At 37.0% G+C, this 72,089-nt stretch overlaps 2 protein-coding genes and 1 non-coding gene across 4 annotated transcripts in view; all 3 read left to right on the top strand.

The window, feature by feature from the left end:
• The window catches only part of LSM8 (LSM8 homolog, U6 small nuclear RNA associated), a 5,387-nt gene extending 621 nt beyond the window's left edge, over window positions 1-4,766 (top strand). The window contains exons 2-4 of the mRNA XM_007536460.3: window positions 646-686; window positions 1,959-2,086; window positions 4,519-4,766. Coding sequence (XP_007536522.1) covers window positions 646-686; window positions 1,959-2,086; window positions 4,519-4,609 — 260 coding nt within the window. The 3' untranslated portion in view covers window positions 4,610-4,766. The remainder of the gene's footprint in view (window positions 1-645; window positions 687-1,958; window positions 2,087-4,518) is intronic.
• On the top strand, window positions 3,391-3,525 carry LOC132540084 (small nucleolar RNA SNORA5). Its single transcript, XR_009551348.1, has one exon. It is a non-coding gene; the product is annotated as a small nucleolar RNA SNORA5 (small nucleolar RNA).
• Window positions 4,767-17,253: 12,487 nt separating the features above from the next.
• Window positions 17,254-44,200, top strand: ANKRD7 (ankyrin repeat domain 7). 2 transcript variants are annotated; one of them, XM_060195719.1, is made up of 7 exons: window positions 17,254-17,715; window positions 24,398-24,512; window positions 24,667-24,840; window positions 27,487-27,593; window positions 28,095-28,232; window positions 32,878-32,984; window positions 44,112-44,200. In XM_060195719.1, exons 1-7 carry the CDS (start codon window positions 17,399-17,401, stop codon window positions 44,117-44,119), a joined length of 966 nt encoding a protein of 321 aa, XP_060051702.1. In that variant the 5' UTR covers window positions 17,254-17,398; the 3' UTR covers window positions 44,120-44,200. The 2 variants fall into 2 exon arrangements, with proteins under 2 accessions (XP_060051702.1, XP_060051703.1); XM_060195720.1 differs by lacking the exon at window positions 24,398-24,512 and having other exon boundaries at window positions 17,254-17,656.
• The last annotated feature ends 27,889 nt before the right edge of the window (window positions 44,201-72,089 follow it).

Consider the following 72,089-nt stretch of genomic DNA (forward strand, 5'->3'; position numbering starts at 1 on the left):
GAAACGCATGTGAAGTCTGAACGACTCAGGGTCGGGAACTATTTTCCTCTGCAAATTGAAGTAAAAAACTGAAATTATGTAGATCGTAATGATGCAAGTATGTTGGTGCTTTCTGACATTGACAATAGCCTTTCTTTTTAATCCCAGGAGCCAGTTCTTGGAGGACAGTGTCATAACCTTCCCATTTTTCATTTTAGAGACACACACAGAAATCGGTCTTTTGAAATACCTTATTTAAATTCAGGTTGACAGTATTTTCCAATAAGCAAAAGTAGAGAATATCTTAACTTATTTTGCTAACAAATTACACTAATCACATAAAGGGTTTTCATTTTTCCCATTTCTTAATTGTATATCATAAAAATTGGTATGCAACTGAAAATTGGTAAAATGTTCACAGTGAATGTAATAGCTTTGTCGAATAGCTGTTACTTCTCTAAGCTTTATTTATTTATTTTTTTAGTCTACTAGAGCAGTGTTTGGTTCAGGTTACACACACACACACTCTCTCTCTCTCTCTCTCTCTCTCTCTCTGTTTGGCTCTGCCTCAGCCTTGCAAATCTTGCATAAACAGTATGCTTTCTCCCCAACCCAAGTTCTCAATTTCTATGTCCAGAGAAATATCTTCCTTGATTCATTTATCAGGAACTGTAGCTGTGATCACCTCTGATGGGAGAATGATTGTGGTAAGTATTTGGCGATTTCTTTGCTTTCTTGTAGATCTTTGCACTGTAAGATTTGCTTAGGCACCACTGTAATTTTCTTAAGAAATTTTATTTCGTTATTTATTTGTGAAGGGTTTCTAGGAGTTAGGAGACCTCAGGGAACTTGTCTAATCTGTGGTTGTCTGTTTATATTTTATACTTCACCATTTTTAAATTCCTTTACCTCAGTGCTGTTGGCAGTCACTGCATCAACCAAATAAAAATTTAAAGGAGATTTTGTGTGTGCCTCTTGGGAGTTTTTGTATTACTTATGTACTTCATATATAAAGTATATGTATAGATGAGCTGGGAAATACAGAAGTTTCACAGTAGTTTTTTTGTTTTGTTTTTTTAACCAGTACACTTCTCAGCTCTGCCTCATGGTGATGCAGGGGATTGAGCCTAGGATTTTAGAGCTTTTGGAAAGACTTTTTGCATGATCATTATGCTGTCTTCCCCTCACCTCTGTTGCTTCTGTGTAGTATACAGTACTTCTGAGGCTGGCTACCTATTAGTAATTCACATCAGAGTCTTTCTACCTTCTACCATAAGAACTTTGAGAGACTTCTTAGTATCATTGCTTCAGTTTGTGTTCTCTCAAGTATGGGTAAATACAGTAACTATTTCAAAAGGTAGAAGTTAGTTGCTATAATTGGCATAGTACTAGTATATAGTTAGTTACACAGCTATAGTGTATTAGGCCTTATTCCCTTAAGTATTGTTTGTTTTAGTTAGTGGCCTTAGAATATTAATATCAAGATTAAGTGATACTTCATTTACTTCCTTAGAAATATACTCATTCTGGTACATAGGTATCTAACTCGAAAAATATGCAAGGTAGTTTAATATATGGTACAACTCCCCCTTCCCCTACTTAACCAAAGGGTTGCTATTTATTTGTTTATTTTCCATTTTGGTGAGGTTGGGGCTCACTGTCTTCACAGTTTTGCTATTTCCAGCAGACATTTTTTCCCCCTTAAATAGAGTAATGGCAGGAGAGACACATCAGCAGTCTTCCATTTCAAATGAAATTTCCTCTCTAAGTGTTCCCATGTGGAGCTTGGGTCTATGCTTATGATTGTGTGTTGTCTACTCAGTCAGCTACTCAGTCCATTGCCTCCCCCAAGAGGTTATGTTTTAAGTGAACTTACAGTTAAGGTAGACACTTGTATTGGAGTACCTGACAAGTAAAATTACTTTGTAGCTAGATTTGCACATTCATGAAAACCAAAATATTTGTCTTTATATCTGCAGGGAACATTGAAAGGTTTCGACCAGACCATAAATTTGATTTTGGATGAAAGCCATGAACGAGTATTCAGCTCTTCACAGGGAGTGGAACAAGTGGTATTAGGGCTGTACATTGTGAGAGGTGACAATGTGTAAGTATTAAGCCTTTTTAAGGCGAGTTAAATAGTATATATACTGATTTGCTATATGAGATTTCCTTGAAGTGTTTTGTCATTCTATAGTTAATAGAATTATACATTTGTTTACACTTAATTTTTTTTTAATATAGTAGATCTGTGTGCTGTGTAGTATTTTTTTTCCAAAGCCATCTGTTTATAGATTTAATTTTCAGCTACAGAGATCTCTATTTTTTTATTATACTTGAATGGTCTGGATAGGGTCCAGAAGAGGACCTTGTTTCATGCTGCATACTTTACTAGAGACTTCTTAACAATTTTTTTTTCAAATTTCCCTAATTTTAGGGAAATTTAATTCTACTGGGATAGTTTTACTTGGAATGAAAAAATTACTTAAAATTAAATTTAAAGATCTTACTATAGATCCACTGATGTTTTAGAGCAGCGTCTACTAACTTTTAAAAGTGGATTATTCCATGTCAGGGATTTTTGCAAGCTCAGTGATATGTTGTTACCCTGAAATGAACCATCATGGACTGATTTGCTCCATGAATATTAGTCAACACTCTCTACCTGTTCTTTTTCTCTAGAGAACTGGTTTTTAAATCTTGTTTGCCATGAAGATTTAAAGATATAAAGATGTATATACAGATACATAGATATATATATTCCCACTATGGGTATCTCTGGGCCTTGGGCTTGGTGCCATTGTCACCAGGGCCTATTCTTTTTTTTTCTTGATAGAGGGATGCAGAAAGGATAGATAGCTAGAGCACTTCTTCACCACTCAGGAAGCTTGTCCCTTCCTGCAGGAGAGGGTGGGGACTTGAACATGGGTTCCTACACATGCTAATATGTATACTCTACCCTGGTGAGTCATCACTGACATCTGATAACCAAATTTTTTAGGATGAAATTGAGAGCTTTGTTTTATGTCAGCAAAACAGTTCTGCCAATTTGGTATTCATCTTTTTTTTGTTGCCTCCAGGGTTATCACTGGGGCTCAGTGCCTACACTGTGAATCCACTGCTCCTGGAGGCCATTTTTTTCCTTTTTTGTTGTTGTTGTTTCCCTTGTTATTGTTGTTATTGCTGTTGTTGGATAGGACAGAGAGAAATCGAGAGAGGAGGGGATGCAAAAGACAACTGCAGACCTGCTTCACCGCTTGTGAAAAGACCCCCTTTCTCCCACCCCGCTGGGGGTCCTCACACCAGTCCCTGCTCTTCATGCCATGTATGCTTAACCAGCTGCTACTGCTTGGTCCCCTGATACTCACCATTCTTAAGAGAACTGAAACATTTATACAGTTTAAAAGATTTTGCAGCTGTGTCAAATTCAGTGCCTGCCCAACCAATGGCAAGCACTGGCCCAAAAGGCTGCCATAATAATACAGTAACTCATGGGCCCTGATTCCCTCTCCTGGGCCTCAGGGATAAATTTGGTTACAGACACTAAGCAGAAAAGTGAGTAAAATTCAGCAAATTCTGTATTACATATACTGAGTACTTGTAGAAATATACTGTTACTAACGCCAAATAAATGACCACTTTTTTTTTAATGGATTGTTTCATACACATCTCATCGGAAGTAACTGTAAGTATACAGCTAGTGAGTGGCCATTTCTTAGTTAAGCATGGCATTAAAATCAGTGTTACAGGTGTTATGTCAAGGAAAGATTTGCTGCCTTAAGTTGTACTAAAAAAAAAAAAAGAAGAAATCACTTATTAGATAAAAGTACCAGTTGCTGCTACTATCTCTACATATAAAGAACAGTATATTTTAATATTATATTTAATTTGCATTTAAATGGAAAAAACATAAGGGAAGCTAATAGGCAGACCATACCATTGATGGGACCTCATTTATTGATATTATTCAAACAAGAGGCACTTTTGTATGTTTTTTTCAGTAGAGATTTGATTTTTTTTAAATTAAGTACTTATTTTTTATGTTTATTATTTAGGATAGAAAAAAATTGAGAGGTAAGGTGGAGATAGAAAGGAAGAAAGACACTTGTAACACTACTTCACTGTTCATAAACACTCCTGGCAGTTGGGGACCCAGAGCTTGAACCTGCATCCTTGCACATGCTGATATGTGTTCAATCAAGTGCACCACTGCCTGGCCCCAGGTGTGTGTGTCTGTGTGTGTGTGTGTGTGTTTATCTTCCTGGTACAGTTCCTGAATTGAGTTGAAATCATAGGACTTAAAAATTTTTAAACCATTTTGCTCCCATATGGTTCTTGAAAGACTCATGATACAATTACTGTATATGGCCTGTCCTTTAATACTGGTTCCTATAATGTTACCTTGAGATTACTCAGTTTTTATGATTTAAACGTAGTGAAAATTACTACTTCACAAAAGTATTTTTTTGCTATGTGCTTACAGTTTTATTCATAAATGAAGTCTTGACTGGCTTTTGTTTTTTCTCTTAATAATTACAGTGCAGTCATTGGAGAAATTGATGAAGAGACAGATTCTGCACTCGATTTGGGGAACATTCGAGCAGAGCCTCTAAACTCTGTAGCACATTGAGGAAAAAACTACACATTGGACCTCTGTAAATCTTTGTACATAAACTGATTATTTTGAGGATATTGTGGAAACTTTTTATGAATGTGTAATTGTGGGTTTTGACTTTGTATTGATTCATTGTAATATAACATGTAAATTAAAATATTTCTACTTTTTATTTTTTTTGAGGAAAAAAACCCTCTTTCACCTAGATAATAGCCTCGGTAGCTTGGTTTTAGCCTTCTGTTGGTCTGAAAAATCCAAATACTTGGAAAACTTGAAAAAATATTTCTGATATGTTAACATTGTGGAAATGTAAATTGAAAATAGACATTTATATGGTGTATATATAGAGCAGATATTCAAATACTTTTAAGAAAGTCACAAGAAGGTAAGGTAAGTCGTGGCTTCTGCAGCTTTCTGAACTATCCCTATTTATTACCCTGCCTTGCTGGTTGTTCCTATTCAATTAAAATTAAAAAGAGAGAGAGAGAAGTGCATTTAAAATTGTATACTATTTGGAAAAAAATCCATATAATCTAGAACCATAATATTTAATTTTAAAAACTGGGAAATGGTTTTTTGTTGTTTATGAATGTGAGTAAATAAACTTTTTTTAAAATTTATTTATAAAAAGGAAACATTGACTAAACCATAGGATAAGAGGGGTACAACTCCACACAATTCCCACCACCAGAACTCTGTATCCCATCTCCTCCCTTGATAGTTTTCCTATTCTTTAACCCTCTGGGAGTATGGACCCAAGGTCATTATGGGTGCAGAAGGTAGAAGGTCTGGCTTCTGTAATTTCTTCCCGGCTAAACATGGGTCTTGACAGGTCGATCCATACTCCCAGCCTGTCTCTCTCTTTCCCTAGTGGGGAAGGGCTCTGGGGAAGCGTAGCTCCAGGACACATTGGTGAGTTTGTCCTGGGGAGTCTGGTCGGCATCATGGTAGCATCTGGAACCTGGTTGCTAAAACGAGTTAACATATAAAGCCAAACTTGTTGACCAGTTATGGACCTAAAGGCTGGAATAGTGCAGATGAAGAGTTGGCGGGGTCTCATAGCTAGTAGGCATATTTTAGTTACATTCCAAACGGCCTGTGGCTATACTTGTGGGTGGCTATACTTGTGGTTTTTGTTTTTTCCCTAAGCCTGAAATCTGATATGCAGGTGGATCCTAGTTATTGTCTGGGGAGGTGATGTCATGGCTGGCAGAAGGACCAGAAAGCTGGATCAGGGAAGAGAGTAGCTCCCAAATATGGGAAAGGTGTATAAATATTGTTGAGTATAAACCCCATTGGTTTGATGTGATCTGGGGCCCATATTCAACTTAACGAGCTTATGTGAGTTATGCATCCCTGTAGATCTGAGATGCAGCTCACATTCTGTGGTCATAAGTACGAACATTCCAAGCAGCCCCAATATCAGAACCCATCTTCCTCAGGTGTAGCATAGAGTATATTGTCCATCTTCCCTTCTGAGGATGGAACATTCTCTATCATTGTTGATCCAAGGTGAGGGCAAAGTCCTATGGGGGCCCACAAAGGGGTCTATTGTGTTCCTGATAGAGCTGACTAGTAACAATGGAGAGAGGGATTTATTTAAGGTCTAGGCCCATGATGTCTGGGAATCTCAGGACTCCCTGACTGGGGCCCCAGCTGATGGGGTGGCTTGATAGGGACTAAAGAGTTATCTTTAAAGTATGCCAGTCTCTTGCCCTTACTCAGCTTTTGCAGTCCTTGCTTAAATGAGGTTAGCTTTGGAGTGAGTGAGAGAACTGTAATAGGAAGCAGGTGAGGAGGGTATCTAAGACACTATTTCATTGAATTTTTTACTGACTCACTCCAGACTATTGTGTATTTTTGCTTTCAGGTATATATTCTGCCCTAACTTATGGATACATGTGAACATATGCTCTCTCTTATAGGACCTGGCCTATATCTAGGTTTTGGGATTTTGTTAGTAAGTGAACCTCTTGGAATGGAATTTGAGAATACTATGAAAAGAAAGGTTTCTCTTGAGTAGTAAGAGTGAAAGGTTGACATTCCACGACTGACTTCTCTGGAGTCAGTCTGAAGTGAAGCATGCTGAGGTGGTCCTCATTACATTGATTAGGTTGGGATCCGTGAATGGAATATCATTTGGTATGAATTGAGAGAAGCATGCAGGAAAGTGAGCCCCACCTTAGAGGTTCCAGGACTGGGGGAAATACAGGCTCTAAAGAGGAAGCCAGAGGATCCTGCTGTCTTAGGGTTTAAGAAGACAATAGATAGTTATTGCTATAATAACATCATTTGATAGTTGGGTTAACTTTGAAATATCCCTTTGTTAGGATTTGCTGTATCATACACAACATCACCATAATTTATATCCTTTAACATTTGCATTCTACTGTGCCACCAGTTGCTTCTGTTCTCCCTGGTCTAAGGTTTTAAGAGAGTCAACATAAGAAAGACTCAGCCTAGGTATTAGAAAGAGTCTGTGATTTAAAAAGTTTGAGATAATCAGTTTTTCCCCTCTTATTAACTAGCGATTAATATGACTACAAATTGATAGGAGTGTACATGAACACCATTCCTACCACCAAAAGACTGTTGCATCCCACCCTACCTCCCACCCCTCCACCTCCTTGAAGTAGAACATCCACCCTTACCCCAGGGTTTGTAGTTTGGTGCCCTACTCCAAATTCAGTCAAATCCTATTTTGAGTTTCCCTTTCTGTTCTTTCTCAACTTCTGTTTATGCGTGGAATCATCCCATGCTCCTCTTTACAAAGCTCACTTAACATTAATTCCTAGCTCTATCCAAAATGAGTCAGAGAAGGTGGGTTTATTGTTCTTAATAGCTGCATAGTAATTGTATATATATATATATATACCACAGCTTTCTAAGCCACCCATCTATTGTTGGGCACCTGGATTGCTTCCAGGTTTTAGCTATTACGAATTGTGCTGCTAGGAAAGTAGGTGTACACATTTCTTTTTGGTTGGGTGTTATGGAGTCCTTGGGGTATTTCCCTAGGAAAGGGATTACTGGGTCATATGGAAAGTCCATGTCTAGCCTTGTGAGAGTTCTCCAGACTGCTCTCCACAGAGGCTGGACCAATTTACATTCCCACCAGCAATGCAAAAGGGTTCCTCTGTCCCCACAGCCTCTCCAGCATGTGTTGCTGCAGTCCTTTTAGATATATGCCATTCTTACAGGAGTGAGGTGGTATCTCAGTGTTGTCTTAATTTGCATTTCTCTGACAATCAGCAATCTGGAGCAATTTTTCATGTGTTTGTTAGCCTTTTGGATCTCTTCTGTATTGAATGTTCTGTTCATATACTCTGCCCTTTTTTGGATGGGGTCATTTGCTGTTTTGGTGCTAAGTTTGCTGTACTCTTTGTATATTTTGGCTGTTAGTCTCTTGTCTGATGTATGGCATGTGAAGATCTTCTCCCATTCTGTGAGGGGTCTCTTTGTTTATGTGATAGTTTCTTTGGCTGTCCAGAAGCTTTTCAATTTGATGTAGTCCCATTGGCTTGTTTCTGCTTTAGTCTTCCTTGCAATTGGGTTTGTTTCATCAAAAATGTCCTTGAGGTTTAGTTGGGAAAGTGTTTTACCAATGTTTTCCTCTAAGTATTTGATTGTTTCTGGTCTAACATCCAGGTCCTTGATCCATTTGACGTTGATTTTTGTTTCTGATGAGATAAGGTAGTTCAGTTTCCTTCTTCTGCATGTTTCAACTCAGTTTTCCCAGCACCATTTATTGAAGAGAGCCTCCTCCCTCCATTTAATACTTTGGGCCCCCTTATCAAAGATCAGATGTCCATAGGTGTGAGGGTTTAGTTCTGGGCTTTCAGTTCTGTTCCACTGGTCTGTGTGCCTATTTTTGTTACAGTATCAGGCTGTTTTGGTGATGATGGCCTTATAATATAGTTTGAGATCTGGGAGTGTGATGCCTCCATTTCTGTTTCTTTTCCTCAAGATGGTTTTGGCAATTCTAGGTGTTTTCTGGTTCCAGATAAATGCTTGCAGTTTTTGCTCTATTCTCTTAAAGAAGCTTGGTAGAAATTTGCTGTGTATCATGTTAATTTGTATATGGCCCTGGGGAGAATATTCATTTTGATAATATTTATTCTTTCAGTCCATGAGCATGGGATGTCTTTCCATTTCTTGGTGTCATTTTCTATTTCCTTGAGTAGTGACTCGTAGTTTTTAGTATACAAAGTGATGTGATCTAGAAATCATGGAAAGGTTAAATCTCTTTGGTGTGGAACTCTAAATGGGAATATGCAAGGAATATGAAATGAATGAGAACTTCCATCTTTTATTTTATATGCTAAAAATCTATAGTATAAAGACTGGGAAGCTAGTTTAGGGTAAATGAATTCTATATTAAATAATTTTTACATTAAATTTATTGGACTACATTTCATTTCCTGAGTACTGCATGACAACTAACAGAGATGGCATGCCCAATAAAGGTATTTTAAAGTAACTATAAATGTATCCAATGTATGGCAGAGACTGTAAATATTTTCTGCCTGTGGAAATGTAAGAGAGTGCATTTAGGAAAATCTTGATGGAAATGGATTTGCCCTGCCTGGGTCATTAAGAATAGCAGGATTTTACATGTTTAGGAAAGCTTTCCAAATAGATGCAGAGCCAAGAAAATGAACAAGATAAGTTCCTTGTAAAACGAAGGGCAGATCTATTTGCAATACAGTCCAATAAACACCAAAAAACTGTTCTTAACCAGCTCCTGGAAGATAACTTCTGAGTTTTTGGAACTTGACCTCGTAAGAGTTCTTTTTGTATAGTATCTGAAGTCCTGGATCATGGTTGTTTTAGTTTAACCTCTGGGGAGAGGCAGTAACTATAAGGTCAGTTACATGGGAATTGCTTATCGATTTTAATTGAGCCCTAATAAAAATCCTAGACATCAAGGCTTGACTGAATTCCAGCTCGACAATATTTTGCATGCATTGTCAAATGTTGAGAGAATTAGATGCCAGTGTAAGTGCACCACCCAGGATAACTGGAAGTTTGTATGCTGACTTATCCTTGATTTGATTCAATGCACCTTTTTCCCTTTGTTCATTTTAAACTATGCTTTTGTTATAAGTCATACTTAAGGCTAACATTTTTCTAAATCTTAAGAATCTCACTGATTCATGGCCAGGTAGTGGCTTTCGTATTCACATTATAATGTGCAAGGACCCAGGTTCAAGTTCCTGGTCCCCACCTGCAGGGAGAAAGCTTCAGGAGTGGTGAAGCAGGGCTTCAGGTGTCTCTGTTTCTTTCCCTCCTTTTCCCCTCTCAGTTTCTCTCTGTCCCTATCCAATAACAAATAAAAAAAAAAAGAAAAATGAATCTCACTGATTCATTGCCTCTTAGGGACTGCTAACTCATCCAAATAATGTTTTCTTGAGGAACTATGAAATAAAGAGAAAATACTCTTCAATACCAAGACATATTCTTACTGCAGAAATTAACTGCTATTTTGGGGGAATTAGGAATGCAAGAGTTGTTGAAATAACCCAGTTGCAATTAACAATTGATAGCCTGAAGGAGAAATTGGTGGCATATTTCAAGTTAGGTGACTATTGCAAAAATTAAACTCTGGCTTAACGTTTTATTTTTAGATAAAATTTTCCAGTATGTTAGGATGAAAGAATAAAAAGCATGCATAAACAGATGCGTAAATTATGTTTTGGAATAGTGAGTCTAAATTTACTATTTGTACTAAGAAAAACAATCGTAGCAACACAATAGTATGTTCAGATAACAAGGGAGACAATGCCAGGCAGTGTGCTACTTTAATGGAACTAAAGATAACATACCAGTCTTTTCCTTGAAAGAACTCAGACCTCTTCAAGTAAGTAGCAATTTTAAAGTAGATGGTTTACTGTCTATATGGGAATTTTGTCTGGCTTGGGGCAAGTGGCAGAAGAGATTTAACAAGACTGGACATTTTGGTTAATAGTATCTAAATTACAGATTAGAGAGCAGTTGACAATATTCAAGACAACTATCCAGAAGTGCAAACAGACAAATAATGAAAATCTAATCAATATATTGAAGTGAGCCCATACATCTTTTTAAAAAATATTTATTCCCTTTTGTTGCCCATAAATACTTATTTATTCCCTTTTGTTGCCCTTGTTGTTCGATTATTGTAGTTATTATTGTTCACATCTTTTTTATTACTAGTGACTTAATACTGATTTACAAACTTACAAGGTAACAGGTATGATTCTGCATAGTTCCACCACCAGAGTTCTGTATCCTCATTCCCTCCATTGGATGCTACAGTTCTTTGAATGTTGCAGATATATATCCATTTCCCCTATCCTTTTTTTCCATTCTTTAACACACCTATACCCATTACTACTTTTTTTTAAATATTTTTTTAATATTTATTTTATTTATTCCCTTTTGTTGCCCTTGTTGTTTTATTGTTGTAGTTATTATTGTTGTCGTTGTTGGATAGGACAGAGAGAAATGGAGAGAGGAGAGGAAGACAGAGAGGAGGAGAGAAAGATAGACACCTGCAGACCTGCTTCACCGCCTATGAAGCAACTCCCCTGCAGGTGGGGAGCCGGGGTTCGAACCGGGATCCTTATGCCGGTCCTTGTGCTTTGCCATTACTACTTGTAAATGTCCATCCTTTTCCCCTTATTCTCTGGGTTCTGATGGAATTGGAGTTCCGAGCTGTCTGGTCATCTTCCCCTATAATTTCTCCCCCTCTGAGAATATGGACCAAAATTCTGTTTAGAGTGCAGAAAGTGGGAGTTTTGGCTTCTGTAATTGCTTCTTTGTTAGACATGGACTTTGACAGATCCATCCATACCCCTAGACTGTTTCTGTCTTTCCCTTGTGGGGTAGGACTCTTAAGTCTATGCATCTTAATGCTTCTTAAGCAACATATGTTTCTGGATTCCCAAAGTTAACAGTCTTAAATATGCTGAATCATATTGTAGTGAAAAGTACAGTAGCCAGGGGGAACTTAACTGAGTAAATGTTTGCGTTGTGCTGCAGTCACTAGAAGAATAGTTTGAGAATCATGAACTGAGTTATATTAACTGCTATAGAACTCTGTACAGGCAGAACTCAACTCACTGAACCTGAAGACTGATGATGCTTCAGTTGGCTCAAGTAAAACATTTCATCTTAACACCTCAAAGCATCTTTGAGAAAGTTTTAATTTTGTTTATCCAGAACAACATTCACATGGCATCTTTATTGTCTGTGTATAAATTAGATTGAGAACCTAGCAAAAAAAAAAATTAGTGGTTCTCATCAAGTCAAATAAGTCCCTCCCAAATCTAAACCATATCATTTTTTCCTTTATTCAAATGAAGAGAACATGGCTCATTCTAATTATCAAACAATTGATGTGGTTTCTACCTAATACATAAAAACTGCTGTATTGTGGCAACTTGTCATTTGTAATTCTTTAGAATGGAAAATAAGTTGATAAAAATAAAATTTACTATCTACTTTTACAACAGAATCTATTTCTAACGTGATTGATATTTTAATGAAACAAACTAAGCTTCATAATCACATAATGTAATACTCTTCAACTTCTCTGATAATCAAACTTTGGCTTTTGATTGTTGCTTAATGGATAATTTTTTCCCAGAATACTTTGTAATAATGTTTTTTTATTATCTTTATTTGATAGAGATAGCTAGAAATCAAGAGAGAAGAAGGGTATAGGGAAAGGGAGAGAGGAAGACACCTGCAGCACTGCTTCACCACTTGCAAAGCCTTCCCTCTGCTGGATCAGGGGCATGAACCCCATATCCTTAAGCATTGTAATGTGTACTTAATCAGGTGTACCACCACCCACCCTCCCATAATAATGTTTTACATGTATACTAATATAGTTTAGAGAATACACAAAATCTTTGTGATTAGGTATCAGCTCACTTGAAAATTTGTTATACTTTATATTAATACCTATTAAATGGTAGAGTAAACTCAAAAAATGTATTTATTTATTGGCTAGAGATAGCCAGAAATCAAAAGAGGATGGGGAGGGAGAGAGAGACACCTGCAGCACTGCTTCACCACTTGCACCAGGTCCTTGCACATTGTAACTATTGTGCTCAAACAGCTGCACCAACACCTGGCCCCCAAGTTTTCAATTACCTTTGGATATAACTGCAAATAGACACCTGTATTATCAGAAGAAAATATAAACTTTTAATTTTTTAGTGATTTTATACAGGACAATTTTGAGTTGAAAAGAAGGCCAAAATTAAGGTGAATTTCCTTTATGTTAAGAATACATCGGTGAAAATCAGTCATGTTCAAGCCTTGAGCTGCCAAAGGGCATGTAGAATCTGCTTAGAATAATGATAATTTAGGAAAGCAAAATCAAGCCATGAAGCACAGTAGAATAAAATCTGACTTGGTGTCCTCAAACAGGAGACAATCACTTCAAGTGCATGGTTACACTTCTGTATTGTTTGTTTTTGTGGAATTTGACCTCACAAGTATGTGATTTTACCATTCATTTCAAGGCCAACTTTTTCATTCAGAGAGATAGACTCACCACTGCACACCCTCTCTCCACCCCCAAAACTCATGGCATGAGTGCTGAGACTCCAGCCTACCCAGTGAGTTGTTCTCAGCCCTAATGTTCACATTTTTAAGTTGTGGGGGTTGGTGGGGGTCGGACAGCAAGTGCTCAGACATTTCCCTGGTTACTAGGGATTAAACAATATGGAAAGTACTCTGGAAATCATGGAATGGATTTATGAATAGCACTAATATGTGCTTCTGTTAGAAATGCATTTGACGGCAAGCCCTGGAAATCCTGACTGGCAGTGACTTAAAAAAGGCAGGGATTCACAGGAGAACAGAATGTTTAGTGGATGACAGTCTAGAGAAGCTGCTCAGAGAAATGGTCAGTTTCTCTGCCTTGTCATCCTTTTGTCCCCAGAAATTAATGTCCATGGCATCATATACCTTATACTTACTTTCTAAAAAGAAAGTGGGGAAGTAAGGTTACCACATGAGAAGAGCAAATGCTTTCCTAACCATTGCCTACAGGCACTTGCTAGAATATTAGTGACCAGAATTTTGTTAAATGATCATTCTAACTTCAAGGGAAGTGGAGAATATGAGTGATTATTTTCCCTTTCATGGTAGCACTGTGCTACTCCAAATTGAATAAGAAAAAAAAAGTGTTAGGAAGAAGGGAAGGCTAATGGTGGGGAGGACAAACAGTAGTGTCTAGTGATGGTATGGGCATTTGATAGGCAACCAGTTGACAAATCAATTAGGTATGAGTTTAAGCTAAGAAAAATAATATGAAGACTTCTGGAAAAGAAAAAACTTGTAAAGTAGTATTCAATCAATTACTATAAATTAAGCTATATATTGCATTAAGAAGCTGGGGTCATTAAGGAAAGGAGGGGAACTCACATGACAAAGGAAGAGCTGGCTTCATCTTTTACTCTAAACTCAATTTCTTTTGCATTAAACAAAACTGAGTTTCTCAAAGATATGTGCCGTAGATGCTATGTCTCAAAACTACATTCTTCTAGGTCAGCAGTGATGGCTTCTTCAATTAGGAAAAGGAGAGAATTGAGACAAGGAATAGAATGTACCTTCAGACTTCAGGGTCTTCACCACTTTCATCTTAAAATAATCTACATTATTTAAATAATAGTAACATTTCCTGCAGTTCAGAGGATATGATGGGCCTTAGTACCAACTTCTAAGTGTCAAGATTACACTGAATAGGAGAAGGTATATACTCTGTACGTGTGAAGAAAGCCTATTTGACCCTTTGAAGAAATTCTTCCCACGGTACAAAAAAGAAGCCAAGTATTTTTTTCAAACAGATCACATAAATTATGCCTCTTCTAATTGGCTTACCTCTAATTTCTCTATAATAACAACCTTCAGTTAGATCATATCTGGAGCCTTCCTCATCTTTTTTTCATTTGTTAATTTTCCCACCTTCCTGTATGCCTTTGCCAGTCTGAAAAACAAGTTATAATGACTGACTCTCTTGCTGAATGAATACTCTGCCTATGCTAATTACTCTGAATGAATACTCTGCTTATGCTAATTAATTATTAATTGGGAGGGGGTAATTGACTAAGCAATGTTCACCAGTAGCTAGAGAAAATGAGTACACAATAGAAATGAGGTTACACAGGCTCCTGTGCTAAATATGAATAGACATGGACCCTAGGTCAGGTTGATGGGGTTTACAGTTAATGGTATTTATATAATTTTCCAGTATTTGGGCTCTACTCTCTACCCTGATCTATCTTGCTAGTCCTATTTCCAACTCTGACACCATCTCCTCAGACAGTACTCTGAGCTCACCTGCATGTTAACTATCTGACTCAGCAAAAAGTAGTAAAGTCATGGACCCCTTGGAATATACCTAAAATAGACTTCCTAGCTTCTTCCAACATGAAGATCTCAAATCTCATCTGCAATACTTTTACCTTTAGGTTCCTGATTATTAAACATTTTGTTCTGCTTTATATCTTAATGCTTTTCAGCCACCAAGTTACAGATGATGCCAACCTGACTTCCTGGGCAGATGACCTCACCAATGTGTTCTGGAGCCCTGCTTCCCCAGAGCCCTACCCCATTAGGGAAAGAAGGAGACAGGCTGGGGGTATGGGTTGACCTGCCAACGCCCATGTCCATCAGAGAAGCAGTTACAGAAGCCAGACCTCCCACATTCTGCTCTCCATAAAGATCTTTGGTCCTTACTGCCAGAGGAATAAAAATAGGGAAACTTCGCGGGAGTCCGGCAGTAGTTAAGTGCACGTTGCTTTACAGGTGGTGAAGGAGTTCTGCAGGTGTCTTTCTCTCCCCCTCTCTGTCTTCCCCTTCTCTCTCCATTTCTTTTTGTCCTATCAACAACAACGGCATCAATAATAACAACGATAAAAACTACAACAATAAAGCAACAAGGGCAACAAAAGGGAATAAATAAATATTTTAAAAATTAAAGAAATAAAATGTTTATAAAAAGGGAAACTTCTAATGGGGGGGGAAAGGATATGGAACTCTGGTAGTGGGCATTAAATTGTATGGAATTGAACCTCTCTTATCCCGTATCTTATAAATCATTATTAAATAATAAGAAAACTTAAAAAATGTTCTTTCTAAAAAACAGGAAAGAAGGATAAAAAGACAGAAAAGAAAAAGGGTTCTTCCTAGGGATACATAAAGGGAAAGATGTCTGGGAGTCAATGGAGTTTATTTATTATTATTTGCCTCCAAGGTTATCCCTGGAGCTCAATGCTGGCACTACGAGTCCACTGCCTTTGGTGGCTTCCCCCCCACACACATTTTTATTGGATAAGATAGAGAGAAATTGAGAGAGGAGGAGAAGATAGGGAGAAAGACAGAGAGACACCTGCAGACCTGCTTCACTGCTTGTAGAGCTTCTCCCCTACAGGTAGGGAGCGGGGTTGGAACCAGAATCTTTGTGGGTCATTGCACTTCCTACTACGTGCACCACTGCCCAGCCCCCATCAATTGAATTTATCTCCTGAGTACTTTTCTTATCTAAATGGATTAGGAAATCAGTGAAGATAAAGCTTGGGGAGTTTTAAAGTGACAGAATATATGAGATAGTCAAGGAAATGTGTGAATAGATTAGGCAAATATTTAAGGATTACAAATATCTAAGGACTTTGACTTTTCTTTCACTTACAATCAGTGATTCAGGGCTGCAAAATTAGATGGGAGTCTTATATTTAACTAGGATATGATTTAGGCAGAAAAGGAAGGAAACTGGGAAAAACACTGATGGTTCGGAAATAATAATAATGATTATGCAATTTAGTTAAGGAGAGATATGATATTACAGTGAGATGGTCAAGGTCAGTGAGATGTGGAGAATGAATGGACTCTAGGTACACTGTGTAGGATGGCTATTTGAAATTTTATGACAAAAGAAAATAATGTCAGAACTGGCTGTGTGCGTGCGTGCGTGCGTGCGTGCGTGCGTGCGTGTGTGTGTGTGTGTGTGTGTGTGTCTATCAGTTGAATGTAAATGTTATCATGAGCCAGGACCCAGGTTTAAACCTGCAGTGGGGAAGCTTCATGATCTGTGAAGCAGTGGCTCCACTTATCTCTACCTAGCTTCCTTTCTCAATTTCTCTCTTTCCTATCAAATTAAAAGAGAAAAAGAAAGAATGAGATAAAAAAGAAAGAGAAGGGAGAGAAAGGGTGGGAGGAGAAAGAAGGAAGGAAAGAAAGAAAAAAGAGAAAGAAAATAATATGTTGAAAAAGTATTTTTTAAAGGAGGCTATGGAAGGAGTCTGGTATTAAGATGAGTTGTGTCATGTGAACTACACTGGTAAGACTTCCGGTTTTTTAAAGATATGTTTCTTCACTTATTTTTAATGCTATGAGGGCAACTGAAAATGAGATAAGAGCACCACTCAGCTCTGGCACATAGTGAACACAAGAATTGAACCGGAGATTTCTGGGTCCTCAGGCTTACTACTTCTCTAAGGGCTAAGCAGTCTTCTCTGCTTTAGAAAAGACATGATGAGGAGAGTAACTCTCTGTTTGCAAGAATTCAGTTAAACAGGAAATTTCTACTGAAAGATTTCTTATTATTTAGAAGACTGAGAAAGCAGCGGTCAGTTTAAGTGAAAATCCTTTGAGCTTCTCTGAGAATTGCTCCCAACTGCAGCTGCGCGAGACCCTGGGTGTGGTCAGGAAATGGACGCGAGTGGCCACCTTCATCAAATCGTGCACTCCCTATCGGGACATTTGTCCACTTCTGGTCTCTGAACAGATTGTCTGACCCAGGGCCCCATGAGTCAGGGGTCTGAGCCTGAAGGGCTGGTGGGGCATTTAGGAGCTCGACGGGCACGCTGGTCCAACAGGACTGCTGTCCCCTCTGCCTCCAAGCTTTTCACCTTCTGGAGAAGGCAGTATGAATTGCAACGTCCCTTCTCACACCTACTCAGAGGCCAGGCTAGCATCAGCCCTTTCACCCAATCCGGCTACAGGATTCGAGATAAGGACTTAAAGAAACTTCACAAAGCTACCTCAGTCGGGGATTTGGGGAAGGTAAAAGAATACCTTCGTCTCAAGAAACATGATGTGAATGTGCGCGACAAAGAACACAGGTGACCAGTGTTAAAGGGTCGACGACAAAGGGCACAGTGGTGGAGAAACTGGGACCCCTGGGTGCTCCAACCCAAAACAAGGCTTGATGGGACTACTACACTGGCTTCAGCTTCCCCAGAGTAAAGAAATCTGTTGATCATTGGGGTGGTGTTCGTGGGATATGGGGTGTGGTGGGGTATAGTGGACACCGTGGAGGTGGGGGTGGGTAACACCACATCTTTCAGCTTCTTAGCTTTAAAAGTGTGTACCTGCGATATTTCTGCCTCCTTATTTTCTTCCACTATACTATTATTATTATTATTATTATTATTATTATTATTATTATTATTATTAATTTTATAAAAAGGAGACTGACAAAATCATAGGATAAGAGGGGTACAACTCCACTTATTCTTCATTGGGCACTCCCACCATCCCCAATGCAACTTTTTTGTTGTTGTATACGGCACTCAGCCACTTCAGTTTTACCTTTAGTTTGAATGGAGAGTAAAGATGATCACCCTGGAAGTGGTTGTGAAGATGTTAAGACTGAAACAAAATCTGTTTTTTTATGTGGATTGCTTATGAAAATTTTCAACAGAAAAATATGTTTTTCAATATTAAATTATTTATTACTAGATAAAAAGAGAAATTGAGAAGAGGAAGCTAGGAAGAGAGAGAGAGAGATGCACTTGCAGCATTATTTTACCACTCCTTGCTTTCCCCCTGCATGTGGGGACCAGGACTTGAACCAAGGTCCTTTAAGTCAGTCAGATGTCCCAGTACCAACAGTTGAGTATTTTCAAAAAACCCAATTAACAACCTGTATTGCCAAACACAATTCATTTTAAATATTAGTAAACAAACAAATTATGTGTTTGGCATTAATAACAAGAAATATGTAATACCTGAGGAGTTATAAAATCACAGAGCATGAAAAAATCATCATTTTTTTTTTAATCACAATTGGGTAACTGATTAGAAAGAGGATTTGTGTCAGCTTGCTGGTAGTTTTGCCTTCTCTTTTAACAAAAACAGAGTTGTCTCATTTATTGAACTTTTATTCTATACCACTCCACTGAAAAAAATTTTACAAGACAATGAATCACCTCCACAAAACTTTACTCACTGGTCAGTTCTCACTCTTATCATACTGGTGATTCAGCCAAGTATCTAACTGTTTTTTTTTTTTTTTCAGTAGGAGTTGAAATGTATTGTCTTTCTGGATACTGGGTTCACCTTGTATTTCTCATACTTGTGTGGACACTTGTTTTTCAGACTTTGATAGTTTTTCCTCATTTTTATGACTGGTAAATATTTGAAAACTGAGGACTCAGACATTGTTTCTTTCTCCTTTACTCTTTTTTCTTTAAATATTCTTATTTATTATTGTATAGAGACAAAGAGAAATTGAGAGGGGAGGGGAAGATAGAATGGGAGAGAGACAAACACCTGTAGCCCTGCTTCACCACTCCTGAAGCACCCTGCTGGTGGGGACAAGGGGCTTGAACCTGGGTCCTGTAATGTGTGTGATTAACAAGTCATGTCACAACCTGGCCCCTTCTTTTACTCTTCATTCACTTAGTGGAGAGGGATTTTTTAAATCTTTTTTAAAATTTTTATTTGTTTATTTCCTTTTGTTGCCCTTGTTTTAGTGTTGTAGTTATTGTTATTGTTGTTGTTGTTGGACAGGACAGAGAGGAAATGGAGAAAGGAGGGGAAGACAGAGGGCGGGGAGAGAAAGATAGACACCTGCAGACCTGCTTCACCGCCTGTGAAGTGACTCCCCTGCATGTGGGGAGCCAGGGGCACGAACCGGTATCCTTCTGCTGGTTCTTGCACTTTGCCCCAAGTGCGCTTAACCCACAGCACTACTGCCCGACTCCCGTGGAGAGAGATTTTAAACATTGACATTTTGTTCCATGACTTTCAGCCCTACCTTTTTCTCCCTCTCCCATATATACTTTTAGTTTGGAAGCTAGTAGGTTAATAAATGTTTAATAACAGACTTTGGGGCTAGAAATCAGGGAGTGTGAGGAAGTGAGGACACCTGATGTTAAGCCTTAAGTTTATGTCACCAATGTGATGTAAGCTGACTTGAATAAGTCTGAAAAATATAGCATTTGGCTTCTTTAGAGAGCTACTGACTTGACCATCTCACTGCTTAGGCATTTCCAATTAATTAATTAACTAATTAAGATTGCAAACATGCTCAAACTGCATACATGTTTTTCCTCAAATCTGCTCTGCTCTTTCGATAAACTTCAAATCTTTTTTTTTTTTTTTTCCTTCACCTGAGTGCACTGCTTAGCTCTAGCTTATGGTGCTGTGGGGGACTGAACCTGAGACTTCAGAGCCTCAGGCATTAGAGTTCTGTTTGTGTAGCCATTATATTTCCTCTACCCTAAACTTCAAGTCCTTTTAATTGTTTAGGTCAGTAACCCTAGAGTCATTATTACTTCCTCCTACATTTTCACATCCTCTATCTTATTCAATAATTTAAAAAAATCTTGTTGGTCTTTCCTTCCAAATATATCTAAAGTCTAACCATTTCTTCCCACAGTCACAGCTATGGATCTTATCATATGGTAACTAGAATTACTGCAGAAACCTAACTAGTTTTTCATTTTTTAATTTTTCAGTTTATGCTCAGTCAGTATAGTATCCAAAAAAAAAATCTGTAAAATGAATGTTAAATGTTTCCTTACTTTTAACAGTTTACTTTCCAGCTTTGACCCATTTAAGGTAAAGGTTAAAGTCTTTCCAGTGGTCCATGCAGATCCATATGACTATCAGAAATATTTGAGAGAATGAGAGAGTGAGAGAGAAGAGAGCTCAACTCTTGCTTAGGGGTGCTACAAATACATCTGCGATCTTTGAGGCCCAAGGTATGAAACTCAAGTGCTCTAAAACTGAGGTATCTGCCTAGCTGTTACTTTTCCTTTCATAATAGTTGAGAAATATTAGCCTCAAAATATTTATATTAGAATGAGACATTTGATAAATAATCATACAGAGACATCATTTGTTGCCCATTCCAGTTTTGATCTCTGAAACTTGACAGCAGTTAAATCTAAGTAACAACAGATTCTAAATCTATACATTCTTAGAAATGGGTATGCTCTTATCTTTTTATATTGATTCATTTCAAAAGGTGTCAAATTTTCATAGTAAAACATTTTAATAAGACTTTCTTCTGGAAACTTGAGTGGTATAAGCTTTCTATAGTGATTCATGTCCATGTTTTATTTTCAGGCTTTGTTTGAAAAACTGCAACACTATGTTTCCTTAGAAAGCTGAAGTTTTCACAGCTATTTCATTTTATTGCGTATGTGACTAATTTTCTATGTCCTGTGGCTCCTGATTATTATAAATGGTTCAGTTGTCACACTGGGGTTTAAATTTCAATGGGAAGATTAAAATTATTCAGTAAGGATGCAGTAGCTACTTTTTTCCTTTTTAAATAATTTCTTTATTGGGGGATTATAGTTTACCATCAACAGTAAAATACAATAGTTTGTACATGGATAAAATTTCCCAATTTTCCACATAACAGTTCAACCACCCACTAGGTTCCCCTCTGCCATCATGATCCAGGACCCGAACCCCACCCAACCCCATCCCAGAGTCTTTTATTTTGGTACAATACACCATCTCTAGTCCAAGTTCTGCTTGGTGTTTTCCCTTCTGATTTTATTTGTCAGCTTCTGTCTATGAGTGAGATCGTCCCGTTTTCATCCTTTTGTTTCTGATTTATCTCACTTAACATGATTCTTCAAGCTCCATCCAAGATGGGGTGAAGAAGGTGAATTTCCATTTTAACAGCTGAGTAATATTCCATTGTGTATATATACCACAACTTAGTCAACCACTCATCTATTGGACACCTAGGTTGCTTCCAGGCTTTAAAATATCTTTAATTTTTTTTTTTTTTAAACCAGAGCACTGACCAGCTCTGGAATATAATGGTGCAGGAGATTGAACCTGGGACTTCAGAGCCTCAGGCATGAGAGTCTGTTTGCATAACCATTATGCTATCTACCCTTGCTATACTAGCCACTTTTGGAAGAGCTATTGACAATTACCCCCATGTCATTTACTGTCAGCGTGAGAAGTGTTGTTTTGTTTTTGTTTTCAACTTCATTCTCACTTTAGTGAGGATATGTTGATTTACGGGGTTATTGTTACAGGGTTATTATTATTATTATTTTTTTTATGAAAATAGTAATTGAATTTGTAGGGAGAGCTAGATAGATCTAAGGATTAAGTGAAGTTAAAACCACCTAACTTCCCTGGGATAAAATTCTTGAGGCCACATAGTGGCTGATGTAGATGAATCAAATTGTTTGCAAGAATTTGATGTGCTTCTTCAAGGAATTACCAGAAGTGGACTTAAAGATGTTTGGCTCTTGCATCAGGAGTCAGAGAAATTTACTTAAATAGGGATATTTACCATTAAATCAAACTATAGATATTATCATAAATCCAATCAGTACTTTGTCTCTAGAAGTATTTATTTAGTGGACAGAATTATCTATGATATGGTTGGTTGGTGATTACTGAAGTCACTGAAAAGTAGGGTAGATAATTTTGAGGGATATTTCATCACGGTGCTTGGTATACCATTTTTGTCTCACAACAAAGTCATTATAATAATAGAAGTTGGGCAGGGGTAGATAGCAAAGAGACTCTCATGCCTGAAAGAAATCTCAGGTACAATCTCCTCCCACCCCCACCATAAGCCAGAGCTGAGTAGTGCTCTGGTAAAAATAAATGAATAAAGAAATAAGTAAATATAACCGAGAAGTAGGAATTAGTTAAATTTAGTTTTTTCCCCTCATGGAGGATATTAATTAACCACGAATGATTTCTGGTTCTGTTTTGTTAACTAAGTTGATAACTATCATTCTGACTGCAGTCATTCTTCAGTTAGAGAGTAATATATTTAGTTAGGATTCTGCTCTTTGCACTGTGGGCATATTACATAGTTACCTTCCAGAGATTACATTGAGTTAAATTTGACTGGGATTGTAGTATTTGTTCAAAGCTATTTATAAATTTTACCAAGTTACTCTCATAAATAGCAGATTATATAATTGTGTGGGGATCTTGTTAATCTAACTCTTTGAAAGATACCTAATGCTTGAGTTAGTGGGGGCCACCTTTTTAGAAACAATTTTGTTATGTTATATATGAGAAAGAGTTTTACGTGAAAGAGAGAGTAGAAAGGAAAGAGGAGGAGACAAGTCAAGAGTAGCATTTTGGTACATGCAGAACCAGAGATTGGACTGGAAACCTCAGGCATGCAAATCTGATGCCCTGACAGTTGAGCTATTTCTCTAGTGAATTTACCTTTTACTGTTCTTCATGTCGATAGCAGAATGTTTAGGTATCTATTAAGTACTTTTGAAAACTTAAATTGATGTGAGGTTGGGTGGTGGTGCACCCAGTTAAACACACATATCACCATGCCTATAGACCTGGGTTTGAGTCCCCATCCCCCAACTGCACAGGAGAATATTCACGAGTGAGGCAGGTCTTCAGGTATGTCTCTCTCTCTCTCTCTCCCTTTCTGTTCTATCTATTCTCCCCTCCCAGTTTCTCTTTGGCCTGTCAAATGAAATAGGGGGAAAAAAAGAAAAGAAAAATAAAAAAAAATTAAAATTGGTGTGTGGGAAAATGACATCCATAGTCTATGGTGTGTGGGAAAATGACATCCATAGTTTCTGTTCTGTCTATAAGAATTTTTAAATTATGCTATATTATAAAATTATCTAAAGACAAACATGTAATCTTGTTACTTTAAAATAAAAAATTATATGACATATTATTAATAACTTACTATATCTATAATAATTTATTACTGAAAGGAGGGAAGAGAGAGCCAGAGCATCACTCTAGTACATGCAATGCTGGGGATTGATTTCACTCTAATTCTCACTTACAGCCTTATTAAGAGCCAGAACAGGCTAACCAACATACATACATACACACACACACACACACACACACACACACACACACACACGGAGTTAACAAGTACCTGCCATACCTCATGAATTTGATTTCACTCTAATTCTCACTTACAGGCTTATTGAGGGCAAGAACAAGCTAACCAACACACACACACACACACACACACACACACACACGGAGTTAACGAGTGCCTGCCATACCTGGGAGGCATTATTAGAGTAGTGCTCTTTGGTAAGTAGGAATTATTGTAATAACTTAAACTTAGTTTGATACCTACAGCTTAGAGACTCATTAGATTTTCATCTTTGTGAAACTTGGCAAAAATTCAACTTTAGTAGGTAAACAAGAGAAGAACTATATGACTAGGGGTAGGGTAGCATGGAAAAGGGATTTTAAGCATAGACAGGTATCTCTTCCTTCTTTGAACTGTCTCAGAGATTACTTCTAAATTTTATAATTTCTGTGTTTGATAAAAAATTATTTTTAAAACTCATAAAATAGTTACATTTTTCCTGAATTAAAACTAGTTAAGTATTTGATTTTAAAGTATTTGCACAACAGCCATTTCAATTCAATAAAAGACAATTATAATTAATGTAAATTTTATGTAACTGTAATAAGTACATGGAGCAAACACTTTTATATAAGATCTAGCATGCTCTGGTGTGTAATTAACTTCGCAAAGTTAAGACATCTCTAACACTGTTTTTTGTTATATTGATATAGAACACCTTTGCACCTGGCTTGTGCTAGTGGATATTCAGATATTGTGTCACTCTTAATTGAGAAACAATGCAAAATAAATGTTGGGGATAGTGAAAACAGATCTCCATTGACAAAGGTGTGTTCATTTTCCCTTTACAATTGTAGTATTTGAGTTTTCCCCTTAGTTAAATTTTCTTAGGTTTAGTATTTTAAAACACAGTATAAAGACCAATTTAGTATACTGTGTCTTAGGTAATAAATTGAATACCCTTTTACTCTTGTATTAACAGGCAGTGCAGTGTGAAAAGGAACTTTGTGCTACTATACTTCTGAATCATGGTGCAGATCCAAATCTAAAGGACTTAGATGGCAATACTGCTCTTCATTTTGCTGCCTGTGGTCAAAGTGTCTCCTTAGTTGAAAAATTGCTTGAACACAAAGCTAATCTGGAAGCTCAAAATAAGGTGGTCTTACATTAAGAGCAATACCTATTATAGAAATTTTACATTTTTCTAGGCAATGAAAGAAGATGATCACTGGAGATGATTCACGCCTGTTGAAATATAAGTTTAATAAAGAATGAAATTTCCATACTGAAATTAGGGGGTAGGGAAGGGAGATATTATCAAATACTGATATGATATTTCTTTACAAAATGTTTTCAAATTTATTTATTCATTTAGAGAGAGAGAGAGAGAGAGAGAGAGACAGAGACTACAGCATCAAAGCTTCCTTCAGTGTGATGGGGGCTGAGCTCAAGCCTGTGTCACACACTTTCCAAGTGAGCTACTTCAGCAGCCCTCAAGTTTGTTTAAGAATATAATTCTGACCTCCAAAGTATCATCATACTTGATAGTGGCAATTATATCAAATATGAACTACTGATTTATTGATGAAAAATAATGAAGTCTACATTTTCTGTGTTACTTATATATTTAAAAATTAAGAATAGGATCGGTTCCTTAGGAACCAAACACACACACATCAAAAAATATCTGTGCATACCTAAGTTTATAGCAGCACAATCCGTCATAGCCAAAACCTGGAAGCAACCCAGGTGTCCAACAACAGATGACTGGCCCAGAAAGTTGTGGTATATATATATACAATGAAATACTACTAAGCTATTAAAAGTGATGAATTCACTTTCTTTGCCTCACCTTGCATGGAGCTTGAAGGGATCATGTTAAGTGAGATAAGCCAGGAAGAGAGGTATGAACATGGAATGATTTTACTCAGACAGAAATTGAGAAATAAGAACAGAAGGGGAAACACAAAACAGAGCTTGAACTGGGTTATGTGTACTGCACGAACAAAGCAAAAGACTCAGAGGGGGTCGGGGTTCAGGTCCTGTAGTGGGGGAGGATCTAAGTGAAGGGTTAGAGTGTTTTGCAGAAAACTGAGAAATTTTACACATGTACCAACAGCTGTATTTATTGTTGACTGTAAGCCATTGATCCCCCCCAATTAAAAAAAAAAAAAGGATTGAACTAGAAAAGCATTTGTTATATACTAAGAGTTACTCAATTTTCCTCTTGAGACTTAATGGATAACAGGTACACCTGGTTGAGCACACATGCTATAGTGCAAAAAGACCTGGGTTCAAGCCGCTGGTCCCCACCTTCAAGGGGAGAATTTCAAGTGGTGAAGCAGTGTTGCAGCTGTCTCTCTCTCTCTCTACCTCCCCCTTCCTCTTGATTTGTCTCTATCAATAGATGAATAAAGATAATTAAAAAATTAAGTAAATGGCATATTGCACCAAAGTAAAAGACTCGGGGGTGGGTGGGTGGGGAGAATACAGGTCCATGAAGGATGATAAATGACATAGTGGGGATTATATTGTTAAATGGGAAACTGGGGAATATTATGCATGTACAAACTATTGTATTAAAAAAAAGAAAGAAAGAAAGAAGGAAGAAAGATAAAAAAATTAAGTAAAAAGGAGATATAATGGATAACAGATAAGTATTTTTTAAGCTTCTTAACAGTTTAGTTCATGCATCCCTAAACAAGCACCAGCCTTGGAAGTTTAAATGAGATGTTATGGAAACGCAATTGTGGCAACATTATGAAATGTGGATTCTTGGCTTAGTACTTATTTTCAGTGGTAGCTGTGCATCAGTGAAATACTCCTGGATTACTTTTGCCCACAATTTGAATTATGCCTAAAGCTGAAACTTTACTTTTTTTTTTTTTTTTTTTGGAGCCAGAGAAAATAGCTCACATGACTAGTGTGCTGTTTTCCAATGTGTAGAACCCAGGTTCCAACCTGGCCCAAACTGGATTAAAGGAATCTTCAATGCTGTGTTCTCTTTTATTCTCTCTCTGCCTCTCTATCACTATCTTAATAAATGAATAATTTTGACTAGTCCAATTTCAATTCAGTTACTGGATCTTTGAGTCATATTTTGTTATGTGTTCAGACCTTATAAAAATTAAGTTGCATATTTATATGTGTTCTATAAGCACATTTTGAAAATGAAGTAAAATTTAAAACAGATGACTGGCTAAAGAAGTTATGGTGTATATATTCCATGGAATACTACTCTGCAATAAAAAAGATGATATTGTGTCCCTTGGGAGAAAACGGATGGAGCTGGAGGTGATTATTTTCAGCGAAATAAGAGATTAAAGACAACTTCCAGATGGTTTCACTCATGTGAAATCTAGAGAACTGATAAACATAAACTTAGCAAATCAGTCAATCAAACAATCAGTTAATCAAACAAACAAAAACAGAAGCAAGCAAACTATGAGAACTGTGGTGGGGATACAGAACTTTGAACTTTGGTGGTGGATGAGATGTGAAACTATACATTATAATCTTACAAGCTTGCAACATACTATTAACAAAAAAACTTTTAAAAATGCAGGGTGTGTGATTACTCACTTGAGAGGGTGACTGCTTTGTCATATGGGCAACCCATGTTAAAGCCTGGCTTCCACCTCACTGGGGAAAACTTGGGTCCCTCTTTCCCTCTGCCTCTCAGTCTCTTTCTCTAAAGAAGCTGACCTAGAGCAGGGAAAACCCTGGAGACAACAAGAAAAATCTAAAAGGCATGGTGTGTTTCCACAATATTTTAAGTAAATTTTAAACTTTTTTTTTTTAGGATGGGTGTACTCCACTTTTACTTGCTGTCACTAAAAGTAATACAGAAATGGTAGAATTTCTTCTGAAGAGAGGAGCAGATGTGAATGCTTCAGATAAAAATCAGAGGTATAATTTATTCTAAACAAAAGCAAGCAGCACAGTTATCTAACATATATTTTTGATTCTGGGCAAATTGCTCAGTTTCAGAATCCATTTTTCTATCTGTAGAATCAAACAATTTGATGAGATTAATAGTTATAATTATCATTATTTTTCATAGCATTAGAAACTTAACACTAACACTCAGTTTCTAAATTAAATGGGGGCATGGAACTCAGACCCAGGCATGTATCTCCATAAAGTTTTTAATATGTCTTGTAATACACTAGGGTTCTTGGGAAAGGGATTAATAAACTTTAAGCTATTTTTTCCCCAGGGACATTTTATTTTTAGATTTCATGATATGATCTGTGATTTCATAACTTTTTGCCATAACATTCTTCCTCTAACTCTTCAGTATAGACATACTACATGTAAATAGTATAGGTACAGCTAATTTTTAAATAAAAAGCACAAGATGTGTTTAAGAGCTGTAGGTTAAGCCTTTATGTTTCTCTTTTGCTTTAGAACAGCCCTGATGATTGCTATTAGTGATGAACCAACAAATTTAGTCAGCCTTCTTCTTCAGCAAGATGTGGACCTGTCTTGCCAAGATATTTATGGATTCACAGCTGAAGAATATGCTTCTTTTAATGGTTTTACTATGTAAGTGATGCCACGTATGTATATATCATGAATTTCTTCTTAATTTTGCTATTTCTTTATTTATTGGACAGAAACAGAGAGAAATAAATAGGGAAGCAGGAAAGAGAAAGAGGGACACCTCCATCATTGCTTCACTTCTCATGAAGCTTTCCCCTGCAGGTGGACCAGAGGTTTGGACATCATTCCTTATACATTGTTATACTATATATGTTTATAATTATAATTTTTTATTTATTTAAAAAAGGAGACATTAACAAAACCATAGGACAAGAGGGGTACAACTCCACACAGTTCCCACCACCAGATCTCCGTCTCCTGTCCCCTCCCCGATAGCTTTCCTATTCTTTATCCCTCTGGGAGCATGGACCCAAGGTCATTGTGGGATGCAGAAGGTGGAAGGTCTGGGCTTCTGTAATTGCTTCCCCGCTGAACATGGGCATTGACTGGTTGGTCCATACTCCCAGCCTACCTCTCTCTTTCCCTAGTAGTGTGGGGCTCTGGGGAAGTGGAGCTCCAGGACACATTGGTGGGGTTGTCTGTCCAGGGAAGTCTGGTCGACATCCTGCTGGCATCTGGAAACCTGGTGGCTGAAAAGGGAGTTAATATACAAAGCCAAACAAATTGTTCAACAATCATGGACCTAAAGGCTGGAATAGTACAGATGAAGTGTGTGGGGGGGTACTCACTGCAGACTATTCTGTACTTGGACAGAGCTAGAAGGAATTATAATTTATATATGATTATAATTTATATATAGATAATATAGACACATTAAAATATTTTTTAAATATTTATTTTACAGACATTTAATATAAAATATCTTATACATGCTTAATATAAAATATTTCATAATATATTTTATAAATATACAAGTATATTTATAAAAAGAATATATACATATACATGCATATAGACATTTAATAATTAAGTGAGATTTGATCATAAGGAAAGGAACATGCATCCCAAAGTGCAAAGTAAGGATAGACTCTGTCGTAGAGATAACTACATTATATACTACAGATTCATAGATTCAGGGATCCATCCATGCTTTTCCTGGTTGTAGGACCCAAATTAATGTAAGAAATTCAGGTGGCAGAATCTGCAGATTCACTCCCAGTAGCATAGAAATTTGAAGTATGCCAAGACAGTGGTTCCAAGAAAAGTGAGTGATATGATCATTAATAAAACATTGGGTAGTGGGCTTGGGAGGTGGTGCAGTGAGTAGTGTGCTGAGGCCCCAAGTTTGTGCAGGCATCCTGTAACTGACTAAGATGCTTAGTGTTTTGTCTCTCCTCCACTGCCATCTTAAACTCAAAACAACAACAACTGACCCCATCTAAAAGTGGGGAGAGGATGTGAATAGAATATCCACCAAAGAGATACAAAGGCCAACAACAGACATATGAAAAAATGCTCCAAGTCATTGATTGTCAGAGAAATGCAAATAAAGACAACAATGAGATACCACCTCATCCCTGTGAGAGTGTCATACATCAGAAAGGATAGTAACAACAAATCCTGGAGAGATTGTAGGGGTAAAGGAACCTTCCTGCACTGCTAGTGGGAATAATAAATTGGTCTAGCCTCTGTGGAGAGCACTCCAGAGAATTCTCGCAAGGCTAGAAATAGACCTACCACATGACCAGACTGTTCCTTTTCTGGGGGCATATATATTCTCAGGAATGAAGCACTCCTATCCAAAAAGACATGTGTATACATGTGTTAATAGCAGCACAAACTGTAATAGCCAAAACCTGGAAGCAACTTAGGTGTTCAACAATAGATGATTAGCTAAGAAAGTTGTGGTATGTATACACAATGGATTACTACTCAGCTATTATGAATGATGAATTTACGTTCTTTATCTCACCTTAGATGGAACTTGAAAGAATCATGTTAAGTGAGATAAGCCAGAAAGAGAAGGATAAATATGAGGTGATCTCACTCATAGAAGTTGAGAAATTAGAACAGAAAGGAGAAACACAAAGTAGAACTTGGATTGGATTTGGTGTATTGCATCAAAGGAAAGGACTCCTGGAGTGGCAGGGGTTCTTAGGTCCTGGTGCATGATGGTAAAGGAGGACATAAGTGGGGAGTAAGAGTGTTTTGCAGAAAATTGAGAAGTTTTGCACATGTATCAATAGTTGTGTCTACTATAAACCATGAATATTCCCAATAAAGTAAAGTAAAATAAAATAAATAAAAAACAACAACAGGGTACTAGAATTGGGCAAATGATGAATAATTCACAAAAGGCTTTCATAGTTTTTACATATTGGTAATGTGTAAATTGGTAAATATTTCATTTATATTAAATATACTTGCAAATATTTACATTTTTTATCAACTAACTTTATTTTAATACATTTCCAGAATTATTAACACAAAACATTTTTATGTGAGCATATATTTCTGATTTTATGTCATGAGAAAATAAAAGACAATATTCATACATCTATTTTATATTTAATGAAGTTAAATAATATGTAAGATGTTTTCTTCATATTTTAAGGATTCTTTAAAAATTAAAAGTAATTTTTTAGTTGTTTTCTTATTCTTCTTTCATCTATTTTATTCACACTCTAACAGTTAATTTAAAAAAGTAGTTCCACATGAAAACACATGTGGGAGAGAGAGGAGAGTTATGAGAAAAGAGAAAGGAGAAGGGTAGAGATGAAATAGTTATGAAGAAGACAAAAGTAAGTGAGTGGGAGAAATAATTTTCATGTATATATTCAGAATTTTCTTAATGTCTTTATAAATTAAGGAATGTATAACCAAACATACGAGGCAAAATTGGATATAGTACTTTTTTTGGTACCATTGGAGTGCTTATCTAGTTTTATTTTGGTTTAAGCAAACTATAAAAATTTAAACAGCAGCCTTACTAAGAGTAATTAGAAGCATTAGGTTGTGGAATTGCTTATCCTCCAAATATTATTTAAATATTTTCAAAATGAAAACTCTAAGAGAAATACATTTATTATTTTTTAAAAAGAGGTAATAGAGGAAAGGAGATAGCCAGTGACTAACTATCCTTAGAGTGTGTAAACTCTTAGCATTTAATAAAAATTGTGCTATCTAAAATTCCCTGTCCTCTTTGTTATTTTTACCTCTCTTTTGAAAAGGGAACAAAGACTTCTTTAATTGTGACATTCGTTTCTTGACTAGTTATTGCCTATTTGCCACATGTAGCACATGACCTCTGTTTATTAATAGTATTTGCTAACTCTCTCTTGCTATACTTGATATACTTGGTATTATTCTGTGGAATAATTCCCTTTAAAAAACCTTTGCTTATTTGTTAATGAGAAAGAGAAGTAAAATATCATTCTGGTATGTAGAATGTTGGATTAAAAAAAAAAATCTTTAGTTACTGAATAGAAACAGCTAGAAATTGAGAGAGTAGGGGGACATGGAGAGGGAGAGAAAGACAGACACCTAAGGTACTGATTTACCACTTGCAAAGCTTTCTCCATACAAATGGGGACTGTGGCTTCAACTCGGGTCCTAGCATATTGGTGCCCTCAACCAGGTGCGCCACCACCCATTCCCAGAATGTTGGATTATGTACTTAGGACCTTGTGTTTGAGAGTCCAAGGCTTTATCTCTGTGCTATTTCCCAGAACCCCCCAAGTTCTTTACATATAGTTGTTTTCTTAAGTGAAATGATCACAGCCCCCCTCCCCTCTTGCTTTTGCTCTTTTTGCCACCCCTTTCCTCTCAGTTCTCTCTGTCTTATCAAATAAAAGAAAGAAAAAAATAATGATATCCAGGTTAGACTCTAGTCCAAACTGGCTCATGTTTTTACATGAAACACTTGAGGTGCTTATTTCCAGAGGGCTAATTGAAAAGGCTGCAAGAGGCAAGTCATCTCTTAGTCAAAGTAAGAGGCCTGGTAGAGAGCTTTCTTTTAACATCCTCAGAGGAAACTAAGACTGCTGCCATCTTGTTTTGGGACTTCCAACCTCCAGAATTGTGAAAAAATAAATGTCTGTTGTTCAAGTCCCAACTCTGTGATATTGGTAGCCCTAGTGAGCCAATACACCAAGTAATACCTAATGCCACATTTTCTACCAAGTTTGTAAGGGATAGCATAAAGAGAAGTAACAGAGAATGGGAGTATGTGAAGTAAAAATTAAAAGGTGTCTGTTGATGAAGTTGGGAAGCTTGAGGTCTATGATGAATGTATGACCTACCTGAGAAGGCATATTTAAAGTTTTGATTTGGTAATACTGGATTATGCATTGAATTGGCTGTTATTTATTTATTTATTTATTTATTTACTTATTTATTACCTTGAAGGTTATCTCTGGGCCTTGGTGCCAGCACTATGAATCCACTGCTCCTGGTGGCTGGCCATTTTTTTCATTTTTCATAGGATAAGATAGAGAGAAATTGAGAGAGTAGAGGGAGAGAAAAAGAGCAGAGAAAAAGATAGGCACCTACAGACCTGCTTTGCAGCTTACAAAGCTTCCCCCCTGCAGGTAGGGATCCAGGAGCTCGAACTCAGGTCCTTGCATGGGTCCTTGAGCTTAGTACTATATACACTTAACCCCGTGTGCCACTGCCTGGCTCCCAAATTGAATTGACTGTTTATGAATGCTAGAATTAATATATATATATATTTTTGCTTCATGGATAGGTATTATCAATTAATTGCTAAGTATGGAAAGAAGAAAGCTCAACAAATACCTGACTCAAAAGATTCTACTTTGGGCCCTATATATGATACAGAAGAATCAAATGAAAGTAAGATTATACAAATTGGATAACTACTTTTGCTTGTTGATTTTTATTTGTTTTTAGGATGGGACATAATGAAATTTTTATTTTGAGATGCAATTATTTTATGAGCATTTATCTCATTTTTTGTTAAGCTGGTCGGCAGTGTTTTTCATGATTACTCACATTTTAGGGGATACCATTTCACAACTCTTCTACTACCATGGTACTTATGTCTTTTATTTTTTCACTTTCTTCTCTTTCTTTAGTAAGCACGGTTCTAGCATCAGAATTTCATGGCTTATTGTTATTTATTTTGTTTGTTTATATTTTACATATGAAATAATTTATATACACTTTTTTGTCAGTAGGGTTATTACTGGGGCAAGGTGCTTGTATGACTCCACTGTTACCATTTTTTCTTACTTTTTTCTTTCTTTTTTAAAAAATTATTTATTGAGGAATTAATGGTTTACAGTTGACAGTAAAATACAATAGTCTGTATATGCATAACAGTTCTCAGTTTTCCACATAACAATTTGATAGAGAGACAGAAAGAGATAGAAAGAGAGAGGCCTAGCAAGAAGGAGAGACACTTGCAGCACTGCTTTAACAGCTCATGAAGCTTTCCCCTTGTAGGTGGGGACTGGGGACTTTACCTGGTATTTGTGATTTTTCTGACTTATTTTGTTTAGTATGACCTCCAAGTCTATCCATATTGCAGCAAAAGTCAAAAATCTCATCTGTTCTTATAGTTGCATAGTATTTGATTGTATCTATGACATATTCTGTACACAATCATCTGTTGTTGCATATTTGGTTTTGATTGATCCCATATCTTGACTTTATTTGAAACAGAGCTACAATAAACATGGGCATACATATTTCTTTTCTTATTACGTTATTATTATTTATTAGATATTTAATAATAAATAATAAGATTGTAAGATAACAGGGGTACAATTTCATGCAGTTCCCACCACCAGAGTGCTGTGTCCCATCCCCTTTATTGGAAACCTATTCATTATTCCTCGGAGTATGGATCGAAATTCTTTATGAGGTGCAAAAGGTGGAAGGTCTGGCTTTTGTAATAGCTTCTCTGCAGGGCATGGATGTTGGCATGTCTAGCCATACCCCCCAGCTTTTTTTCTATCTTTTCTTAGTGGGGTAGGGCTCTGGAGAGGTGAGATTCCAGGACATATTGGTGAGGTTGTCTTTCTAGGGAAGTCAATATGGCATCATAGTAGTGTCTGAAAGGTGGTAAGATATAAAGCAGGACAATTTGCTTAATAAGCAGGAAACCAAAGATAGGAATAAACAGATAAAATTAGGGGTCTTCTTATGGGAAGAGGCAAGGAATTCTATTTTAAGTATGTTCCAAGGGGCCCATGACTTTAGTAATTTTTGCCTGAGCCTTATAGCTGACATGCAGGTAGCCTAAAAGTATTGTTTGGGAAGGTGATGTCTGAGTTGCGAATAGGACTAGGAAGCTGAGTCAGGGAAGAGAGTAGCTCCTGAATATTAGGAAAGTATATAAATAACAATAACTGTTAGCTCCGTTGATCTAACCTAGGATATATATTCATATTTAGCACAAGATCTTGTGTAACTTCTGAGTCCCTGTCAGTCTGAGCTCATAGTTCCTGGTCACAGCTAGGAACATTCTAGGCTGCACTCATTTCAGGACCAGTCTTCTTTAAGTGACAGAATAGGCTGACCCAGCCTCCCTTCGGTGAGTGGGAAGTCCTTACCATTGCTGTTCTATAGTGAAGGTAAGGTCCTGGAGAGGCTCACAAGAGGGTTCATGATGATGTTCCTGATGAAAGTGACCAGGTGACCAGTGATGGTGAAGAGAGGAATCTACTAGATGTCTAGGTCCATCATATCTATGTGAGAATTCTCCGATTAGAGCCCAAGATGACGAGGTGGCCTGTTATTGTCCAAAAAGGCCATCATTAATGTGTGCCAGTCTTTTGCCCTTATCCAACTTTTGTAGTCCTTACTTTGCTTGATGAGTTTATACTTAAAGTGATTGAGGGAAGTGAAGTAGGGGGTAGGAGAGGAGGGTACCTATGGCTAAGCAATTAGTATTGGACACTTTATGGTGTCTTCTTTAGATCTTTCTACTTGCTTGCTGAACTGAGTCTAAGTCTACCCACAGCGGACTACTGAACACTTTTACTTTGAGGTATATATTTTCCTCTAACTTATGAATACATGTGCACATGTACCCTGTTCTTTAGGCCCCGGTCTACATCTAGAATCTGTAACTTTGTAATGGAATACACCTTTTGAAATGGAATTAGGTAGTCCAATGTGCTAGGAAAGGTCTCACCAGATTATTGGAGTTGGAGGGTTGATATCTCAGGCTTGGAATCTCTGGATACAGTTCGAAGTAAGATGTGGCATGGTGGCACTGGCTGCATTAATTTAATTGTAGTCAGCAGAGGCAGTATCACAGGGTAGGGAATTAAGAGGAGAAGCTTCAAGAAATATAAGCAAAGTCCCAAACATTCCAGGACTGGGAGAAATACGGATTTTTAAAGAGAATGGGGATGGTTCCTTGTTGTCTTAGAGTTTAAGAAGGCAATAGATAATTATTATTATAACCAAGTTATTTGGGAGATTGGTTTACATTCAGAATTCCATGGTTAGGATTTACCATACCATATATGACCTCACCTTGATTTATGTCACTTAAAGCTACTTATAAATAACTGTATCTAAGATTCTGATAGGACCAGTTGATTCTGATCCACCCAGTCTATAATTATAGGTAATTTAGTATTAAAAAGGGCTATTATTATAAATGCTTTAACAATTTAAACCCAGTGTTCAAATTCAATCAGTTTACCAATTTGAATTTTTTAAAAATTTCTTTATTGGGGAATTAATGTTTTATAATCTACAGTAAGTACAATAGTTTGTACATGCATAACATTTCCCGGTTTTCTATATAACAATACAACCCCCACTAGGACCTCTGTCATCCTTTTTTTGGACCTGTATTCTCCCCACACCCACTCCAGAGTCTTTCAATTTGGTGCAGTACGCCAATTCCAGCTTAGGTTCTACTTATGTTTTCTCTTCTGATCTTGTTTTTCAACTTCTGCCTGGGAGTGAGATCATCCCATACTCACCCTTCTGTTTCTGACTTATTTCACTTCACATGATTTCTTCAAGCTCCATCCAAGATTGGCTGAAAATGGTGAAGTCACCATTTTAAATAGCTGAGTAGTATTCCATTGTGTATATATACCACAACTTGACAGCTGGGTTGCTTCCAGGTTTTGGCTATTACAAATTGTGCTGCTAAGAACATCTGTGTACAGAGATCCTTTTGGACAGGTGTGTTGGGTTCCATAGGATGTATCCCCAGGAGAGGAATTGCAGGATCATAGAGTAGGTCCATTTCTAGCCTTCTGAGAGTTCTCCAGAATGTTCTCCATAGAGGTTGGACCAATTTACATTCCCACCAGCAGTGCAGGAGGGTTCCTTTGACCCCACAACCTCTCCAGCATTTGTTGATGCTACCTTTTCTGATGTATGACATTCTCACAGGAGTGAAGTGGTATCTCATTGTTGTCTTCATTTCCATTTCTCTGACAATCAAAGACTTAGAGCATTTTTTCATGTGTTTCTCAGCCTTTTGGATCTCTTCCATGGTGAGTATTCTGTCCATGTCCTGTCTTCATTTTTGGATGGGGTAATTTGTTTTTCTTCTTGTTGAGTTTGGCAGGCACTTTATATATTTCGGTTATTAGCCTCTTGTCTGATGTATGGCATGTAAAGATCTCCCATTCTGTGAGGGGTCTCTTGATTTTGGTAGTGGTTTCTTTTGCTGTGCAGAGATTTTTAATATGATGTAGTCAGTCCCATCGGTTTATGCTTGCCTTAGTCTTCTTTGTAATTAGATTCGTTTCATTAAGATGTCTTTAAAATGTATGCGGAAAAGAGTTCTGCCAATATTTTCCTCTAAGTATCTAATATTTTGTGGTCTAACATCCAAGTCCTTGATCCACTTGGAATTTACTTTTGTACTTGGTGGAATATAGTGATTCAGTTTCATTCTTCTGCATATTTCAACCCATTTTTTTCCAACACCATTTGTTGAAGAATCTCTGCTTTCCCCATTTAATAGTCAGGGCATGTTTGTCAAAGATTAGATGCCCATAGGTGTGGGGGCTTACTTTTGGGCTCTCAATTCTATTCCATTGGTCAGTGCATCTATTCATGTTCCAGTACCAAGCAGTTTTGATGACAATGGCCCTTTAATACAATTTGAGGTCTGGGAGTGTGATGTCTCCAGTTCTGTTCTTTCTTCTCAAAATTGTTTTGGCAATGCTAGCTTCTTGCTGGATTCCTTAGGATTTTTTTATGTATACTATTATGTCATCTGCAAATAGGGAGAGTTTGACTTCTTCTCTTCAAATCTGTGTGCCTTTAATTCCTTGCTCCTGCCTGATTGCTATGGCAAGAACTTCCAACACTATGTTGAATAATAATGATGTTAGTTGGCAACCCTATGTAGTACCTGATGTGAGGGGAAATGCTTCCAGTTTTTCAGCATTGAGTATGATGGTGGCTGTAAGTTTGCTATATATAGACTCCACTCTCTTGAGGAATTTTTCATCTATTCCCATTTTTTGTAGTGTCTTGATCATAAAGGGATGTTGCATTTTGTCAAAAGCTTTCTCTGCATCTACTGATATGGCCATGCGGTTTTTGGTCTTGCTTTTATTGATGTGGTGGATTCATGTTGATTGATTTACATATATTTTACATATATATTGATTTACATTTATATTAAACCAACCTTGCATGTCTGGGATAAACCCCATTTAGTCATGATGAACAATCTTTTCAATATACTGCTATTTCTGGTTGGCTAGAATTTTGTTCAATATTTTAGCATCTATGTTCATCAGAGATATTGGTCTGTAGTTTTCTTTTTTGGTTGTGTCCCTGTCTGCTTTTGGTATCAAACTGATGTTGGCTTCATAAAAGCAGGAAGGGAGTATTCCAGGTTCTTCAATCTTCTGGAAGGCTTTTTAAAAGTAGAGGTATTAGTTCTTCTTGAAGGTTTTATAGAATTCATTTGTAAAACCATTTGGTACAAGAATTTTATTTTGGGGAAGATTTTTTGGTAACTGTTTGAATTTCATTAGCTGTGATAGGCCTGTTCATGTTATCTAGTTCCTCTTTACTTAGTTTTGGAAGTTGGTAGGTATCTAGGAAATGGTCCATTTTTCCAGGTTCTCTAGCTTGGTGGCATATAGTTGTTCATAGAAGTCTCACATAATATGTTGAATTTCTGTGATGTCTGTTGTGATATCTCCTCTTTCATTTACTATCCGATTTATCTGGGTCTTCTCCCTTTTTTGTTTTGTGAGTCTGGCTAAAGGTTTGTCAATTTTGCTCACTCTTTCGAAGAACCAACATTTACTTTCATTGATCTTTTGTATGGTTTTGCTGTTTTCAATTTTATTGATTTCTGCCCTAGCTTTAGTTATTTCTGTCCTTCTGGTTGCTTTAGGGTTCCTTTGTTCTTCTTCTTTTAAATCTCTAAGATGTGCAATCAGGTTGTTTATTTGTGCTTTTTCTTGTTTCGTAATGTGTGCTTGTATGTCTGTGAACTTCCCTCTCAGTACTGCCTTAGCTGTGTCCCAAATATTTTGATAGCATGTGTCTTCATTTTCATTGAACTCTCGAAGCATTTTGATTTCTTCCTTGATTTCCTCTTTGACCCAGTAGTTGTTAAGTAGTGTACTGTTGAGCTTTCACATTTTGGGACTCTTACTAATCTTTTGTTGATTATTACGTGCTAGTTTAATTCCACTGTGGTGTGAGAAGCTGCTTGGGATGATTTCAATGCTCTTGAATTTGCTGGTGCTGTTTTTGTGGCCTAACATATAGTCTATAAAATATATATTACAGTTTCTTGGGATGAATGCCTCTGGAAATGTCCAATAGTTCTAGTTTATCTATCCCCTCATTTAGCTCCCTCATGTCTTTATTGATTTTCTGCCTGGATGATCTGTCAAGTTTAGAGAGTGGGGTGTTGAAGTCCCCCACTATGACTGTGTTATTGTTAATATATTGCTGTAGCTCTTTCAGTAGACGTTTGATGTATTTAGATGGCTTCTCATTGGGTTCATAGATGTTAATAATTGTTAAGTCCTCTTGATTGACTGATCCACTGAGCATTAGTGTCCATCCCTATCTTTTTAAACTATATTTATTTTAACTTTATTTATTTATTTTAAGTCTATCATGTCAGATATGAGAATAGCTCTTACTGCCCCTTTTTTGTGGGCCATTAGTTTGTATGATAATTTTCTATCCTGTCACTTTGAGTCTATGTTTGTCTTGTTGAGTTAGGTGGGTTTCCTGTAGACAGCATATTATTGGGTTGTATTTTCTGATTCATCTTCCTACTCTGTGTCTTTTAATAGGTGAATTCAGGCCATTGACATTTACTGATATCAAAGATTGAATATATTTTAATGCCATTCTTATAGATTTTTAGAGTGTTCTGTTATATAGCATATTTATGGTGGTCTGATTATTTATAGGAGATCTTTTAGTACTTATATCAGGGCAGGCTTGGTGATAGTTGATTCTTTTAACTGTTACTTGTCTGGGAAGGTTTTTATGCCTCCATCTAGTCTGAGTGACAGTCTAGCAGGATACAGTAGTCTTGGTTGAAAGCCTTTCTCATTGAGCACTCGATAGATATTTTGCGATTCTCTTCTGTCCTGTAGTGTTTGTGTGGAGAAGTCTGCTGCTAATCTTACGAGTTTTCCTCTGTAGGTGACTCTTCGTTTCCTCTTGTAGCCTTCTGGACCCTTTCTTTATCCTTATTACTTTGCATTCTAAATATGATGTTTCTTGGTGTCCTTAAGTCTGGGTTTGTGACCCTCTGGGCTTCTTGAACCTTTATGTCTTTGATGTTGTCTAGACTGGAGAAGTTTTCAGCTATTATGTACTGATGAATGTTTTCTTCCCCTCCCTCTGGTAAGACAATAATACGTATATTATTTCTTTTGAAGTCATCCTGTATGTCTCTGTTTTTGTTTTCAGTATCTCTTAATCTCTTTTGAGATCTCTTACTTATTTTGTAGTTGTTTCTAATTTGTCCTTGATCTTGCTAATTCTGTCTTCAGCCTCATTTATTCTATTCTCTCTTCCCTCTACTGCTTTCTGGAGTTTATCTATTTTGTTGCCCTGTTATAATACTGTTTTAGCTTGTTCAGCTAGTTGTGTTCTTAACTCAGCTATTTCAGCTTTAAGCTCTCTAATACCTTGAGATAATTAGTGTTTTCTTCCAGCATCTCATCTGTTGTTTCTGCATTTCTGATGACAATTCTTTCAAACTCTTTACTCACTCCTGTGATTATTTCCTTAACTAGTGTTTGGTTGTTGACCTCATTATTTCGTGCTTCAACCTTTGGGTGGCTTTCAGCTGGACTCTTGTCCTGGTTCATTTCTCTAATATTTCTTCTTGTTGGTTTAACCATTTTATATAGTGTGTTATGAGGTCCCTCTCTCAGTACTTTTCAAATTGCTGATCATTCTTTCCTGGATTGACTTGTGTCTAAATAAGGTAATTAAAAGGCTCACAGTTGTGGAAATTGACAGTTATTCCAATAGTATTTTAATCCCTGAGTTGGAGCTTTGTCTCAAAACCCTCTTTTGGTAGGCTATATGGGAGCCTGAGGGGTTTTAAACTATAAGTAGGCTTCTTAGCTTAATTTCTCTCTCCTGACCAAGAGATAAAGCAGGGTGGGTCAGAGATAATCCAGTGGTTATGCAAAGAGACTCTCACAGCCCCACTGCTAGGCCACTAAGGTATAGATCTTCTCCTGAGTTTCCTGGTTAGTTCTCAGTCCTTCCTACTGCTCCAGATTCTGAGGGCAGTAGCAATGGAGACTCACAGTTGCATTTGGTGAGTCTTAGGGGAGTCCTCTCCTCCCTTCAGCCATCTTTTGGTTGGTGAAACAGATTGGAGGTGGTTTCCCAACTAGTAAACTGCTGGACTGTTACCAGCCACTTAAACTCTCCCTAGGCTCCTCTATGTCCAGGAGCCCTACGTATTTGTGCTCACTGGTGATTTGGTGGGTTCCTGAAGTCATTCTAGTCCTGTCTTGTTGTGGTTCCAGATGATCTTCTTTGGTATTCCTGGTTGATCCAGGAGAGGAGAAGAGAGAAACACAGCTGCTTCATAGCTCCGCCTCTGGAATTCACCAATTTGAAATTTTAAGTGCTTATACTAAAGGAATATATACTCAGAACTTAAATATAGGCATTTAAGTAACTTGAGACATTCAATATATTTCCCCTGACATATTGAATAAATAGTGATTTATAATATTATAAGTTAATGGGAACATAGATAAACACCATTCCCACCACCAAAGATTTGTGTCCTTACCCCGATCCCCCTACAATGGAGCTGAAAATCTGCCCTATTCTACTCCCTTAGTCTTTTACTTTGATGCAATATTCCAAAGCCAGTACAAATTCTGTTTGTGTTTCCCTTTCTGTTCTTTCTTATCTCTTGCTTATGAGTGGGATCATCCTAGTTTCATCATTTTCTTTCTCGTTTATCTCACTAGACATAATTCCTTTAAGGTCCATCTTTAAGGATACAAACCCAATTACAAGGAAAACTAAGATAAAGTAAACCAGTGGGAGCACACCAAACTGAAAAACTTCTGCACAGCAAAAAATACCCTCACTCAAATAAAGAGATTCCTGACAGCAAAAGATCTTTATATGCCCTACATCAGACAAAAGGCTAATAACCAAAATATATAAAGAGCTCATCAAACTTAGCAAAAACAACAACAACAACAACAAAAACCCAAATGACCTTATTAAAATATGGGGACAGGATATGAACAGAATATTCACCACAGAAGAGATCCAAAAAGCCAACAGACATATGAAAAAAAAATGCTCCAAGTCACTGATTGTTAGAGAAATGCAAATAAAAAGAACAATGAGATACCACTTCACTTCTTGAGAATGTCATACACCAGAAACTATAGCAACAACAAATGATGGAGAGGTTGTATGGTCAAAGGAACCCTCCTCCACTGCTGGTGTGTATGTAAATACACATTGAAAAGTAGATTACATGGGCAGAGTCTTCTCCCAAGAAGATATTCAGAGGGCAAATTGACAAATGAAAAAATGCTCAAAATCACTGAGGATCAGGGAAATGCAAGTAAAAGCAACAGAGGTACCACTTAACACATGTGAGAATATCTTGCATTAGAAAAGGCAGTAACACCAACTGTTGGAGAAGTTGCATGGGACCTCTCCCATTAAAGTCCTTGATTCTTCTGCAATAAACAACAAATAGTTTAAGTTTCACCCTGTGATTTCTCTCTCTTTTTTTCTTATGTTTCACCTATGAATGAGATTATCTAGTATTTATTTTTCTCTTACTTCAATTAATATGAATTCTTTTAGGTTTCATCTAAGATGTAGAAGATTTTCTCATCTCTTAGAGCTGAATAGTAATTCACTGTGTATATATAACACAACTTTCTTAATCACTCATCGGCTGTTGTACGTTTAATTTGTTCCCAAATTTGGGCTATTGCAGATAGCACAGCCATGAACTTAAGTAAAAAATAGATCTCTTTGGAGAAGTGTTTTTTTCTATTATTCAGATAAATCCCTGGGAGAGGAATTTCTGGAGTGTATGGAGTTTATTTCTAATGTTTTGAAGAATATCCAGTCTGTTTTCCACAGGGGTTAAACCAACCTACTGTTCTAGCAATAGTGTAAAGGCATTTCTTTCCCCTCACATCCTCGGTAGCACTTGTTCTCTCTTTCTCCCCCCCACCCCCATACATTTAGCCATTCACAAATAATGATGTTTTCACCTCTTCTTCAATGTGGATGAATCTTACTTCTTTTTATTGCCTAGTTCCTGTAGTAAGGAATTTCATTACTAGGTTGAATAATAGTGATTAGTGTGAACATGCTTGTCTTGTTCCATATCTTAGAGAAAAAGTTTTCAGGTTTTTGCTATTAAGTGTAATGTTACTTGTGGTTTTGTCATGGATATTCTTTGGTATATTGAAGTATACTAATTCAATTGACCCCATTTTAATTGAGTTTTTTTTAAAATCAGAAATTGTTGAATAGTGTCAAAAGCTTTCTCTGAGCTATAAGCCTGCCCCTATTGTGCTATGGAAATCACTGGTGGTACTATAGAATGAAACAAAAATTCATACAAGTGGTTCTGTAGGTGGCACAATGGATAAAGCATTAGATTCTCAAGTATGAGGTTCTGAGTTTAATCCCCAGCTCTCTCCTCCTGTCTTTCTCATGAACAAATAAAATCTTTAAAAAATAAAAATACAATTACTGTTTATTACACAGCTATGTTCCTTCTCTACCCTTCATAAAATGAATAAAAAATATTGTCTCAGGACTGGTAAAATTATAAATACATGAGGCTTCAGCAAAACACACACACACACACACACACACACACACACACACTCCCCCTAAAAAAATGTCCTGGCTAATCAAATATTTCCAGTTCATAGTTAAAAAATCTAGGAACATCTTTGGCCTTATTGACTTCAAGTGAATACAATTAAGAAGCAGTTTTCCTTTTATAACTTTATCTCACATATCCTTTAGAGACATTTTTTGTTTGTTTTCTAATTTTTGACCTATATCCTTTTACCCTCCTCTCCTTACATCTCCTTTATTTTTAAAATGTCCACATTTTATACTTTCCATAGGACATAAAGTAACAGAAATTATAAAAATACTACTCATATGTTGAGTATGTTTTGAAGAGAAACAAAACCAACCCCATCTGAAAGGTAAACACCCTGGTAATCTGTATTTCAGTTCTTAAGTGAAATGTTAATCTTGTATACTTCAAAAATAATGGAAATGTTAGGGGAAGTTAGGTGAAAACATACAGAAATTGGTGGAGAACTTAAAAAATTATTTTGCCAGATTTAAAGGAGATAGCATGACTATTTTAATGACTTTAAAATGCAGAAACATCAGTACTGATTTATATCATAACTGGGACATGTACTTTAAGAAATAAACTTAGGAGTGAAAAGATTTGAGCATAAAAACATTACAGAATAATCACTTTTTTTTTTCTAGATGTGTAACCTCATTTCTACAAATCCTTTGCTGGTGCCTTGAACTAGGAAACATTTTGAGAGAACATTTAAATAAACTGACACAACACTTTTACTGACTACTAATTTGAAGAAAAATTTGAATGGGGCACAGTTTGTCATCTTAGAAGAGGTAAAGAAATTTCAAAAGATAAATGTTATGAACCATCAGTTGAAACTATATAATTTGTGTTCAAGAGATAGAGAAAACTTAGCTTACTCAAAATGTGAGTAAATTTTGCAACATACTGCATTAGGTGCATATGAAACTATTTAAATAAAGTAACATCATTAGCATTTCAGCTACTAAAAGAGAAAAATCATGGGCAAATGGAAATTCTCTTTATTTGCAAGTATTTTCTACTGTACTTTATTAACTTTGTAGAATGACTACGGTAAGATATACTCAGGAAATTTCAATATTATAGAAAAGAAATCATCTAGATCCTAGCACCTAAACAAGTTATCTGTTAAAATTTTTGCATGTCCTGATATTTTTCATATTTTTGATCCTCAAAGGAATTTACAACTTTTATTTTTCTTTAAAAAATACATAATCCACACTGTTCATTGTGCTTTTGTTTTACCCTAAATACATTCATAATTGTCTGGTTTCAGGGCTTATCTCTGGGAGATTCTCTTAAAAATATTCTATTTTATTTATTTTGGATAGAGAGAAATTGAGAAGCAGGGGCTAGAGTGAGAGAGGTAAAGAGAGACATCTATAACCCTACTTCACTGCTTTTGAAGCCTTTCCCTACAGGAGAGATTCATTCATTCATTCTTTCTTTCTTTTTCTTTACAATTTATTACTATTTAAAGTTTTCTTTGGAGTGAGTGAGAGAACTATAATAGGAAGCAGGTGAGGAGGGTATCTAAGTAGACACCATTTCATTGTGAATTTTATACTGACTCACTCCAGACTACTGTGTATTTTTGCTTTCAGGTATTTATTCTGCCCTAATTTATGGATACATGTGAACATATGCTCTATCTTACAGGACCTGGTCTATATCTAGGTTTTGGGATTTTGTTAGTAAGTGAACCTCCTGGAATGGAATTTGAGAATACTATGAAAGGAAAGGTTTCACCTGAGTAATAAGAGTGAAGGGTTGACATTCCACGACTGACTTCTCTGGACACAGTCTGAAGTGAAGCATGCTGAGGTGGTACTCCTTGCATTGATTAGGTTGGGATCCGTGGATGAAATATCATTTGGTATGAATTGAGAGAAGCATGCAGGAAAGTGAGCCCCACCCGAGGGGTTCCAGGACTGGGGGAAATACAGGCTCTAAAGAGGAAGCCAGAGGATCCTGCTGTCTTAGGGTTTAAGAAGACAATAGATAGTTAATGCTTTAATCACATCATTTGACAATTGGGTTAACTTTGAAATATCCCTTTGTTAGGATTTGCTTTATCATACACAACATCACAATGATTTATGTCCTTGACATTATTTGTATATAGCTGTGCCACCTGTTGTTTCTGCTCTCCCTGGTCTAAGGTTTTAAGAGAGTCAACATATTGAAGACTCAACCTATGGTCTGTGCATTAAAAAGTTTAAGACATTCAATCAATTTCCCCCCTCGTGTTAATTAAATAGTGATTTATATGACTACAAATTAATAGAAGTGTACATAAACACCATTCCCACCACCAAAAGACTGTGTTGCATTCCATCCCATCCCATCCCATCCCACCCCATCCCATCCCATCCCACCCCACCCCACCCCACCCCACCCCACCCCACCCCACCCCACCCCACCCCACCCCACCCCACCCCACCCCACCCCACCCCATCCCATCCCATCCCATCCCATCCCATCCCATCCCATCCCATCCCATCCCATCCCATCCCATCCCATCCCATCCCATCCCCCACCCCATGAAGCTGAACATCCACCCTTACCCTCAACCCAGGGTTTTTACTTTGGTGCCCTACTCCAAATTCAGTCAAATCCTGCTTGGAGTTTGCCTCTCTGTTCTTCTTTCTCAACTTCTGTTTATGAGTGGGGATCATCCCATACTTGTCTTTATCTTTCTGACTTAGCTCACTTAACTTAATTCCTTTTAGCTTTATCCAATACGGGCCAGAGAAGTAAGTTTATAATTCAAGAACAGATCTAAGCCATCCACTAGAGGGAGCCAATGGGGCTGGTTCTAACAATGTGACCTGTTGTTATTTCTCGGAAAGTGCAGTCTTTGCTGTCATCATATGATCTCATGGGTATTGGTGCAACATTGCTATTTTTAGGAAGCCTGGAATTGCCTGTACTAGTGCTACTGATTGAACTTCCTTTATATTTTCTTTGTAAACAGGTCCTTTCCAGTTTTGACGGAGGTCTCTATCTTTGTGTGTTTTTCTAGTCTCTAGCTCAGAATCACTTTTTGTGCCCACAGTTTCATTTCATAGCTCCTTAATTTAGCTTTCCTCCATGAGACATTCCTAATTTCCGTGCTGGAACACAAACTATAGAAAGACAGACAAGAATCACAATCTTTATGAATTTGTTTCATCTCAAAAGGTTGTGAAAGTAAATGACAATAAATCTTTTTTGAGTGCAAAAAGGTATTTATTAAGATATTAGTATATCAAGGTGTTTGGTTTTAGTTCAATAAATAAATTTTAATCCAGTTTTTTTTTTTTTTTTTTACTTTATAGTGCTTTCCTTATTCTCTTTGATATATTGCTTCATTTCTGTGTAGACTTTGGTACAAAACTCACCATACATTCTGGTTCTTTCAGTATCTCACACAGCATTAAGTAGATCATTATTTTCCTAATTGGGGTCATAACAGATTGGAGTATTTAGGAAATATTCATTTTCTTCTCCCTGACATTTTCCCCTTTTCTACTGATATGGTTTACCCATATGACTTCAGTATGTAGAAGTAATAAATTGCCTTTTTCTAGCAAAAACTCATTACCCTTTCAAACTCTTCCCATTCTCTTTGAGAACAGTATGTTAAAATAAGAACTTACTACTTGGGTTGCAGGATCAGACACACATCATGCAGAACTGAATTTAAACCAAACTAATACTATTGATAGAAATTCCTCTAGCCCTAGCAGATTGATAAGCAACACTCATGAATGAAAAAGTAATAATTTATTATTTAAGCCACTGAAACTGTGGTTATTTATTGTCCCAGCAAAAAGCTAATTAATATAGAAATCCTGGGCAGAGGGTCACAGCATGTGGCACTGAACATTTCATATATTCAGTTCCCAGTACATATATTTATATCTCATTCCTAGATCTGCATTCTTCTTTTCCCCTTACTGTCCCATAGAAGCTCAGTTCTGTACTTCCTCACAGGTCTTCTAACCTCAGGATTGTTTTTCTCTTGCCAGTAAAACTGGCAAGTGAATTGTCAGTTGCAGAGTAAACTTGCTCAGGTAAGTTCTAAAGTCTTTCTCAACAAGCAAATCATTTAACTAGCTGTAAGGAGGAAACTATTCTTTCAGTCGCAAGTTGGATGATTTTATCTTTTAGTCTTTTCGGAGGCTATTAGTGAGTCTTAACTCAGGTTTAGGTAATTATTTCCTTGTCTTAAACACCTGCTACTTATTTCCTAGGTAGTTGTAATAGTTTTCTTGTTACTTTTGTAACAGATAACTGGGAAAAGTGGTTAAGATCAAGAAACATTTATCTCTCAGTTTTTGAGGTCTGAAGTCCAAATTGGGCCTCACTGGGTTAAAATAAAAATGTCAGTAGAGTGCAATACATGTAGGATGTAGGAAATGCTATCTCCTTGCTTTAACTAGTTTCTTGATATTCATAGTTTTTTGGTTACTGACTCCTAAAAGTCAAATCACTCTGATCCCTGCATTAATCCTCACATCTCTCTTTCTGATCCCCCTACTTCCATTTTTTACATACAAGCATCTTGTATTATTTATAAAGGACCAATTCAGAAAATCTACGATTTTAAAGCTAGTCATGTATTTTCCCTTTGGTAGTAATATATTCCCCGTGGAGAAATACTGTCTTTGATACTAGACATTCTAAGAGGTATGAGAATGTCTCAGTGTGGTTTTAGAGTTGCCTTTCCTTGATAGTGATGCCAAGTACCTTTTCTTGTAACTTGGCCATTTGTCTTCGGTGGAAAGATGTCTATTCACTTCTTTGGTATATTTTAAAGACCTGGGTGTTAACTTTTATTCTTTTTTAAAAACATTTTTTATTATCTTTATTTATTATTGACTAGAGACAAAGAGAACTTGAGAGAGAAGAGGGCTCTAGAGAAGGAGAGAGACACCTGCAGCCCTGCTTCCCCACTCTTGAAGCTTTCCCCCTGTAGTTGGGGACCAGGAACTTGAACCTGGATCCTTGTGCACTATAATGTGAGCACTTAATGAGGTGCACCACTGCCTGGCCCCTGTTTTTCTTTTTAAAAATAGTTTTTTTTCACTATATTTATTTATTGGATAGAGACAGTCAGAAATCAAGAGGGTGATGGGGGAGAGGGAGAAAGAGAGACACCTGCAGCACTGCTTCACCACTCACAAAACTTTTCCCCTGAAGGTGAGGACCAGGACCAGGGGCTGGCCCAAACTCATGTCTTTGTGTATCATAACATGTGCGCTCAACCAGGTATACCACCACCTGGGCCCACTTTTATTGTTTTTCCGTTGTTATTATTATTAATTATTGTTTTTTTTCTTGAACTTGGTCTTATCTACATATGCTTCTGCTGCTGCTACTGGTGGGCTTTTTTTTTTTTCTTCTCATTTTAATTTCAGACAGACAGTGATAAAGATAGAAAGGGGAGAGATTTTACTGCAATACTTTATCATTCATGAAGTTTCCTTCAGTGCCACTTATGGTGCTTCCATCTGGTATCAGGGGCTTGAACCTAGGTCCTCTCTGCCTGGTAAAATAAGCATGTTACAGAGCCAGATGGTGGCACACTTGTTTGAGCGCATGTGTTACAATGCACTCAAGAGGTTTGAGCCCCTTGTTCCCACCTGCTGCAGAATAGCTTTGCGAGTGGTGAAGCAGTGTTGCAGGTGTCACTCTGACTCTCTCCCTCTCTACCACTGCCTTCTTTTTTGATTTATGGCTGACTTTATCCAATATATAAATAAAAATAATTAAAAAATTAAAAAAATAAGCACTTTGCTAGGTAGAACTACCTCCTACCCGATTTGCTATTTAGCTAAAATATATGTGTGTGTATATATATATATATATATATATATATATATATATATGATATTATCACCTTATCAGATATATAGCTTGCAAATAATGCTGAATTTCTTAGATTGCCTTTTCATTTTAGTAACCACTTCATTTGCTGTGCAGAACCTTTTCAGTTGGCTGTAGCTCTATGTGTTTGTTGACTTGTATGATACCTGAAGTATCAAATTTAATGATCTATTGTTCATATTTATTATTGAATATGAAAGAATATATAGAGGTTATCTTAATTTGGTTCAGCAGATTTACATTTATGATTCCTTGTAGTAATTTCTTTCATCCCTAATAAGATATTAATTCTTCATGTAATTATTATATTATTAGAATATGCTCTCTTTATGTTGTTATTAATATTTTCTCTCTTGACATAATTATTACTTGTAAGTGATTACTGTGTTCATATGTCCAGATCATTTTACTCACAGGACTTCTCATAGTACTTTTTCATTTTATTTATATTTCAATGATGAACAAGTGAGAAACTTTGGTTTAGTCTGTGTAGCTAAGATATGTTTCATCTACCTAACTTTTCTATTTTTGCCTTGGTTCTAATTCATAAATAATTGTTAGGTTACAGGATTTTGGAAGTATTCTGTACTGCATAAATAAATAAATATGCTTTAGGCTATTTTATTTATCATTTGCTTTTCTTACAAAGAAAGTGTGTTTTCTTTGTAGCAACTATTATAATTTTAGAAAAAAATTTCTTTTGGTCATTCACCTCTTATAAATGTTTGCCATCTAGTGGACAATCTCAGTACTGGATGTAGTTTATAGAAGAAGCTTACATATTTTGTGTCAATGCATGCTTTCCATTAGAGTGGACCACTTCAGGTTACATAGGATGGAAATAGTTGATTTTTTATTGTATATAGGCTGATATTTGAAATATGTATCCTTATCATAGTTTAATAATATTGTTCTTATCACTGATGTACTAGTCAAGAACTGAGTATGAAGAAAAAAAAAACAACGGATTTATACAAAGTAAGTAATGATTGTTTAAAAGAGCCCACATTCACTGAGTAGAGGAGGTGGGCCAGTTGACAGGGTAGTAATGAGGAGAACAAGATTCCCATTGAAAGATAGATAAGGGGTAAAGAAAGAAGGATACATAGAAAGAAAGATGATGAGAATCATTCAGAAATGGGAGAACACAAGGACTGTGTAAAAAAGAAATTTAAAAAATATATAAACAGAGTTAATTGGGACAAAGAGGCAACAGGACAAGATTGAAGTGGAAAAGGAAATTTACAATGTGTCCAAGAGACCAATACAAATCTGAGAAGATTTAAAAAGATTAAAATGTTGTAACTGAACTCTATAAGACAATAAAATAAATGTGGGGATGAATAAACATGTTATAAAATCTTTATAAATATAACTGCATACTTCTAATTAACCACATGGCAAAGAGATAACAAAGTAGGTCACAAAACATGTTTTTTTTTTTTTTAAAGAAAGTTTGTGGTGATTAAAAAAAAACTACTTATTATTGCATAGAGAGAAATTGAGAGGGGGAGAGGGAGATTTTCCCCCTGCAGATGTGGACTAGGGGCTCGAATCAGGGTCCTTGTGCGTTGTTAAAGTTCGGAGGCTCCAGCAGGCGGGGCTAGCATCGTGGCAGTAGACAGTTTAATCTTTATTCATGAATGGGCAAATCACCACACCATGTGCTTCCCCATCATTCTCGCTCTGCAGCTCCTGCTGGGACTCTGGACGTCCTTAGCATAGGGGGCGGGGAGAAAGCAGGTGTGAAACTAGCAAGGGCCAAACCAATTCTCTCAGAGGTCGGGGGCGAAGGGGAGCAAACCAATATGAAACATACCAACACTTGTGCATTGTAACATGCACTCAACCAGTATGCTACCACCAAGCCCCCATTGTTCATATTTAAACTCATTCAGAAGTTGGGAGTGAGTCAGCTTAGAATATTATATACTGAATTCCAGGAAGGCAGTAACTAATCTATCTTTTGAACAGTAGCAGGTTACCAACTTCAAGACAGTAATGTTCAATTTGTAAATCTTTTCCTTTATACTTCCTAGTCTGATAACTGCTTTTTGTATTGGAAACCATCTTGGTAACACATTTACCTATGGAGGGGCCTGCAACCATGACAGACAAGGTTACTCTCTACTGTGAGGTTATTCTATATACAGAGAAAGCGTCATTGTGGTCATTAGTGGTCACTGTTCCATAGTGTCATTAGAAGTCATTACTTTACTTGTATTCTGGATGGGAAATGATGAGTATTAAAGTTGAAATGGTGAGCCTATAAAGGCTGGACATGTCCATTTGTAAAGAATTCCCCAACTACAGAATCCCACTTCTGTGTTCCACTTTGCTCAGTTCCACACACTAATCATTATTCCATATCAATAAGTGAAGATGAAAATCACTTCTACCTCTAGGAAAACAATCTAGCTATATGAACCAAAAGCCTATATTAAAGTCTCATCATCCTGTCATTCCACTCCTGGGAATCTGTGTCAAAGAAATAGTATTAAATATAGAAAGAATTTTTACATGAGTTTTTTTTTGTGCAGTGTCATTTATAGTAACAGAGACTAGGAACAGATCAAATACTCAATATTATAATTAAAACTCTATACATATCCTAGATAACTGGATAGTAAGTCACTCTATATGTGTGAACTATTTCTATAATTTTGGAGACATTGTAAAAATAGATCTCTAAATCGATCATGTATTTATTTTTCTAAGCAATAGGTGGCATCTGTACTTCACATATAAAATTGATAATTCATGTTCTTGTATCAAGAAATGTGACTGTATTTCTTAGATTAACTTAAAATTTGATTATTGCATAGAGAGAAATTGAGAGGGGAGAGGGAGATTTTCTCCCTGCACATGGGGATCAGGGGCTCAAATCAGGGTCCTTGTGCATTGTAACATGCACTTAACCTATGTTTACATAGTAAACATCATCTAGAATATGTTTATAAATATTCATTAATTGAATAAATACATTCTCTCTAAAATTGACTCTGAAAATGTCATTTTGAGAAAAAATATGCAAATAAGTTTCATAGTACAATTTTATGTCCCTGTAAACATATTATAATTTATATATTGTGAGAGAAATATTTTTTGTTAAAATCACACTGAAAATTTTACCTAAAATCTAGTAATTTTTTAAATTACTAGATTTTAAATACATACCAAAAGTTAATTTTTATACATTTTAGTTACTATTCAGATGTGCAAAAATAAGTGTTCAAAACATAAATAATGACTACTTTCAAATAATATTTAAATACTTGGAAAATTAACCTTCCAACTCTATGACCTTTGACCACATTTTTATGTCTTAAGCACTAAATCCTTACTAGAATTTGAATCTTATTCTTGGCTTTGGAAATAGTGTAATCAGAACAACTTTCATGCTTGAAGCTCCAAGATCCAAGGTTTAGTCTCCATCACCACCAGAATTGGGCAACTCTCTATTAAAACAAAACAAGACAAAAAAGGTTGAAATTTACTCTTGTACTATTTTAAGCCATAGGAACTGTCCTAGATGATACTGATCAGTTATTTGGTACTTGTAGGAGAGCTTTACCCCAGGTTTTTGTTTGTTTGTTTTTTGTTGGTTTTTTTATGGGGTGCATGTTCTGGCAGACCTTTCCTGGTGTTCACAAATATTGGAGCACACTGCCTGGATGGCTCAGCTTCCAGCCTCCAGCTTCTACACACAAGCCTCCTAGCAGTGGGAAACTACTGGTTGTTAAACACCAGTCCAAACTCTGACCTCCAGAGGGCCCCCCAGACCTGCTGGAAGTTTACTAGTTGCAGACAGTCTCCAACATGGCAATGTTTTGGACCAGCTTGTATTGTCAACCCAGAATAGGACCCCATACTGCTGCACACCTTGTCTGAAGGCTACTACCTTGCAAAGGCGCCAGACCAGCCAGAGGTCCAGCAGTGTTTCAAAAAAGACTTCAAGGATTCAAATTCAAGAGCAAGAAAAAAAAGTGAAATTAAACCACTACAACAAACTGAAAAGCTTTTGCACAGCAAAAGGTACCACCTCCCAAACAGAAAGACACCCTATGGCATGGGAGAAGATCTTTACACAACACACATCAGACAAAAGACTAATAACCAAAATAGTGGGGATAGATAGTGTAATGGTTATGCAGAGATTCTCAGGTCTGAGGTCCCAACGTCCCAGGTTCAGTCCCCTGCACCATCACAAACCAGAGCTGAGCAATACTCTGGTAAATAAATAAATAAAAAGTTCAGTAAACTAAGCACAAACAAACAAACAGACAGAAAAACCAAAAAAACTAACGTTAGAAAATGGGGGCCAGGACATGGACAGAATTTTATTGAGGAAGAGATCCAGAGGGCCAACAGATACATGAAAAGGTACTCAAAGTCACAATAATCAGAGAAACGTTAATAAAGAAAACAATGAGATAACACTTTACACCTGTGAGACTGTCATTCGTTAGAAAGATCATAAATGACAACTGATGGAGAAGATGTGGAGACAAAGGAGCACTTCTTACTGCTGGTGGGAGTGTGAAATGGTCAATTACTATGGAAAACAATCTGGAGATTTATCAGAACACTTGACATGTATCTACCCTATAGCCTAGCCATTCCTCTCTTGCAGATTTGCCCAAAAGAAACAGAAACATATTCATAGCAGTACAATTTGTAATATCTAGAAATCTAGAACCTGGAAGCAACCCAGATGTTCAATATCTGATGAGTGGCTAAAAAACTGTGGTATATGTACACAATGGAAGACTACTCAGCTGTTAAAAACATTGAAGTTCTCTCTTTTGCATCTTCATGGATGAACCTTGAGGACATATTGAGTGAGACAAGCCAAGAAGAGAAGGACAAATACCAAATGATCTCATTTATCAGCAGGACTTAATAAAGTAAGGACTGGGAGGGAGAGCACAAAGTGAAATGTGGATAGGACATGGTGTATTGCACCAAAACAAAGGACTCTGGGGATGTAGGGGGAGGGAGGAGGAGAAGAAAAATGTTTTGGCGGGGCTAGAAATTGTATTCACATGTAATAAATCCACTGCAAAGCATTGACCCCTTTAAAAATAATAAAGAAGTACACTATTCAAGTCAGCTATCTTGCATCCCCATAACGACATATTTTTGAATGGTAATGTTTTATAATTTTGTATTTTCTAGAGTTCCTAGCACTAATATATATACATACATATATACACACGCACACACACATATATATTATTATAAAATAGTAATCAATAAAATTAATCTTCCCATCCATGGGGGAATAAACTCTTAACCTGTTTATCTACATGATAGTTTTGTTTAGCTCTGAAATTCTATTTAAATTCAGATTTTTTTTTTTTGCCTCCAGGGTTATTGGCTGGGGCTTAGTGCCTACACTATGAATCCACTGTTCCTGGTGGCCATCTAGATTTTATTTTTTAATGCTCATTGATTTGTGGTAACAAAATCTCTTTAACCAAGAGTTAGTTGTTTTCTAGGAATTCTGTGCATTGTAAAAGAAAAAGAGGTATAGGGGAAGATCGCATAATGGCTATACAAAGAGACTTCAAGCCTGAGGCTCTGAAGTCCCAGGTTCAATCCACTGTACCACCATAAGCTAGAGGTAAGCACTGTTCTGATTAAATAAATAAATAAATAAATATAAGGCAAGGAAATCTTCTTCATGTATTTTCTTCTTGACGTGACTGTTATCTTTAGTATTTTTTAGAAGTCTAGCTTAGATATTGAAGCAAATGTCTTATTTAAAATATTGCATGTTATTACCATGTAATTTAAAAAATAACCTTATATCATGGGAGTTAATTCAAGACTGCAGGTAAAATAATTTATATGAACAGTCTCAGAATTTGCTCTAAATTTGACTTACTGGGGTACACAGGACCAATTTTAGGCATCCTAGGGAATCATGTCTCAGTTTTTTTCATCTAAGTTTATGGTATTTATAACTTAATAATGACAACAAATGATTTAACAATATATCTAGTTTTTTAAAAGTAAGATATACTAAGTTAGCAAGGGGTTGTGTAACTTTCTTGGTGCACCTTGCACTGAGAAGAATGTAACTGAGAATTAAATGGTGTATAGATTCTTTGTATGAAGTAGCTCTTTTTCAGTTGATTTCCTTTTGCCACTATATTTATAATAAAGTGGCCAAATCCAATTAAACTTGCTGGATTTAGTGTGAGCATCACTCTTGTGCTTTGTGCTAAGATGTTCATCTACAAACTGTCTGTCAGCAAATGCCATCAGTGTTCAATTCTCCTGTCCAGTGTGAAGCAAAACCTTCCTCCACTGCTCATACATTCATGGGCAAAGAAGTTAAGGAGGAGGGCAATGACATGGTCTGTCGCTTTTTATTTATGAAAACGTGGTTCCCATGCTGTCTGCTCTGGGTCAGGATGCAGTAGCACATTTACTGTTCACCTATCTGTGGAAAATAGTTTCCACAAGCACGTTTAAATAAGGGAGAAATATGCTTAGATTTCTTTTTTTGTTCAGAATAAATGCTGTCCTCATATAATATTTCATTTTTTTTCTTAGCAGTACTGCTAAGCTCAGCACAAGCTGTTGGTATTATAAACTGTCCAATAAATCTTCAGCCCTTCTATATACTGAAAATGACACAGTGATATAACAGACAAATCAGTAGTGGAAATGACTATTCATATAAAGTGATCTAGTGTTAAGACTAGTTTAATTTTACTGGAGAACATTTTACATTGTAGGAAGTCTTAAGTAGATCTTGTTATTCATATTTCCCATGATTTTACTTCATATCCCCTAATGCCTTAATAATGAGTATCAGTCCCTTAACTGCTATATTGTAGGTATTTTTTTTTTTTTGGTGGATGGCAGTGATTGATCCTCTTCTGATAAACGCTGCTTGTGGAGAAGTTTACTTACTGCAATTGCTTGTGAATACTAAATTATATCATGAATGAAGAAAGCACATACAATGGGGCTGGGAAATCACTTACCCAGTAGAAATCACACTTTGATATTGATATCTGTTAGATGGGAGTACCATGATTGACACCAAGGGGAAGTTCCATGAATACTGGAGCAGTCTGTAGTGTCTCTCCTTTCCTCTGTTTCCTCTCTTTCTAACTCAAATTGAGAAATATGCTTTTTTCTCTCTTTTTTTTTCCAAAGCCTTGCTCAGCTTTGGCTGATGGTGGTGCCAAGGATCGAATCTGGAACTTTGGAGCCTCAGGCATGGGAGTTTCTTTGCATAACCATTATGTTATCTACCCCTGATGTCTAACTGAAATTGAGAGAAGAAGAGTATTCCAGGAGCAATGGAAATATGCAGGCTGGTGACCATGTCAGCAAATCAAAACACTTCATTCATCTCCCCCAAATTTATAAAATATGTAACATGAAGAGTAGTCATTAAAATAGTCATAATCCCAGAAAGAAATATAATTAACTTCAGATGATAGAAGAAACTTGAATGAATATAGGATTTAAGAAATTAATGGTGTTGAAATTATAGCAGGATTAAGGAAACCAACAAAAAAGTTGAGAAATTTAGATATTAGCAATAGAGATGTAGTTACTATCTCAAGAAGAGCTGCAGTCTATAGACAAGGAGTACAGGACAGAAACTGTAGTAGTCAAGGGATGCAAGACACTTCCAAGAAATTCAACTTAGAGAAAATAGATAGTGAATGGGTAATATACAAACTTCTTTCTCCTTACACACTCTAATTTTATTTTATTATTTTATATTTTGTTTTTGGCCTTGGAGCTTCACAGAGTTAATAAGCTAATGAGCTGTTTTAGTCATTTCATTTCATGACAGCATCAGAGAAGGAGATAGACACCACAGCTCCACTTCATCACTTATTAAACTCCCCTCCTTGTGTATGGCACTGTAATGTGGTGCCAGAGGTCAACCCTGTGTCCTTGTGCATGGCACAGGGTATGAACGATAGGGTGACCTATCTCCTGGCCCTGCATTCTCTGAATTACAGATGTCTCCAATTGACTGACTATAAGTGAGAGTCTGTTAGTAAGATGCAGTCCAGATGGTACAGCATCTTGATATATAAAGGAAGGAACAGATAAAGGTTAAGAAAGAATTTGGATTAGGTATTTCCCTGACCAAAGGGAAATAATCAGCAAATTCTGACAAAATAAACTGCATTTGAATAGCCTAACTTAACAGTTATTTCTCATATTAATTTTTCTACCTTGGACACTGATCAGAACCTTAATTGGAAGGAATATTGATTTAAAAACACATGTAAAATCTCTTTAAATTAGAACTTAGTGTACTGTCATCCCAGGGCTTCTGAGTCAGTCCTAAATATCAATTTCTTTTTTATATTAATTAATTAACTAATTAATTAATTGCCTCCAGGATTATCCCTGGGGCTTGGTGCTGGAACTATGAATCCACAGCTCCTGGCTGCCATTTTCGCTAAATTTTAAAAAAATAGAATAGGTCTTCTCACTTTCAGGCAGAAGTTGAAAAACAAGATCAGAAAAGAAAACACAAGTAGAACCTGAACTGGAATTGGCCCAAAGTAAAAGAATCTGGGGTGGGTGGGTGGGGAGAATACAGATCCAAGAAGGATGACAGAGGACCTAGTGGGGGTTGTATTATTATATGGAAAACTGGGAAATGTTATGCATGTACAAACTATTGTATTTACTGTTGAATGTAAAACATTAATTCTCCAATAAAGAAATGAAAAAAATAGAATAGGTCAGAGAGAAATTAAGAGAGGATGGGAAGATAGGGGGAGTGAAAGATAGATACCTGTAGATTTGATTCACTATTGTGAAGTAACCCCCCCTGCAGGTGGGGGTCCAGGGGCTCAAACCAGGATCCTTGAGAGGGTCCTTGTGCTTTGTACTATGTGCACTTAACCTGGTGTGCTACTGCCTGGCACCCCTAAATGTCAGTTTCTACCTCCAGATATACACAGAGGTCATGCAGTCCATGAAGAAAAAGTTTTGACTGCTGTTGATCAGTGGGATTAAGACAGTTTGATAAAGTGGGACTCTAACAAATGCTAATTTATTTTTTATTTTTAATTTTTAATTTTTTATTTAAGAAAGGATTAACGAACAAAACCATAAGGTAGGAGGGGTACAACTCCACATAATTTCCACCACCCAATCTCCTTAACCCACCCCCTCCCATGATAGCTTTCCCATTCGCTAGCCCTCTGGGAGCATGGACCCAGGGTCATTGAGGGTTGCAGAAGGTAGAAGGTCTGGCTTCTGTAATTGCTTCCCCGCTGAACATGGGCGTTGACTGGTCGGTCCATACTCCCAGTCTGCCTCTCTCTTTCCCTAGTAGGGTGTGTCTCTGGGGAAGCTGAGCTCCAGGACACATTGGTGGGGTCTTCAATCCAGGGAAGCCTGGCCAGCATCCTGATGGCATCTGGAACCTGGTGATTGAAAAGAGAGTTAACATACGAAGCCAAACAAATTGTTGAACAATCATGGACCCAAAGCTTGGAATAGTGGAGAGGAAGTGTTAGGGAGGTACTCACTGCAAACTCTAGTGTACTTCTGCTTTCAGGTATATATTTTGCAGTAGTTTATGGATACGTGTGAACATAAGCTCTCTCTCACAGAAACTGGTGTATATCTAGGTTATGGGACTTTGTTAGAAAGTGAACCACCTGAGATGAAATAGAGTGTACTATAAAAGGAAAGGTCTCACCCGAGTAATGAAGCCGAAGGGTTGTCATTCTACTCGTGAAGTCTCTGGACACAGTCTGAGGTGAAGCATGTTGAGGTGGCAATCGTTGCATTGGTTAGGTTGTGATCGATGGATGCAATATTATTTGGTAAGGATTGGGAGAGGCATACGGGAAAGTGGCCCCTATCCACGGGTTCCAGGACTGGGGGAAGTAGGGGCTCTATAGTGGAGATGTGAGGTTCCTGGTGTCTTAGGGTTCAAAAAGACAATCGATAGTTAATGTTATCATCACATTATTTGGTAATTGGGTTAACTTTGAGAAGTCCTTTTGTTATGGTTTGCTGTACAGTATCCAGTATCTTGTATATAGCTGTGCTATTGGATGCTTCTAATCTACTTGGTCTAGGCTTTTGAGAGAGTCTGCATATCAAATACACAGCCTACATATTAAAAAGATTCAGTTAGTGTTTTGAGAAACTTTGAGACGTACAACTGATTTTCCCCATCTCATATTAATTAACTACTGATTTATATGTCTACATTTTGCTAGGAGTGTACATAAACACCATTCCCACCACCAAAAGACTGTGACCCATCCCTCCAACCCACTCCCACCCCCCCAGTGGCCCAGGAAGCTGCACCTCACCACAGGGTTTTTACTTTGGTGCCTTACTTACAATTTGATCAGGTCCTGCTTTTAGTTTCCCTTTCAGATCTTCTTACTCAACTTCTGTTGATGAGTGGGATCATCCCATACTCATCTTTATCTTTCTGACTTAGCTCACTTAACATAATTCCTTCTAGCTCTGTCCAAGATGGCTCAGAGAAGGTGGGTTCATTGTTCTTGATAGCTGCATAGTATTCCATTGTGTATATATACCACAGCTTTCTCAGCCACTCATCTGTTGTTGGGCATCTGGGTTGCTTCCAGGTTTTAGCTATTATGAATTGTGCTGCTATGAACATAGGAGTACACACCTCTTTTTGGTTGGGTGTTATGGAGTCCTTGGGGTATAACCCGAAGAGAGGAATTACTAGATCATATGGAAGGTCCATGTCTAGCCTTCTGAGAGTTTTCCAGACTGCTCTTCACAGAGGCTGGACAAATTTGCATTCCGACCAGCAATGTAAAAGGATTCCTCTGTCCCCACAGCCTCTCCAGCATTTGTTGCTGCTGTCCTTTTTGATGTATGCCATTCTTACAGGAGTGAGGTGGTATTTTAGTGTTGTCTTAATATGCATTTCTCTGAAAATCAGTGACCTAGAGCAGTTTTTTATATATTTGTTAGCCTTTTGGATCTCCTCTGTGGTGAATGTTTTGTTCATTTCCTCTGCCCATTTTTCGATGGGGTCATTTGATTTTTTGGTGCTAAGTTTGCTGAGCTCTTTATATATTTTGGTAATTAGTTTCTTGTCAGATGTCTGGCATGTGAAGATCTTCTCCCATTCTGTGAGGGGTCTCTCTGTTTGTTTAATAGTTTCTTTGGATGTGCAGAAGCTTTTCAATTTGATGTAGTCCCATTGGTTTGTTTCTGCTTTAGTCTTCCTTGCAATTGGTTTTGATTCATCAAAGATGCTCTTGAGGTGTAGGTGGGAAAGTGTTTTACCAATGTTTTCCTCTAAGTATTTGATTGTTTCTGGTCTGACATCTAGGTCTTTGATCCATTTGGAGTTAATTTTTGTTTCTGGTGAGATAAAGTGGTTCAATTTCATTCTTCTGCAAGTTTCAACCCAGTTTTCCCAGCACCATTTAATGAAGAGAGCCTCCTTTTCCCATTTAATCCTTTGGGACCCCTTATCAAAGATTAGATGCCCATAGGTGTGGGGATTTATTTCTGGGCTTTCAATTCTGTTCCACTGGTCTGTGTGACTATTTTTGTTCCAGTACCATGCTGTTTTTATGATGATGGCTTTATAATATAGTTTAAGGTCTGGGAGTGTGATGCCTCCATTTCTGTTTCTTTTCCTCAAGATGGTTTTGGCAATTGTAGGTGTTTTCAGGTTCCAGATAAATGATTGTAGTGTTTGTTCTATTCTCTTAAAGAAGCTTGGTGAAACTTTGATGGGTATTGCATTAAATTTGTATATGGCTCTGGGGAGAATATTCATTTTGATGATATTTATTCTTCCAATCCATGAGCATGGGATATCTTTCCATTTCTTGGTATCAGTTTCTATTTCCTTGAGTAGCGACTCATAGTTTTCAGCATACAAGTCTTTTACTTCTTTGGCCAACTTTATTCCTAGGTATTTGATTGATTTTGCTGACACAGTAAATGGGAGTGATTTCTGGATATCTTCTTCTTCAGATTTAGTGTTTGCATAAAGAAATGCCACTGATTTTTGTACATTGATTTTGTAGGCTGATACCTTGCTATATTGTCTAATAACTTCCAGTAATTTTCTACTGGATTCTTTAGGTCTTTCTATGTATACTATCATATCATCTGCAAATAGTGAGAGCTTGACTTCCTCCCTTCAAATCTGTATTCCTTTGATTTCTTTCTCTTGACTGATTGCTATGGCAAGAACTTCCAATACTATGTTGAAGAGTAACGGTGACAGTGGACAGCCCTGTCTAGTCCCCGATCTGAGGGGGAATGCTTTCAGCTTCTGTCCATTGAGTATGATGTTGGCTGTAGGTTTGCTATATGTAGACTCCACTATCTTGAGGAATTTCCCATCTATTCCCATTTTTTGTAGTTTTGAGCATGAATGAGTGTTGGATTTTGTCAAAGGCTTTCTCTGCATCTATTGAGATAATCATGTGGTTTTTGGCTTTGCTTTTATTGATGTGGTGAATGACATTGATTGACTTATGGATGTTGAACCAGCCTTGCATTCCTGGGATGAATCCCACTTGGTCATGATGAACAATCTTTTTGATATGTTGCTGTATCCGGTTGGCCAAGATCTTGTTTAATATTTTGGCATCTATGTTCATCAGAGATAATGGTCTGTAGTTTTCCTTTTTTGTTCTGTCCCTATCAGCTTTTGGTATCAGGGTGATGTTGGCTTCATAGAAGGTGGAAGGGAGTATTCCGGTTTCTTCAATCTTATGGAATAGCTTAAGAAGTATGGGTATTAACTGTTTCCTGAAAGTTTTGTAGAATTCGTTTGTGAAGCCATCTGGTCCAGGACTTTTGTTGTTGGGGAGATTCTTAATAACGGTTTCAATTTCTTTGTCTGTGATTGGTGCATTTAGATTTTGTAGTTCTTCTTGGTTCAGTTTTGGAAGTGCATAGGTTTCTAGGAATTGTTCCATTTCTTCCAGATTCTCTAGCTTGGTGGCATATAGTTCTTTATAGAAGTTTTGCAGGATTCTCTGGATTTCTGTGGTGTCAGTTGTGATATCTCCTGCATCGTTTACAATTCTATTAATTTGAGTCTTCTCTCTTTTTTGTTTGGTGAGTCTGGCGAGGGGTTTGTCAATTTTGTTTAATCTTTCAAAGAACCAACATTTGGCTTCATTGATCTTTTGTATGGTTCTTTTATTTTCGATGTTGTTTATTTCTGCTCGAACTTTAGTCATTTCTGTCCTTCTGGTTGCTTTAGGGTTCCTTTGTTCCTCTTCCTCTAAGTCCTTGATGTGTGCAGTAAGGTCGTTCATTTGGGCTTCTTCTTGGTGTTTAATATGTGATTGTATGGCTATAAGTTTCCCTCTCAGTACTGCTTTAGCTGTGTCCCAAATATTTTGATAGGTTGTGTCTTCTTTTTCATTTGTTTCCAGGAACATTTGAATTTCCTGCTTTAGTGAGTCTCTGACCCAGTGGTTCTTAAGGAGCATGTTGTTTAGTTTCCAAATTCTGTGTCTTTTAATAATTTTCTGTTTGTTGTTAAATGTTAGTTTTACTCCACTGTGGTCTGAGAAGATACTTGGGATGATTTCAATGCTCTTGAATTTAATGATGCTGTCTTTGTGGCCTAACATGTGGTCTATCCTTGAGTATGTGTTATGTGGATTTGAAAAGAAGGTGTATTCCATTTTTTTGGGGTGGAGGAGTCTGAAAATATCCGAGAGGTCTAGTCTGTCGATCTCTTCATTCAATTCTCTTGTATCTTTATTGGTTCTCTGCTTTGTTGATCGAAGTGTGAGAGTGGGGTATTGAAGTCTCCCACTATTATTGTATTACTATTGATGTATTTTTGAAATTCTTTCAGTAGATGCTTAATGTATTTAGATGGTCCCTCGTTGGGTGCATAGGTGTTAATAATTGTTAAGTCTTCTTGGCTGATTGACCCTCTAATCATTATGTAATGTCCTTGCCTATCTTTTATTACTTTATTTAATTTAAAATCTATCGTGTCTGAGATGAGAATGACTGTTCCTGCCCTTTTTTGTGGTCCGTTAGCCTGTATGATAGTTTTCCATCCTTTCACTTTAAGTCTGTGTTTATCTTGTTGTGACAGATGGGATTCTTGCAAGCAGCCTATGGTTGGGTTATGTTTTCTGATCCATCCCCCCACCCTGTGCCTTTTGATGGGTGATTTTAAGCCATTGACATTTATTGATATTATGGATTTAATGTATTGTAGTGCCATTGTTCTAAAAAAAATTTGTTTGCTCTGATATATTGGAAGTATTATAGTGATGTTCTTGTTTATAAAAGGTCTTTTAGTACCTCTTTCAGGGCCGGCTTTGGATGGCTGCCTCCTTTAATTGTTGTTTATCTAAGAAGGTTTTGATCTCTCCATCAAGTTTCCTTGGTTGAAACCCTTTTTCATTCAAGGCTTGATAGATATCTTGTCACTCCCTTCTGGCTTTTAGAGTTTGAGTGGAGAAGTCTGCTGATAATCTTATGGGTTTTCCCTTGTATGTGACTTTTTTTTTTCTCTCTTGCAGCCTTTAGGATCCTTTCTTTATCCTTACTTCTTCTCATTGTGCCTATGATGTGTCTCGGTGTCTTCAGGTCTGGGTTGATTCTGTTTGGTACTCTCTGGGCCTCTTGAACCTTGATATCCTTTCTGTTATTCAGGTCTGGGAAGTTTTCTTTTATTATTTCCTCTAGAATGTTTGCTTCCCCTTCCTCTTTTTCTTCCTCTGGCAGGCTAATTATACAAATGTTACTTCTTTTGAGATCATCCCATATGTCTCTGTTGTTGTTTTCAGTGTCTCTCAATCTCTTTTTAAGCTCTTTCACCTCTTTCTTAGTTTTCTCTAACTCATCCTCTGTCTGACTAATTCTGTTTTCTGCTTCTGTTAGTCTGCTTTCCCTTGCCTCAGCTTCTTTCTTCATTACAGCTATTTCAGCTTTCAGTTCTCTAATTGCCTCAAGATAATCAGTATTTTCCTTTGGGGTCTCAACTGTTGTTTCCCTAATACTGCCATTCCTTTCTTCCAATGTTGTTTTCATTTCTGTGATTAATATGTTTATTATTGCTTGCATACTTTTCTTATCTATGGTTATTTCTGGCTGATTTGTAGTTTCTTCTGGGCTCTTGTCTTTATTCATTGGAGTAGCAGTTTTATTAGTTTTTGATCTACCCATTTTTTTTATTTATGTGTTTCTTTTTTTTTAATGCTCTGTTGTTCCTCAGTTGTTGTGTCTTGAGTACAAGTAATACTGTACTAAATACCTTTATGACAATTGCACTCACCAACCTCAGGAATTACAGTAGCAACTGAAGCAAGTATTGAAGTAGTTTAATCCTTACCAATTAGCCAAACAATTTCTCCAATCCGTGAAAAAATAGTAACCAAATCCCAGTGAGGAAAGAGAAAAGAAAGAAAGGATAGCAAGAATAGACAGTTATGCAAATCTACTATCCACTGTATTCTCTAGGGGTAACAAGAGGGGAAAGTGAAGTAGAGCAGAGATGCACACATAGAGAGTCCACTCTGAGTCATATTTCTTCCCCAAAATAATTCACAAATTCAGCAAGGCAAAGAAGAAGGAAGAAGTGAATGACAAGATTAAAAAAAAAGAGAGAGAGAGAGACAAAAGAGAGAAAAGGTAGAAGATAAGAAAAAGAGTTGTAATTAAAGATCAGTGAAAGGAAATTCCCAAATGTGTATCAGTGAATTCAAAAAAACACCCTGTTTGGTGGTGTGGGGGATCCTGCTAGGAGCTGGTCCCCAGGGACTGCTTGGTGGGGGGCGGGAAGGAGGTATGCTTGAAAATTAAAAGGAAGAAAAAAAAATTTTTTTCCCCTTTTTTCCCTACTCTAATTCTTAACCCAAATTAAGTTATAGTCACCTCCTGGTGTCACCGCTAGGACCCCTTATTGGCTGTCCTGCTAAAGGCAGAAAATCCTACCTTTTCCAGGAGATGTTGTTGGAGCTCAGCTGCTAGCAGCTTTTCAGTCCGCCATTTTCCGGGAAACACCCCTCCCAGACTTTTTTAAAGGATTTCTCGAAAATGAAAACTAGCTCCAAGTCCTTTGATCCAATGAGAGCTATATTCAAGAAGTCTTCGGATCTGCCCTGAGGGTCGTGGTGGTCCCCAGAGACTCCCAAGAGAAAGCCCCCAAGCTACAGTGCTCCCTCCTGGTCCTCTGCCGGCCTCCCAGCAGCGCTCTGCAACCAGCGGAGGAGCCGCCTTCCCGGGCGGAGGACAGTGCTTGCGCACCCGCCTTGCCCGCCGCCTGGGAAGTCTGTAGCAGCCGCTCGCTAGTCCGTGCCACCTTTACTCTAATTCTTAACCCAAATTGAATTATAGTCACCTCCTTGGTGTCACCACTAGGACACCTTATTGGCTGGCCTGCTAAAGGCAGAAAATCCTACCGTTTCCAGGAGATGTGGTTGGAGCTCAGCCACTAGCGGTTTCTCAGTCCGCCATCTTCCTGCCTCCCCCCACAAATGCTAATTTGAAGAGAAAAAGAGTAAATGAGGACTGGGCAACCAGCAATTGGTCCCAAGTTAGAAGGGGCATATATAGTATTATAATTATATGGCTGTCTTAGGGGCAATTTAAGTACTTCCCACCTCATTTAAAAAAAATTATTTATTTATTTGGATAGAGGCAACCAGAAATTGAGAGGGAAGGGGGTGATAGAGAGGGAGAGAGACAGAGAGATACCTGCAGCACTGCTTCACCACTTGTGAAGCTTTCCCCCTGCAGGTGGGGACCAGGGACTTGAACCCAGGTCCTTGCGCACTGTAACGTGCACTCAACCAGGTGCGCTACCACCCAACCCCACTTCCCACCTTATTTCTTGCCAAATATTTGCTGAAATAGTGTTGTAGTGTTGGCAGTGGTGCTGAAACCAGAGGAAATAGTCTATCATGCAGAGGGAGTGCCTCTGCGTGAGATTTTCCTATCCTGAGCTTTGCATTCTTAACTTAGTTTTGCCCAGTGGGAAGCTGTACCACTAGCCACAAGAATACTTTATACCTCAAACCAAAGGATATGTTCCCCCTATCTATTGAATGAAGCACTTAAAATTCATTCTTCTTCCCTCTCGAGAGTTAGTAATGTAGATTTTCTGCTTATTAGCCATTGTCAGAGATCTCAGAGGTCATGCTAATTATATCAACTTGGATATAACTTGACAATAGTTTCTCTAGTGTGACTACAAAGATGACAATAGCATTCCAGATTCCACTTTGGAGCTCAGTTATCACCATCATGGTACCATAAATCAGTTCTGATTTGTTCACACAGGTGCATACATGATTGGGACTTTATGACAAGGAATGAGCTTCCAAAGCTAGCAGGTGGATAATTGGAGCAGAGATTTGAATATTGATATGGCTATGTCTACAATTACCACCTGGTGGAGCTCACACACTAGTGCTAAAGCTCATACAGTGAAGTTATAAACAATGAATGAAAAAGATAATCAGCTGAAATATCTATTTGAGTATGTGCTCTGCTTATGGTTTTCCTATTTTTCCAGTCTAAGCAGGATACTAAACTTGGTGATGTCCTGCTTCAGGGACTGAGGGTTGAGGTTGGGGGTTTGGAATCAGAAGAGCCTGAACTTAAAGACTATCTTCTTTGGCAAAATTCTGTCTCTGAACAGGATATGTCACAATGAAAAGTCATTTGATTTACAGAAAGATAGGGAATTATCCCAGAGATTAGTGAAGGACAGATATTTGTGGCTTTAGAAATGAATTGTTTTCCCATATTATATTACAGAGAAGTAGGAGCTTACAATGAGGGTTTTCATTGGTCCTAGAGATTCTTATATTATTAGTGTTGTAAGGAAACCACAGAAGCCAGAGGAGCAGGCCAACTGAGAAGAATACTGGAAGTATCAATTAATTGCTAATGACCAAGGGTCAATTTGCACTTTTGGATAATCTTGAAATGAAGAAGGTGTACCAAGAAGAATTGGAATGAATATCCTGTCAACATGACCAAGAAGGTTCCAGGTTTGTAATGAATTAATTTATGTAAAATGTTGAAATAGTTATTTTCCTGTTGACTGTGTGGGCTGAAATTCCTAATCTTACAAATGACTCCTCTGAAAGGAAGTTCTTCTAATAATTTTATATAGTTTTTTTTTTTTTACTAGAATCTGGTTAAAAATTTAAGCCAGAGGACCAGGGAATTTCTCAGTGTAAAGAGGGAATGATTTCCAAATGTGAGGTCTTGACTTTGATCTCTTATTTTAAATGAGAGCACCAAAGACAAAAATGAATGAGGTTCTTTAGATGGTGGAACAGTATTTTATTCTCTTTCCCTTATGCCCATAACACACACACATTCTCTCTCTCTCTCTCTCTCTGTCTCTCAGTAAATAGCAGCAACAGCAACAACAACAACAACAACAACAAAATAAAGTTTGGGCCAATGAGGTGTCTAAATGGTAGAGCATATGCAGGAGCCTCTGGGTTTAATCCCCAGAATCACATTTAAAAAAGTTTTAGCCAAGATAACCATGGGAATCAATCACTTTTATGTGTAAACAAGTTGAATTCTACTTCTATTCTACTTCAGGTGATAGGAATACTGATAATTTGTTTCTCAGTTTCTACATTACTACCCATTCAAAGATATCTCCAAGCAAGACTTTATCTAGTAGTTACTATGAAATTTTATTTATTTAGTATGCTTTACAAAATTCTAGATTGATTACTTTACAAAATTCTACTTGATTACTTGGTATGCATTCCCATTTGATATAAAAATATATCAGGAAATATTTTCTGCATTCAGAGCTGTAAGAAGTCACTGTAGTTACTTCTTATTTGATTAAAGGCTTATTTTCCCGCTTTACACTCTATCCCTCTCCTACTGGTGTTATTTCATTCTTCATCATGACTCTTGAATATATATGACTTATACATTGCTTTGGTTTTCTTTTATTTATTCTAGATTTCATTAGTGACTTAGTATTGATTAACTGAGTAATAAAATAACAGGGGTATAATTATGCACCTTTCCCACCATCAGAGTTCTGTATCTCCATTCCTTCCATTGGAAGCTACAGTAGTTCTCCCAAGATCACAGATCGGGTTGACTATTATTATATAACGATCTGTCTATATTTATACATAGTTTACAATTTTATACAGTCCTTCCCTCTTTTCCTTTCAAAGTTATACCTACACCTGTTACTACTTCTGAATGTCTTTCCTTTTTTCCTCTTTGTTCTCCATACTTTGATGGAGTTGGAGTTCTGAGCCCTCCCCCTCTTGAAGTATGGATCAAAATTCTTTTTAGGGTGCAGAATGTGGGAGTTTTGGCTTTTGTAATTCCTTCTCTGCTGGACATGGGTGTTGGCAGGTCGATCCATACCCCCAGCCTGTTTCTATCTTTCCCTAGTGGGTTAGGGTTTTGGAGAGATGAGGTTTTGGGACACACTGGTGAGGTCATCTTCCTAGGAAAGTCATGGAAGGATGGAATCATGATAGCATCTGTAACGTGGTTTGCTTTGATTTTCTCATTACTCAATTATTTGCATCTGGAAAGCCAATTCTAGATTTGTTCATCTGAAGTGTGAGTTATAATAGAACTATATTTCAAGCTATATTACAAATCTAACATATTCAAAATAGATTGATAGAGCTGGTGAAATAATTCACATGGATAGTGTGTTGCTTTACCGTGTGCACGACCCAGGTATGAGCCCAACTCCCACAGTACTGAAGGAAGCTTCAATGTTATGGTATGTTTCCCCCTTCCTTCCTCCTACCCTTCTCTCCTTTAGTTCTCCCTCCTTTGCCACTTTCTCTATCTAAAAAAAAAAAAAAAAGAAGATAAATTAACAAAGCTGTATGGTACTGGCACCCCGGTACACATGTATTGTCTACTGATTTTTTGACAAAGGTGCAAGAAATACACGATTGGAAAAGAATAGTCTATTTAACAAATGGCATTGTGAAGCCTGTATATCCATATGGAAAAGAGCACATTTAGACCTCTGTTTTTTTATTTTTACCATATGCAAAAGCCAATATAAAGTGGATTAGAGGTTTTAGTATAGAGATGAAACTACACAACTAGAAGAGATAAGCTCATCAACGTTGACTTTCATAATGGTATTTCAAATTTAACACCAAAATTAGAACCAACAAAAACAAAGATGAAGAAAATACATTAACTAAAAATCTATATTGTAAGGAAGTCATTTCAGGGCCAGGCAGTAGCACATTCAGTTGAACAGAAACACTACCATGTGCAAGAACCTGGTAAGCTTCATTAGTGCTGAAGCAGGTCTTCAGGTGTCTTTCTTTCTATCCTCTTCTCCCCTCTCAATTTCCCTGTGTCCTATCTAATTAAAGAAAAAGGGGGAAAAGGGGAAAGGGGAAGGGAACTATCAACAAAATACAAAGAAAAATATGCAATGAGAGAAAATAGCTATAAAACATATACTTAATAAAGGTTAAATATTGAAAATATATACAGAACTTATTCAACTCAATAGTAAAATAGTAATAATCCAAACTAAAAATGGGCAAAGAAAATGAATAAGAATTTTTACAAATAATGTTTGTGGAAAGATGCTCAGTATTACTGATCATCAAGGAAATGTAATTCAAAAGTTCATTGAAATATCTCACATCTGTGGGAATGGTTATTACCCAAATGACAAGGAACAAAAGAGTTGAAGCAGAAGTTGAGATAAACATTTTACACTGAAGGTAGGAATGTAAACTAGTATAACCTATAAACAATAGTATGGAGGTCCCTAAAAAAATTAAAAAAAAATAGAACTACCAGCAACCCTACTTTTGGGTATATACTCAAAGGAAATCAAATCACTATCTTAAAGAATCACATATACTCTAGTATTATTACAGTATTATTTGCAACAAGGTTTGGGAACAATCTGTCAACAGGTAAATGAACAAAATGTTTATATATATTCACATATATATATACACACATACATGCATATATATTTTAAATTTTATTTATTTATTATTGAGTAGAGGCAGAGAGAAATTGAGAGGGATGGGGAAGATAGAGAGGGAGAGAGACAGAGAGACATCAGGAGCCCTGCTTCATCATTCGTGAAGCTTTCCCCCTGCAGGTGGGGACCAGGGGCTTAAACCCAGGTTCTTTCGTACTGTTGTGTTTACGTTTAACCAGGTGTGCCACAGTCTGGCCCCTGTATATCCAAACACATATGGAATTTTTTTAGTCTTAAATATATAAGGAAAATAAGTTCCTTATTTATGACAATATTTATAAACCTAGAGGATATATATATATATTAAGTGAAATAAGCCAGAGAAATACAAAACCCAGTAGTATTTTATATCTGTAATCTTAATATAAGAAGTAGAACTCATTGGAAGAGTAGAGGGGCGATTTCTAGGAATGAAAATGAGAGAAATGGAGAGAGGTTGATAAAAGTATATAAACAGTATGCATATCAAATGTAGAACATGGTGATTATAGTAGATTACATTCTTTGCACTATACAGTCCTTTTTCTTTTTTTTCTCAGAGAATACGGCTTAAATATTTTCAGCTCTATCCCTCCTCAAAATACAATGATTTAATGTGATGGGTGTGTTAATTCAGTTGTTAAAATCCTTTCACAGTGTATGCATGCATATACTAAATCATCACATTGTACCTTGAATATATTACTATTTTGCTTATTGTCAGCAAAACTTGGAAAAATATATAATGAGTATTTTATCCCGGGCCGGGCAGTAGCGCAGTGGGTTAAGCGCACATGGCGCAAAGCCGAAGGACAGGCAAAAGGATCCAGGTTCGAGCCCCCCGCTCCCCATCTGCAGGGGGCGGGGGTCGCTTCACAAGCGGTGAAGCAGGTCTGCAGGTGTCTATCTTTCTTACCCCCTCTCTGTCTCCCTCTCCTCTCACGATTTCTCTCTGTCCTATCCAACAACAGCGACAGCAATAACAACAACAACAACAACAATAATAGCAACAACCATAAAACAACAAGGGCAACAAAAGGGAACAAAATAACCTCCAGGAGCAGTGGATTCATAGTGCAGGCACTGAGCCCCAGTAATAACCCTGGAGGAAAAAAAGTATTTTATCCCAGTTTTTATACCAAAGTACTTAAATTAATGCTGCTTAGATGAACATATTTCTTCTCCCCTAGCACTTGATCTCCTTACTTAGTCCTGAGAAGATTTGTGAACACAGGGAGAACTTTTCATTTTTGTTCTTTGTTCCTTTTTTTCTGCATCACTTAGAATTTCATGTTTACTTTAAAGGTTCAGTAAATGCCATGACCATTAGTAACTTATGTAGAGTAGAGCCTTTAAGCATGTGAACTCAAACAGGCTTACTAATTGAGTGAACACAGACTCATAAAATGACTTATAATCTATTTGCCACAGTTCTGCAAGTGAAGCTAGGCAGAGTTTTTGTCCCTACTTAGTCCCTCATCCAGGTATCTTTGGTGCTCAAACTCTAGAAATCCTATGAAGCAACTTTATTTTCACATCCTTAGGCGAGACAAGTTAATTTTTGATTTAAGTTTGAGCAATGATAACTGTCTGTACTTTTTCACTATGGTATTGTCTTAATTAAATGTTCTCTTTTCAACAACAACAACAACAACAACAAAAAAAGAGAGAACTAATATATATGTCAATAACTGTGAATCATTAATTCCTCAATAAAAATGATGAACAAACAGAAAACATATATGGGCCAGAAAAATAGTCCATTGGATAGTGT

Source organism: Erinaceus europaeus, chromosome 8, assembly GCF_950295315.1.
Source record: "Erinaceus europaeus chromosome 8, mEriEur2.1, whole genome shotgun sequence".
NCBI lineage: Eukaryota > Metazoa > Chordata > Mammalia > Eulipotyphla > Erinaceidae > Erinaceus > Erinaceus europaeus.

Coding starts and splice junctions, on each gene's coding strand:
- ANKRD7 (XM_060195719.1), top strand. CDS start 17,399: ATGAGTCAGGGGTCTGAGCCTGAAGGGCTGGTGGGGCATTTAGGAGCT. Junction 24,513..24,666: donor ACAGATCTCCATTGACAAAG/GTGTGTTCATTT, acceptor TTGTATTAACAG/GCAGTGCAGTGTGAAAAGGA. Junction 24,841..27,486: donor ATCTGGAAGCTCAAAATAAG/GTGGTCTTACAT, acceptor TTTTTTTTTTAG/GATGGGTGTACTCCACTTTT.